The sequence below is a fragment of the Ammospiza caudacuta genome, chromosome 2 (assembly GCF_027887145.1).
Source record: "Ammospiza caudacuta isolate bAmmCau1 chromosome 2, bAmmCau1.pri, whole genome shotgun sequence".
Classification (NCBI taxonomy): Eukaryota; Metazoa; Chordata; class Aves; order Passeriformes; family Passerellidae; genus Ammospiza; species Ammospiza caudacuta.
The window spans coordinates 25,756,816-25,828,491 of record NC_080594.1 but is presented as its reverse complement, the minus strand read 5'-3'; the positions used below and the strand labels follow the sequence as shown (position 1 = coordinate 25,828,491).

The 71,676-nt window shown below is 41.0% G+C and overlaps 1 protein-coding gene across 3 annotated transcripts; it reads left to right on the top strand.

The window, feature by feature from the left end:
• The first annotated feature begins 29,515 nt into the window (after positions 1–29,515).
• Positions 29,516–71,465, top strand: ST3GAL6 (ST3 beta-galactoside alpha-2,3-sialyltransferase 6). Of its 3 annotated transcripts, XR_009275935.1 has the most exons (13): positions 29,516–29,902; positions 48,774–48,993; positions 49,208–49,307; positions 50,082–50,162; positions 51,423–51,500; positions 53,565–53,668; positions 55,400–55,463; positions 61,010–61,105; positions 61,506–61,692; positions 62,852–62,989; positions 66,416–66,568; positions 68,259–68,928; positions 69,234–71,465. XR_009275935.1 is itself a non-coding variant. In XM_058823535.1 (12 exons), exons 2-12 carry the CDS (start codon positions 48,966–48,968, stop codon positions 68,337–68,339), a joined length of 1,110 nt encoding a protein of 369 aa, XP_058679518.1. In that variant the 5' UTR covers positions 29,516–29,902; positions 48,774–48,965; the 3' UTR covers positions 68,340–71,465. The 3 variants fall into 3 exon arrangements, 2 of the variants coding, with proteins under 2 accessions (XP_058679518.1, XP_058679531.1); XM_058823535.1 differs by having other exon boundaries at positions 68,259–71,465; XM_058823548.1 differs by lacking the exon at positions 66,416–66,568 and having other exon boundaries at positions 68,259–71,465.
• The last annotated feature ends 211 nt before the right edge of the window (positions 71,466–71,676 follow it).

The window sequence follows — 71,676 nt, the reverse complement described above, 5'->3', positions numbered from 1 at the left end:
GTTGGCATGCAAATGAGGAAACCCCTCACAAAATCCAGCAGGAAAAACCTCTAAAAACAACGAGCCACCACGGAATTAAGAGATTGAAGTGATGTCTAGACGTGAAGAACAGAATCCAGTGTCCACTAAGACCTGTTTTGCCTTTCATACTAATCTAAAAAGAAAGAGGAACCCGAATGTCAAACTGAAAAACCAGGAATCTCCTGGTGCTCTCGTGAGGATGGAAGCCCCAGCTCTGCCTGCATAGCAGGAAACACAGCTGCACTCTTCCTCCTCCTCCGCGCCACTCCTGGGAGCAGCGGCGGCATGAGAGCGGCCCGTCGGTTCTTCCCACCCAAGCTGATTTTTAATAAAGGCATTAAAAAAGGAGAAATATCTCCTGCCCTATTTATTTCATTAACTGATTTGCACCTGTACTACCAGAGCATAGATCAGTTTCAAGTATGGCTCTGAGGAAAGTGTGGAGGTTAATCCCTGTTAAGGATTTGGGCTTCATTATCTGCCTCTTTTCACTGCAGATTATTTTTGGGGGTAGTGTCTGTCTGTATAAAGTGATTATCTTTGCTCGAAGGCATAGTCCATGTTCTTATTTCTGATCTGGTTCTGCTCTTTGGCAGCAGAGGATGCTGTGAAACCTCTGAAGCTCTGCAACAAGGAACAGATCTCAGCTTGTCTCCCTGAGCTCATCTCTCTTCTGCCATCAGCTGGAGAATATGATCCCTGATGAGCAAGGAAACCCGACCCAGTAGAGGTAGGAGTGAATGTGTTAAGAGAGGTCTGTGGCTTGTAAATAGCTTGGAAGTGCATAATGCATACTGTTTAGCATCAAAACATTTAGATGTATTCAGTTGATACAATTCAAAAAGAAACTGAGCTATCACTGCTAGCCCTGGATAAAGAACTGTGGAAAGAGCAGCCAAAACCCCTAAGATGGTATTGCCCTTCCAAGCTCTTCACTGTAGTAAGCTCTGCTCTTTCAGTAGGTTTATTTTAGACATTATTAAAAACAGATAAATGTCGGGGCCAAGACATGTAAAACACATTCCCGCTGATGTTGGTGGGGTTTTTTCTGTACTAGGTTGAATGCAATCTTTAATTGATAACATCTGGTAATTCAGCTGGATGGGACCTCTGGAGGTCTCTAGTCCAGCCCCAGGGGTTCACCATTCTCAGTCTGGATGAGGTTGTGCAAGGCCTTCCTTGTCCAGCTGCAGTTAGAAAAACCTCTTTCCTCGTTTTTCCTGGGCTCCTGCCTCAGCGCTCCACCACCCCCACCTGGAAGAATCTGGTGAGAATTTCCTTTGCTGCAACCACATTGCCAGATCAATGTCTTGGTCTTGCTGGTGAGGTTTAGAAGCATGACTGCTTTACACACTGGGATCGCTCAGGCTGGATGCAGAAGCCTAGTCAGGCTTTCACTCTGTGTTGGTGGTGAGGAGTGACAGAGTGTAAAACACTCACTCTCTTTCTGTGCTAATACTGTCATGTTAGCACCTTGTGAGGACCTCCTCTCTGGCAGCACATTAAGGCTGAAATGTCAGCCAAATACTGATGTGTGTGAGATGCTCAGCAGTGATACAAGGTAAAAAAATGACAGCTCACATTTTGATCTGCTTTTGCAGTGCATAGCGTGTGTAGGGTATAGGGTAGGTCTTTCTGTGGAAGTACTAATAGGAGAGGAAAAAGGCACTTGGAGTTTAGCTTAGGGCCAAGACTTAAACCTGGAATTGGTCTTGCATTTACCTGAACAAGAACTGAATCTGAGGACATGTACCTTTTGCTTTTTTAGACAGCTACATGAAATCCCAAGGTTTTGGCCTCCCTTAAAATCTCCATGTCAGTTTTATAAGTTTGACTGAAAATATGCATGGTGAAATGACTTTGAACATTTTGTTTCTTAGTGTGTTGTCCATTTTCATACCTGTATGTGTTTTGTTGTGAGGGTCTTGCAATAGGTTTTGTTTTCAGTGACAGCAAAGCCATTTAGATTTGCTTTGTAGTCAAAACCTCTACTGGTGCAAGTGAGTGTAATTCTAGAGAAGGTTGTAAGGCTACAGTGATTTCAAGTAGATTTGAAGAACTGGACTTCTATTTACAGTATTATGTAAGGTGACCTCTTATGAAGAAAAGAATGCTTTTAATTTGTTGTTGTTGTTGTTGTTTTTCCCTATACTTTGAAAAGAGTTCTGAAGCTTCTCTGCTGCTGCTTGTATTTAGGTGTCATCTACCTTGGTTTTATTTTTCTTTCTACTGAGAATATATGGATAAAAATTATATTAACAAAAGAACAAGAGACACTGCATGTTCTAAGATAGCAAAGCATGATCAGGTCTCATTCATACTGAGACATGCATATGCTTTCACTTAGGCTGTTGGATACTTTTATTTTGAGTACTAAATTAATGCAGTTGATTATCAGAAAATAGGAAGAAAAAGATATGTTGAGAACCCAAAAATTCCCCATCAATTGGCATTTATCTTACTTCTGAAATTGAAAGAGCCATTTTCATCCAGTTTATCACACAAAGCATTGATTGTGACTTCAAAAAGATTTTGAGGGCTTGCAGTTAGATAAGTACTCTTGTTTAACAGTCATCTCAAAGGTTTTGCATGATACTACAAGTTGAATTAAGTTATTACCTGAGTAAAACAGTGAGAGAGAAGTGAAAGCTTTGGTGACTGAGCTGAAACAGTAGGTGACGTGAAGGTTGCAAGAGAAAGATGAAAACCTTTCTTTCTGCATGTGTTATCTCAGTAATTTGTCGGGATGGCAGATTCATAGGAATCCTCCTTTTTTTTTCTTTGTTTTTTTTTAAATGCAGGATTGATTCCTCTGGGTATATGAAGGAAGGAAAGGATAACTACAGAACAAGAAGCTGCTGGAATTCTTTCAGGCTATCTCCTGGGAGGTAAGAGGAATTATGCAGTGCTTTAGGAAAACCTTTCTTCCATTATTGATTGATCACTTTTGCATAGTTAATAAAAGAGAAGTGAAAAAGTGAAATATAGAGGTTTGCACTAACAGGCCCCAAAATGTGCCTGCATGCAGCCTCCCCTGGAAATGTGCCAGCACTCCCTGTGATGAGATCCGTTATTTTCCCACTTCCTTTGTGCCCTTCCTTGAGCTCTGCCTTCAGATTTGCTGTCACACAGCACCATCTTCATAAAACATTAGGAATTTTCCCCAGCCATGGCTATTGCATATGTGACTTCATCCAGAAGAAGCCAAAGCATGACCTCTCTCCCAGGTTTCCAAGGAAAGGGAAACAATGGGCAGAAGTGATCTGTTGGCAAGAATTCTTTCTGTGTTACTCCCCTGCCCCAGTGTTGCAATTTTTTCTTTTTTTGTAGCTGTTTATACACACTACATGTAATGTTTACTGTTATGAAAGTCCATCCAGCAACCAAAATACATAGCTTTTTGTCCTCCTGGAATAATAGGTACATTTTTTTATGGTTAAGCTAAAGGACTGGCTGGATTAGCTCACAGGTCTTGAGAGACTTGTGTCTGCAGCTAGTTCTGAGTTCAATTATACTACCACATACATTGTGGTAGTATAATTGAAACTTCTTTACTGTCTGGGCAGCTCAGGATTATCAGGAAGACTAGAGGCAGGGAAGGGTGGGATGCATATGTTGAGAAGCAGCAGGAGAGTTTAGGGCAGAAAAGCAATTTCTATGGAAAAAGGTGCTATGCTCACTCTTGCTGACAAGGAAAGTGACCAATATTAAGAATTGTGGACAGCACACAAGAGGGCTTTGGTGGTCATTTTAAAGCTGGCAGTTTGGGACTCATGATGATCCCTGGCTCAGGCATTTTTAACCTGGTACAGTGGGACTCATTCACTGTCTGGTAGAACTGTAGGCTTAATGCACCATCTTTATCTGACCCTTACACTGTACTGCAGGGATAAGTTCAGGAATTCAGTGAAAAAGAAGATAAACTGTTTTTCCTGCTTTGCCTCCAGAAAACTAATGATAAAGCCTGCTAAGTCCATTATTCACTGTCAAGTAAGTGGTAACTCTTTCCTCATGCTGTTAGTTGATAGAAGTTGTAACTCCAGGTTTTGCCAAGGCCATTATTCAATTACCGGATGAACATCTGACCTGACTGAAAGCAAGCCAAATCCAAAAGGAAATGCCAGGAAGCAGAAGAATAAGGCACAAAACTTCAGCCAGATACGTTCTCAGACTAAGTATGTTTTCATTTTAGGGATTTCATTAACCTGGTGTGATTGATCTAGTAAGTGACTGTCAACAGGTCTCTCTTCTAAATGCTTGTTCAGGCTCTCTTGAGAATTTTCTGCAGCTAAAATATCCTCAGAAAAGCAGCATTGTGATCTGTACGGCTTGTCTAGAACACAGCTTCTCTTAGCATCATTGATGGCTTCTTATTCTTGAATATCTGAAGAGACACTGAAGAGTTTCTCCTATCCATGCCATCAGGCCTGTCTCTGCATCAGAGTAGAGGATCATAACCCTTTAACTCCTTGCATGGTGACCACTGTCCCCATCCCCAAGCAAAGGGTGTGTCAAGAACACATTGCTTACCCATGAAAATGCATGTGTTTCTCAACCTGAAATTTCATCAGCAGGCTAGTGGATTCCTAAATGAACTCACTGCCTTCAGCAGTTTTTATTCTCTCAAAACTCTGAAAGAGTTTTGTTACTCCCTGTTCTTGTGTCTGGTTTGAAAAGAAGCACTTCAAAAGGCCAGTTGGTAAAAGTCATGGCAGCTGTCAGATTGCAGTCTTGCCTAGTGAATCACCACCTTTTGAATCACTTCCTTCATTGCCTGAATTTCTTAATCTTTCACCTCACATTGGTTTGGGTCTGTGGATGAGGCAATGTCACCAAAGTGGAAATATCATGCCAGAGATGAGCCTGAGGACTGCAGAGACAAGTCCAGGCAGGAGTGCTGGAGACTGGGCTAGAGTGGAGAGGTGGAGCAGGCCCCCTACAGATGGGGGTACTTTGAGGAGAGCAGAAGCAGAGAGCAGAATTTTCTGGGGAAAGATTGGGATAGTTTTTTTGGACACAACAAATGTTTTTTAAAAGTTAGTTTTCCAAAGCAGGCTGAACTCCTGCAAGGGAGCTCTCTTGGGTAACTGTGGGTTGCAAAGACTGAAATGGATTTGAGTCAGTGTATTGAAAACCACAGAGCCAAATTCTAACTGATGCTAGACCCTGTCAAGAGCTTGCTCTGTACAACTCCCTACCAGCGATTTCAAAAATGTTGATAAGGTGTAGGATGTTGTAGGGCAGCTGCACCATCTCAGCATTAGACTTCCTTTTTTTGTCTATTTATAAAAGTTGGCCTTCTTTCCAGGGCCTGCCTTGTCATGAGTTCTGTGGGATTTCATTGTCTTTTCAACTTTTAAATGAAATGGAATGTGTTAGACAATACTGGATCTTGGCTCTGCATTATCTTTCCCTTCTGGCTACTTCTTCTGTTTCATTATTTTTCAGTGTAATAAACTCCATAGCACTGTCCTGATGCCTTACTTCCCCTGTTCTTCAAAACTGCCTTGAAAACCCCTGGCTAGACTGTCACATGCTCATCACTGGTTTTCCCCGTGGATCCCATGTCTGTTGATAACATAAGTCCTTACATTTCTTGTCCTGAGACTACTTTTCATGAGAGAGCTATTTTCTACCCATTTGTGTGTAACAACACTCCTGCAGCCTCTCCTCTCTCACAAGTTTCAAACTTTTTCTCTCTTTTAGACTTCCCCATTCTCCACTAATGTCAGATATGACCTGTCATGGGGGCATGGTGCCTGCTTTTGTTGTATTTAGCTGGAAGAAGAGATACAGGACATGAAATATTAAGCTCTCTCAGAACTGTGCATCAAGTTCTGTAAACTTGTGGAGCATTATTTGATCTGTCTATTGTAACAGTGAAAAATGAGTTATTTTTAATAGTGCTGTAACATTTCTCTTGGTAATTCGAACCATATACAGTACTCTCTATTAGACTGTGGAATTGTGGAAAATACTGTTCTTAAACATATTGACTCATTCCTGTTATATTTCCATGGCAGTTTTGTCACAGGATTATAGTGGTATTATCTACTGGATGACTTTCATGAGTGCTTCATGAAAGCATGAGCATTTTAGAAAGCAGATACCTTTCTTGAAGAATAATCTTACAATATAGAAAATTGGTGTTATAAATGATCAATTGAAAGCAAAATTATAAAAAATGCAAAAATATTTATTTATCTTTTTCCGCAACCAAAATACGGTCCTCAAAACCACCACAGCCAAAGAGACAGCATCGAGCCCAGGATCAGCACTGGGTGAACCTGGACCCGACCTCTATCGCAATAGGACCCCCACCTCGTTCACAAGAGTCGCTTCTAGCGGGGATGTTTTATACAGTTTATTATGCCCGAGGCGACGGAGTCCAAGTTTCTTTTGTAACTCTGCATATTCATAGTTGGTTCTTTCAGAGCTTGGACAATCGCCCTGGTTGATAGCCAGCGCTGATCGTATCCCGCGAATCGCATATTCACGTGTATCTTTCTGGCGACTTCGGCTATCACGATCGCTCTTAAACTTCTTCGGATGACTCGGGATAACAGTGATCATTGCGCTGGGTGCATCTAATTATAAGCTAAATGCCGATTGTTCTTCCTCCACCTTCAGGAATTTCAGAGTTTGAATAGACCACCTCTCAGGCTGCTTGGGGTCAGAGACTTGTCTGGATTTCACAATCTTTATAAAATACATTCTTTTATAGCATGAATTATTTCCCAACATATATTACAATAGGCAAGGTTCTTTAATTCCTGTAATTTTTAAACTGACTGATTTCTTGCTAATTTGAAGTCAATGTTAACTGAAGCTTAGTTATTTCACTTACACTTGTAAAAGACAAATTACTTAACCGTTCTCTATGTTTTAATGCTTGCTGTATACTTTTTTGTGTCATTTTTGACAAGTTCTACATCAACTCAGGTAGGTTACAGCTTGCATTGAACAGTTTGATATATTTGATTGATTTGTTTAATACTGATGTCTTTGGATCTTGAAAAACACTAGCACGTTTTCCAGCCCTTCTGGAAGTACTGGAAGGTGAACTCTAACAGCTGTCATCCATTAGTCTGAACATTTCTTTGTTTAAAGTACAAAACCCTGGGCTTATTCTTCAAGGGAGACCTACTGCATCCCTGAAGCATTTGGTTGTTATTTAGTGACTTCAGAAACTGTTGAGATTGAATGCAATTCTTTTTCTGAAAGTTTTCTCTGTATTGTGGGAATGGTGATGGCAAAAGATAAAATGTATGTTTTATCTTTATGTTCTTTGTTTTGTCTCCATATCTTCTTTTGCACTTGTAAATCAAGTGTCTTGGTTTCAAAAGACAGGCACCTGCTAAGGAAGGCAGGAGCCTCCCCTGAAATGGAAAATGTAAACCTCCCCCCTTTTCCGAATTGCTATAAATTTTAAATTAAGGGGCTCTCAGGCAAAAGAAATATGGGGGCAGGAAATAACAGTTCTTTTTATAGGGAAGAAAATAAAAAGATAAAGTAAACAATGCAGTGAACTAAGACAACACTGACAGAGTCAGAACACAACCTGACACACTGTTGGTCAGGGTGTTGGTAGCAGTCCAATTGGAGATGTGGCTGCAGTCCTCCTGAAGTGTCAGGAGTGGTTCTGTTGGAGCAGGGATCCTGTAGAAAGGGTGTAGTCTTCCTCTGATGATCCAGGGGAAGAGAGCAGCTGTTCCTCTGGGAAATCCAGTGGAGAAAAGCCGTGCTGGTGTTCCAGAATCTCCACATTATATCGGGGTAGAAATGCTTGGCTCTCCCCTCTGGGTGGAGCATCTCACAATGGGATGCTATAGTTCTTATCAGTCATGCAGTGACATTCAGTAGCCTATTATCAGCAGATGTCTCCTCAGTTGTGGAATAGATAAGGAAAACTGCCCACTTAACAGAAGACAACTGCCATACAGATGGTAAACAGAATACAATTTGCTTGACAATCCAGGACATCAAGCCACTGCCCCACAGAGGACTGTAGGACACACACTGGTGATTTTGGTTCCACTGCTGCTGACCTGGTATTCAGCATATGGTCTGTGGGTGATTCGGGGGGATTATTCTATCACAGAACAAGAAGTCAGAGCGTCTATGGAAATTACCAAAAGCAGGCTTAAAGCAAGCAAAGGCCAGTTCTTTTTACACAGCGCAGTTGAAATAAACTGAGACTGAGAGGTGCAGGGTGTTACAGAGACCAGGGATGTAAATGAGCTTAAAAAAGGAACTAAGAAAATTATAGAAAGGCTTCTAGATACACAGATGTAAAATGAGCTTCTGGCTCTGTCTGTCCCTGAGCAGCGAATCAGTAGCTCTCACTATGATGTATTAGAAGAAGAAGAAATCTTGCCCCATTTTTTGTACTCTTTCCCAAAATACCCATTACTGGCCACTGTCAGAGGCAGGAGCTGGGCTTTTTATAGGCTTGGTCTGATTCACTGTGGCTGTTCTTAAGTCACTGACTCCCAACATCTGGGAAGCAGGATGCAGGATTCATGGCTAAGTACACATTTTCTAGTGTGCAGAAAAAAAAGTGAAAGTCATGTCCTCAGCCACACCACAACCTGCTCTCACTTTGTTAATATGCAAAGTTAATCAGCATAAACACATCTGCTTGACCTAAATGTACTCCCTAGACTAAGAGCAGAAGTGCATTAGATCCTGGGTTGATTTGAGAAGAAAGAGTAAAACAACATCAAAACACTCTTAATTCTGCTGTGTTCTTATTTGGTTAGCTCAAAAATATTCAAGGATAGCAAGAAAAATTATGGCTTCCAGTGTAGTGCAATGCCAGGAATGTAATCCACAGTTTGTCCTTAATCCCATGAGGATCCTCTCAAATGTTTCCAGTGCTTTTGGCAGGAATATTAAATTACAAAATCTAGGACGCTTGCCAGAAAGAGAAAATTAAAGGTTCACAATAAAGCAGCGCCCCAGCTCTATGCTTCTGCAGGAACAAAATGGCCTGTCAATATGGACCATAACTTTCAAAATAAAACAAATTAAAAGGGCAATTTCTCCTAAGTGTCTGACAATAGTCCCTTCCAGTACTAAAATAAGCACTGTTTGGTACAGTTCAAGGAAATAAGTGAAGATGAATTGTCAGCATATTGAGCTATTCTTTTGAGCTAAAAGTATTTGTCTGTGTCACTTCCAGCTCAGCTCAGACTGGGTGCTGAGCTCCAGAGCCTGACTTCTGTTTTTTCTGTTGGTTGAAGGAACTTGCAGAATACAGCTGAGTTGTTTCAGATTCACTCTGATACAACCACTGACAGACTTCAAAGATTGCTTGTTTTGTTGAATCTACCATAAGAAGGTAAGTTCATACTTTTGTAAACTAAATACTTGACTATACAAGGAATTCCAATAAGAGGGAGTTGGAGAATTGTAAGGTCTTGAATATATATCATGCCTCTTTTGAAGCCTGAATTACATGGAACTCAATACTTGCTTTATTTTTCAAGGTGAATTCCCATTTATTTCTCATTTAGAGAGTGAGCTTTTGGCCATTTATAATAAAGTTGTTATACTAGGGTACTGGCATGGGTATAATCTCCCCGCTAGGGAAAAGGAAAAATTATGAACTAACTCTTTATTTAGTTAGCTTATACCAGAAAATTTTCAGCTTACATCAGACATGTTGATTTTGACACATTTTCCTTCTTTCAGAGACAGAAGAACAGGTTGCCCAGAGAAGACGTGGATGCCTCATTCCTGGCTTTGAGCAACCTAGTGGAAGTCTAGTGGAAGATGTCCCTGCCCATGGCAGGGATTTTGAAAGTAGATGATCTTTAAGGTCCCTTCCAAACCATTCTATGATTTTGTGATTCTCTCTGTCCCACATGGCTGCTTTCTGGGCTCAGCAGAGAAGAGTCTCACATTCTCATCCCTTCTAGGCAATTCTCCAGTTGTTTCTGCAAGAGACAAAATGACCAATGATTTGTTTAGAAATATGTTTGTGTTTTACTACACTATTTGTATTCTCTTCCTCTGGCTTTATTAAGAACTGTCCTTAAGATCAGCTAGAAGTTAATTTAGAAATTCCAGCTGTACCTTACCCAAAATGCACATCTTACAGAATACCAGGGGTGTATAGATGCCACTTTATTGGCTATTATTTTCAAATAAGAAGAATATGAGCTTCAATCTGATTTTTCACAGTGCCTTCCCCATTTAGGTCCACTGATGTTATGATGAAGTAAACAAAACATGATGCAGTTACATTAAGCTAGTACCAGTATTCTATTGCCATGCTGTTTAGCAGCAATGCTAGGAAGTCTTCATGGATAGTGCTGTACTTTTCTGGTGCCTTCCACTACAGAAATATACTAACTCAGGCATGAATGTCACAAAATCAGTCTTGTTTTCTGTCAAAAATGGAGTAGCTGAAAAACACTTTTGTCATTCATATCAGACAGTTGTGCTTTTTTGTGGCGGCAGGAAAGGGTGGAGAGGAAGAAGTGTTGACCTCAGAGTTGCTTTCATGCTTATCTTTCTTGCTTTTTCTTGGTCTGAGGGATATTTATGTCTGCAGCTGGGCTTACCTGCAGCTGCATGTCTTACTTTACAAGGAAGACCTATACAAGCTGTTGAATTTGTACCAGATATGTTAGAAGCCACATCCCGTATCATATATAATTGCAACCATAAATGACAAATAGGACACATTTTACACTTGGTGCTCAAGTTTTGCTGAACATAACTATGAGACAGCAAATACCTTGCTATTTTTATTCTTTTTTACAGCTCTGTTCAGATGAAAGGTTTAAAAGAATGCTGAAACTAGAAGGAAGGTGACAGATCAAATACATGGAGGAGCAATGCACACTCTTCCTCTCTTGTGGAAAAGGTAGATAGAGGTTCTGGAAAGGTTTGTAGGCACGAAGCTTGTCAAACACACCCCACATTTTCCAGAGGAAGACAGCCATTTATTCAAGAAAATGTTACTGGCAACATGAAAGTTGTTTAAAAAAATAGCAACACTGCTTTCTAAATATAACTTTCTCTTCCTTTTATATTATAAATCACTAGTTACTTTCATCAAAGGAAACCATAAGATATATTTTTCTTGTTAACCATATACCTAGTGACTTTTTTTTCCCTTTTGACATTAACTGGATCTTTTGTTAAAGCAATACCACAGGGTAACTCATTAGTGTTAGGAGAAGGGGCAAGGCAGTAGCATTGAGAGAGAAGCAAACTGAGGTTTCTGACTTGTTATTGTCAAAAATGTATGTGGCCAAGTGACAGCATATTTGGCTAATTTCACACAGCAGTTATTTTGATCTATGACCTCTGTTTTCAAAACCTTGAATGGTTAACTCAGACTATATGAAAGCAAGTCATATACATGTACTGAAGAAGATACCTTTCAAAGGCTCTCTGGCAAGTCATCATGTAAACCCCAGTTCTTCAGGTGCCATGTTTGCTGAGCGCCTGTGAAGAAGCATCGATTGCAAAAGAGCCATTTCATGTGCCTGTGCGGCAAACGTGATACATTGTATTAGCATTGTAATGGGAGGGACTAAAATGCATAAATAGTTGAGTGCATGGGATTCCTGAGGCTAAACCTATTGAATAATTAGCTTCATGGTAATCAGAGGCAAAATATCCAGCATTTGAACAAGAAATGCTGGCCTCTTTTCTGGGTACAGACAAAAAATGAAACAAAATTAACTGGAACACAACCTCAGATAGGCTTGGATTCCTAAATGAAAGAAAGAAAAAGAAAAAGGAAAAAGATAAACTCAACAACTGAATCCAAAGCCTTCAGTAGGTTTCAGACTTAGTATCACAGAATCCAGGGAGGTGGAGCCTAAACATTTTTTTTGCAAGGTTTGTTGATGTACATTATAGCCCTTGAGACATTCTGGCAATCACCTATCTTCCCATTAAGAGTGACTGTCATGATACTCTCTGCTTCTTACATTATGTTGTTCAGGTTTAGTAAAAAGCCTTCAGCCCGACTTTTAGCATACGGTTGCATTGCTTAGTGCTAGCATGAATACAAACAGCAGAAGCTTGGGGCTCACACTGCTTTTCTGGTTTGTTTGTTGCATTTTTCATGTTTGATGTTGTTTCATTAACAACCTGGATAGTATATGGGGTGCTTTAGCTGAGAAGAAATTGGTCCTTCATATTTTCTTTATTAGTGCTTTTAAGGTATGTTGGTCCAATCATATTAACTGTAAAGACTGAGCAGTGATTAATGAACCCTTTGCAGAGTGTGGGTGAGTTCTGCTTCACATAACATTCTGATGCGTACAAAGACAACTGCCAACATTTTCAGAATGTTTGCTAATGCTGCAAGCTTCAATGTCTGGGACATTTCCTAGGCCCTGTTAAAACAACTTTGCCAACCAAAACCACTGGCCATGGGATCTTATAATGTGTTCACTTCTTAAGTCAAATAGAAAGATGCTGAGGACCTGCAGCCCTGGTTCTTACTACTGAGAGCTACTTCCCCTTGGGACTTCTGAAAACTGGCAGAATGTGTTGCCAGCAAAGTATCCAAAAATGACTGAGTCACTCAGCAGTAAGACCCTGGGGACTAAGCCAGGCTTCCTGTTCTGCATTTATGCAATGTGTAATATTATAGGGGTCTGGATCCAGTGTCTTATGAGCTATGCAATACACCAGATATTAATAGTAGTCATAGCTAAGAGATATGGTTTGGCTGCTTCTGATTTTATAATTTTCAAATTCTGCAGAGCTGAATGGAGAAATCCAGAGTCTCTAGACTTCAGCCTTCATTATTTGAGCAGCAGGCCATCCATTGCAGTAGTTATTCAGTTCTAGACATAGCACTTCCCAATAAAGTAAAACAAAAACAATGAGATGCAAAGAAAATACTTGATGCAGTGTCTGTTGTTTTGTTTGCTCAAATGGCAATTACAATCCTGCACTGTGCAATTGGAAATGAGGCCTCCTACTGCCAGGTCCAATACAAACATGCTGAAAGGTACCATCTTTTCCACACACTTCTCTTAAAATGAGATTGCCTGTAATATTTGTACTGGGGGACTGAGATTATCAGCAGAGTTTAAGGAGTGGTTAGAAGAAGGGACATTGCCCAAGCCATCCACTCAAAGATCATTCAAAGATCACTCAAAGTCACAAGATTTATTTAAAATAGATAATAACTTAGAGTTCTTCTCTATTTGCCATCTTGCCTGGGGAGGTCAGAGTTTTCAGCTTTAGATCTTTAACAAGGCTTATGAAAGACTACTTTTATCAAAGCAGCTGAAGGTTATGTGTAGTAGTCATGTGATCACATGAGTTAGCCTTCAGACAGAAGAGCATTACAGAAGATATTACACTGTTTAGCAATGTGGAGTAGCATTACTGTCCTTTTAAATTGCTTTTCAGCACCAGTGAAATATACTACTTCTAGTAATTCTTCCTGAGAATATGAATGGACCCTCTTGTTGCTGTAATCTCAAATAATGATAATGAGTCTTCCCTATAGCAATAGGGAGATCACATTTTGCAGGATGTGGGGATAAAACACTTATTGGAGCAGCATGCATGTAAGTAAATTAATGCTTCCTTAAGAAAACATCCAGGTTTCCTTGCAGGGCTACATGTGTGTCAAAGCAGCACTTGCAAAATACCAGCCATGATTCAGGCACTCTCATGACTCTAAAAGAAAAGATTGAAAGTGAATGTTGCTGAGAACCATAACGTACAGTATGTAACCATCCTCTTTTTAATCCACTCCTGATGGCTCTTCCTCTGTGATTGGCAGCATTCATGATAGTAAAAATGGACTCTGAGTGAATTGGTTCCAAAATCTCCTCCGTAGGCTTGCTGTAGCCTAAAAGCCACACATACCTAAGCTGTAAAATGCAAAACCTCTGTCAGCATTTCCTCTCCACTAAACCTTAGAGGGAACTGTCCCTCTCCTTAGTAGAGGGAACTGTCAGGCAGCACATATGGACCTCCCAGCAAGTCTACAACTAGTCATGCCAATGGCCACATACTCCAAATCACCTGAGTTCAAGGTAAGGCCTTGGCACCATGTGAGACTTACTTATACAGGAAAGGAGTATCCTGACTGCATCTATGCTTTGTTTCCATTCTCCAGTATTCAGGTTAAACCAAATCAGAAGATACTAAATTAATTAGACTAGTATACCTTATTTCTCCATATAGAAGTTGTATATATACATTACTATTTTATCATTATCCAAAAGCTAAAACATATATTTGTACATCAGAAGGTGGCATGTGATGAATTTACATTGGCATTCTCCTGAAATAACAGTGGAGACAGCAATTCCACATAGAACTTGGGATAAGCCTCTTTTGTTCCACTATAATCTTGTCTATAAACTTTAAGTACTGTAGCTAGCCTAAGTTACACTGTCCTGATGGCTGTATTAACCTGTCTTAAGATTCCCCCTTAGCTTTGGAGTTTGGGCGTGGAGTTTTGGGGCGGGGTTTTTCTGAAGGGTATGTTAAAGAATCTAAATTGCTTTCACTCCTTATGAACAAAAGGAAAGCAACGGCAATTATGAAAACTGCTAACAAGATAGAGAAGGCTATAGTTTTAAGACTAGGGAAACTTGAAATCAGGGATTTATCAGACATAACTTTCTTGAGGTCACACCAGAGCACCTTGCCTCCAGCAAGGCAAGGATTAGAATGCAAGATGTTCTGGCTACTTTTCACAGTTCATTCATGCCTACAAAACATGTATAAGGAGGAAAGACAGAGAGGGCCAGTTGTTTTATTCTTGAGCCAAGGTGGCTATTTCATAACCAGTCTGTGGCTGTGTATGCAAGTGTAAAGATACAGAGGGCTCAGTTCTGCCTTGTGAACAGCAGAATTCAGGTCTAAGCCTGGGGATGTGTATGCTACAAGATTTACCCTAATCTTGGCCCATGCATTGCTGTATAACATTAGATCACATAAGCAATCTGCAATGATGTAAGGGACCTTTTGGGCTGAGAAGCCCACATGACATAATGTCCCCTGAAATAGTAAGCACCAGGTAGCCACGATGTTTCAAATGCCAGCAAAAAGCAGCCTGTATCCCAGGTAAAGTTTTCAAAAGTGAAAACTGAATTGTACATGTCTGCAAATTGGACTGACAGTTCCAGCCCTAGTAATAATTTGGGCGATGTGTTTATTATCTTTATACTCATTCAAGTATTCTTATTGAAGAAATTTTGGAATATCTTACTGTTTTTTTTTCTCTTAATTCAGTCTTGTTCTTCTAATACATCTTCAGTTCACAGCCATTTTCCTTCTATCTTAGTTTTCTTCCTTTGCTGTGTCTCTTCCTATCACTGTGTTTTTCCTTCACACCACCTCTGTTCCCTCTGCACTTTCTATTCTCCTACTAACCCAGGTTTTTTGGTACGTACTGCATGCATATGGCCGTGGCATAATAGATGGCAATATGTAAAACCACATGGTGTGACAGAGACACTGTGTAGAACCATATATTTATTTCTGTTGCATGTGTGTTTATTATAATATCATGAGGTCCCAAGTAGAAAACTACTTTAACCCAGACATGTTAAACTCAAATAGTTGTTCTTCTAGCTCTGGCATTATTCAGTTTTAATTGATGCAGACAGACTGGAAAGTGCCTAGATCAGAAGGGAACACCATTAAATATTTTCACCAGCAGTCTGGCTGACATAGTGCAGCAAGTGCATATTCCCAATCAATGAAATGACACAAAAACACTGCTTTACCAAGCAGCGCTAGGCTTTAAGTATAACAGCTTTTATGCCTTATATCTCTTTTCATTCCACCTTGTGATCTTTTTTTCTGGTGGTCACCACATGGACTCTAATTAGAAAAGTCTTCTGAGGCAATTGTTTTATCTGCATTTTTCCAGGAAAAAGCTGATGTCATGGCCCTTTTGAAATAATGCAGGATTGAGAAACCAAGAGGAAGATGATCAAGACAGTTGCATTAGACTGACTCAATCTATTTATTTTAATCAATGCATATACTGTTTGTGCATATTCTTCCTAAGTCATCAACAGCTGAAGTCATCAGTCTATTATCTGTGGTTAATTAATTTCAGATTGTCAGTCTACTTTAACTAAATCAGTACAACCAAGTCAGAGTAAAGAGTTTGAGTGGGTAGACACAAAGCTTGGCCAGATGTCCTCTTCTATGGAGTGTGAGGATCATTGATTGCTGAGATTCTGAAGGTAAATAAATGCATAAAGAAGTAATCTTCTCCCATTTGGACCTTGAGGAAAATTACATTGATCAAAATGGAACGAATGCCAGCAAAATCAACAATGGATTCAGACAATTGTGCAAAGACAGCTCTTCTCAGTTGTTGGCTTTGGGAACAGGTAGCTACCTCAAACTAAGTTTTTTTTTTCCTTTTCCACCCCCACCCCCTGATCCTCTTTCCAGCAAGAGCTGTTTACACAGGGGTGCAGCAACCCAAGCTTTCTGCTTGCTCACTCAGAGAAGAGCTGGTCTATAGAAGGCTTCTTATTTTGTTCCCCTTTGTAAAACCTAACTTTCAGTCCAAATCAGAGTGTTTCAGTGGCTTTCAGGAGGCTTTCAGTGTTTTAGATCAGGCTCACAGACTCTGTACCATACAACAGAAGCATTTTTGGAACTCTTTAGGGTATTTTTCTCTTTTGTATCCATGGGCTTTTTGGAGGGCATATCCTGGGATCAGGGAAGTCTCTTTCCAAGTGACCAAAGAGTTGGACAGAAATCAGGGATGTGAGTGGTAAAAAGAAGACTGAAGAAGGAGAGAAGCCTTTTGTGCACATATTATTTTTTTCATAGGGAGGAAAGAAAAGAGGATAAGATACTTGAGGAGAAAAACTAAAGTATGGGAACAGGCATGTTTTTGTGCCTAACAGAAAGGAGGGAGCATGGCAAGAAAATATGCAAGAAAACAGGACTACTGAAAAGGCATCCACACAGAAAATAGTTGCCCAAAATAAGAGGCAGATGGCAGCTCATGTATGAGTTAATAGAGAAATCACCAATTTAAACAAATTGGTGTATAGTGAGAGTAGTTTTTCATTTGTGGAGTAGCTAGAATAGCTTTACTAGACTTCTCTATTCATTTTCTCTTCAACTGCTAAGACATTTGCATCATTCCAGCTGTACCTTAACCAAGAGGTCTGATTTAAAACCCAAAATGGCATTAATGAAGAGGGGAGAGGGAAGAATGAGTGAGTGTGTGTTTGACTGTGTCCCATGATTGTGTCTTGTGGTTTTATTACAGAGAGCTAAAGCATTATCCAATAGATGAGACAGATCAAGAAGAGCTTAAAGCTTTTCTAGATAACTCTTTCTTAAAGGTGGCCACTTCCTGGATAGAAATCTTCAGAACTTCTGCTCCATGGGTGAATGTTAATACCCAGGACTCTTAAGTTTTGCTTCCATTAGCTCCTTTAAACCTTGGTTATTCTCTAGAGTTGATCAGCCACCTGCTGTGGACATTCCTGGGAGATCCAAGCTCAAACAGAAATACTTCGGTTGTGACGCTGTGTTGGCCAACCAGTGCACCAAGGCTACAAGAGAGAAACAAACTATCTGCCTTTCTTTTTTAATTTTTTCTTTTCAGTTCCTTGCAGTTCCTTCTTTCTTGAGGTGTGTGTGGGGACACCTGGCAAGAAGAACTGAAAAAGCTGCTGGTGTTTTGGAGATGGTGTTTATGGGCTCTTACTGTGGGTATTAGCAGCCAGCTGGATCAAGTGGCACAGACTGGACTGCACTTGTTTTCTGAAGGTGTTTTCATTTGTAGGGATCATTAGTTCAACTTCACACTCATTGAGTTACTCAAACACAGAAAACTTGGACTGGTTTTGCAGCTAATTACATTAACAGTGTATTTTAGTGATTTCCTTCTCAGGACTTTAGGGAGTGTGATAAACACTTGGTAGATCACCCCAGCAATGCTTTTCAACAATTGTTTGGTATCTCTTGAAAATCTGAGTCACGCCCTTTGCCATTTCCAAGTTTCACTGGTGGACTCCCTATTAGGACTTGGCAACTCTCCACTCCAGCCATACCCATGCCTACCTGCATACCACAAAACATTCCTCATACTATCCCAACTGAACTTTGCAAATGTTACAGTATTCTAAGCAGTCAAGGTCCACTTTTGAGCAAAACTCTAACTAAATACTGAGCCTGCTTCTGCTGGTGTTTTGGGGGTTTGTTGTTAGTGTTTTTTTTAGTGATTACATTCATATAAGCCAACTAAAATTAATTTTGAATCAAGATGATGCAAATTCACCTGTAAGTTTTCCTACAAAATTGCTGCGATTAATCATGAGTAATTACTGCAAGAAATTACAAGTTAGCAAATTTACAGACTCAAGATTTTCTTGTAAGCAACAGAAGAACAGGACAAACAGACAAACTTACCAAACATACTTCATTAGTCTAAAACTGCTATTACTTCTGATAATTAGGTTTGGGTCTTTTGCTGTTAACATAATAAATTTTTGGCAGGTTGTTATTGACATTTGACCATACTGTGTTTTGTAACAAAACATGCAGCAACACAAACCATTAGATGCAGCTGAGCTTCCTGGCATATAAATAAATAGTAGAAAAAATGTATTGTATGTATGAATAAGTTTGGGGTTTGTTTTCTCATTTTAACACTGTTGTATCATTTTATCCCCACAACTGATAAAGCACACTCATCAACCCAAGTAAGTGTGAGCCTCACCATCCTGCATAGGTGAAACCTGCATAGAAACCTGTACCAATTTTGTAAAAAAACCAGCTTTTTTAGCTGAAAGTAAGAGCAATAAGAATTGCTTTATAAACTGGGGTGGGGAAGAAAAGTCCAATGATGGTTTATTTCTCTTTACATTGGTAATTGCAATGTCTGTTCCTTTTCTGCAGGGATAACTATCAAACACACTGATCAAATGAGTGTTTGCTTACTCCAAAGTGGGACATCTTTCATCCTTCATTTTTTTGCTTTGCAAGAAAAGAAAAGGTTTCTTAAAGTTCATAATATAGAATTTAAACACATGCATGGGAGTAGAATTGTTTTAGACCAATACCAGGATGGTCAAACCTGCATTTTGTTTGTTTGCTCAGTATTTAAATCAGCTTAGCTGTCTTATTGTTGCCTCTGAGGACTGTAGATACACTTTATCTTAAAGATGCTAGTAGAGTAATTCATCTGATTGCACTCCTGTTGAATTTCAGATTATAGTGTTGGATTTAAGAAATTCTTTCCCAGTCAAAGGTATGGGTTGGTTGTTGTTCTACATTTTTTTTCCTCCTGTTGTTTAGGAAAAGCTGGTTTTACTCAGTCTAATCAGCTCAACAGCCAAACACCGAATCTCCAACATTCTCAATAAAACTGAGCCCGAAAAAAGTGCTGAAGTAAAAAAAACTGGCTGTACCAGAGGTTTTGCAAATCTCAGTAGTTTTGCAAATCTCCTCATGGGATTTTTCTCACTGTAGTTTTAATTTTTTTTCCTTTAAATAGCTTCTATTTCTGTGGAAAATGTTTTTGGAGATGCATATTTTTTAAATCAAATTTTAAATTAAGAAGAAGCTTTTCCTCTTCAAACTTGCTACTGCAACATCTGCAGACAGTTCATAATTACCTCTTCTTCAGACTTGTATTTGCCTGCCTATCTTTCCAAATACACAATTCTGATGCTTCCCAAACCAGAGGCAGGAAGAGAAACACAATTCCCATCAGAGATGACTTTGAAAATCGACATTTCTCTTTTTCGTTCCAGACTGCATTGAAAGATAATTGCTAAGCTCTCCAAAAAACAGCAATCTGAAAAATGTTGGCTTGCTGATTTCAACAAATTAGGACTGGGGAAGATTAAGAAAATGGGGTCTTCTAATTTCAAAAGCCTCTGGGTTTGCCATAGAAGCTGGGATTTGTTTGTTCCTTCCCTTTCAGCCCATGCAGTGGAATGGCAGGAGAGGGAGGGGAGCACCTGAGATTCTTTCCTTTTTAGACTACTGGGCACAAGGAATCTGAAAATCCTGGACACTCCTTCCCTTGAAAGCTGCCAGGATCTGCTGAGCTCCTAATATTCCTGACTTTGAAAGAAAACAAAATCTGCTAAAGAGGCTGACTGCATGCCAAGACACTGGGAGTACTCCCCAAAGTCTGTCTGTTGAACTTACAAGGATCTAATGAGTAAATTAATAGGAGTTCAAGCAGGATGCCAAGAGGCAAGTGTCCCTTGACTTTGATTTAAAATGCAATTGTTAAAAGATCGCTAGCAACTACAACAGTAGATGAGGGGAAGCAAGCAGTCTGCATAATAGTAGCTGAACATCCTAGGGAACACTGGCAGCAGTGACTGGATGCAGAGTCAGATGCAGCTAATATGAATTTTCTCACGGAATTTCTGCCTCTTGGTATCTCACAGTGACATCACATCTGTACCAGTTTAAAACTAAACAGATACCCTTCCGTAGTTTTTCAGCTACAGCTTGTCCGGATCTTCTTATTCCTAAGCTCTGAAATGCTTTCAGTAAGCTGACAGTTGTCCACAGGACACACTGATTGCAGCAACTGAAGACTGATCTGAATCATGATATGTCTGAATTGCACTGCAGTGTTGGCCCAAAACCTCTTTTTCCAGATACCTTGGACATAAATAGAAGTTACTGCCAAAAAGCAGGTAATGTTTGTTGAAAAATAAAACTGTGGAGTTTCAGAAAAACCAAACCAATCCTTTTTCAACAATTTTGGGGTTTCTTAAGTCACTCTTCTTCTTTTCTTCCAAACAGCCTTGTCTTCCTCTGTCTTTGCCTACTGGTCTTGAAAACCTGAAAAATCAAGATGTATGTCAACATTTATGTAGGAGCAGTTTGCTGTCTTGGTTCAAGACATGACTGAGCATTGTTTTGAAGAGGCTAAACAAATCACCTTTTTTGTTTGTAAAAGGCAAAAAGTTTCCACTTAGAATGGCACATGACATCATTCATTTGTATTCACTTTCCAGAAGCTTCTTAACAGTGACAAACATTTTGATAAATCTTACGATAATCTAAAATAATCAGGCAAGTTCTAGTAATAAGTGATAGTTAATTTGGTGTATTTTAGTAATCATCCATTTTGCAGGTATTTTAGATGGAAGAAAACCTGTTCAGAAAGCAGGCTGTGTTACCTACCATGCTGAAACACTGTTCACATGCAGTGAATAAATACTGGATAAACAAGAAGAAAAGCCTATTGGAGTAGAAAACTGGAAACACGGGAAAAAGTAAAGGCAAAAAAGCTCAGCCTGGACAAGATAAGATCTTACAAGTCCTCTTCCTTCTGAAAATAAGTCTTTAATCCTTGGTATGACTTCTGCAAAGACCACCCCTGCTTCTGAGGCGGTAACTTCTGCAACTGTTGGCATCCTGTGCTACTTGACTCTTCTGCAAAAGTCACAGGACCCTTCTGTCCAATAAAGTGCACCTTTTGACTTGCAGCATCAATGATTCAGATTCTGCTCTCAAATTTCTCTATCATTATCTCTGTAATGCTCTGTTATAAATCACTGATTGTGATGTCTTGCCAGCAACAGTGGCACAATAGTAGTGGAGTAATTGTCATGTTTATGGTCATGACTCTTCAACATAATGAGAGTTACAAGAACATATCTACTTGTGGGATGTGGACTTTACTGTTGACTTTGGATCAAACTTTCTGTCACCTAAAGGTAGATGTTCACTTTATAAAGCATTCTGGGTTTATCAATTCAGCTCTAAGTAAATATTTAAGCAAATCTTACTGGCAACACTCCAGCAAGGTTGTCCTTTTTGTTGTGGGGGTACAAGGCTAATTCCTGGCAGCTCCTACCAAGCACGGTAATGGGAAATTCTTGACAGAGCTGTTTCTTTAGGTGGAATTATTTTAAAATAACTATTACATATGTACATTAGAGTTGATTGTACAGAGACTTCTGACCATCCCAAATACTGTGCTACCCAAGTTGGTTAGCTCATGGGACAACTTCATAAACTGGCAAAGTGAAACTCTTTGTCACAGGTAACTTAATTCTGTAATTGTCTTTTCCTTCTTCCTATATGCCTTCAGGGCAAGAATCTGCTCTGGTTTGGAGCAGATTCATAAGAAAGTTAAAAGAAAACTGAGCTTCCCAATTACTAAAATAGAGAAGAAGAAAAGAAATTAAACAAACTCAAAAAGAATCTTCAGAAGAAGAAAAAAGAACTTGTTAAAACAGGCAATGAGGTGGATTCTGCTTTTAGATGTGAATAATAGAGGGCCAGTGCCTAGTTTTCACTACTTCTATTGCAATGACGGCTGGGCTTCACTTGTGCTTGCTGGAGATAAGATACTTCCACATGGTCATACCAAATTCAACAACCAGCTCAAAAGCACAAGTAATGATGCAAACATCTGCTGTGCCAGAGAGGGTGTAATGTAACTGAAAGCTGGCTAATTTTGGTTATATTTCTGTATGACAAGGTGTGAGATTGCAGCTTTTTGTCAGCTGGGTTACTACAAGCACTCTCTGATTACAAAGAGTTCTCTTTTTTGTGTGTATTTGTAAGTATTCTGACTAAGCCCTTCCCTGAAGAAGGAGAAAGGTGAAATGCATTTTTCTTCAAATGATGCCAGTTTTATTGGATGAACCCCACCCTCTGAGGCACGGCCATGCAACTTTGCACAGTGAGTTTATTGTTCAAAAATGTCCATAAAACATTTCCTTCATATTCCACCAATGTTGTGCCAAGGGTCTTTTCAAGTGCTTTACAACAAACTTGAGGGTTGTAGGAAAAGGCCCAAGAACCAAAGGATAATGTGCTACAGACAGAGGGGCAGAAAGCATGGCAAGGGTACCAACAAGTCCGCAGGTTTCTGCTATGGCAAGGAATTCACTGAATTCACAGTCAGTTTGTATCCCTTTGTTCTCCTGCCATTCTTGTTTAGCTGCTCTCACAAGACAGACTGTTCATGCTCAGTGTAACACTTCTCTGTATTTTCTCCAGAACTGCTTTCTTCTCAAGTGTGAGAGCACAAATCATACACTGCGTTCTGGGGGAAGCACCACAGAGATTCTGTATACTTGCATTACTGCTTTCCTGCCTCTTCTAGGGAAATACTATCTAAGGCATGTTCTCCTTTTCTGTGAGTGGTTGAAGATTTATTTATTGTTTACTTCAATCATCTTTGCATGTTCCAGCTCATTTGACTTTTGACAAAACTGGCTTTAATCCTATGTATCTCTACTCTAAAGCTATCTTTGTTGACCAGTATTGTTTACTTTTTCTGACTCCTAAGAACCTTTCTGAAGTGGTTTTCCCCCCATTTATTCAGGTCTGAAGTGTTTCCCAATAAGACTTTTTCTTGCTGGGAATATATACTTTGGGAGTTTTTGTATCTTTGATTTAGATCTATTCCAATCTCCCTCCACAGTTAAGTATTCCAGCTCCTCAGTCAAGGTGAATTTGCCAGTGAGTTTCCTTAATTTGACAGTTTGCCCTTTGCTTGTGTTTCTTATTCTGTCCATGGAAATGGAAGCAGTTGCTGAGTACTCAGCCCAACGCAGTTTTCTATGACCAGTTCTTTTTTAGTGTCTTCATTACTTACTAATTTGAGGTTGTCTCTTTTTGTCTCAGTGACTACTGAGAAGGAATCTGGCAGCTATCACACACATCGCTAGGTGGGCCCAAGTTTATTATTAGAAGCATTTGTTTTCCCAAATAGTATCGGGGAAGTTAAAATCGGCCATGGCACAATTTCCAGTAGTGTTTCTATAATAACATTTCAGTGACAGAACTTTTCTTGATTATATTTTAGCAGCAGACAAGAAAGGCCAGGTTTCAATGATGTGTCCAAATCAAAAACAACCACTCCTCAAAAAAACAGAGGCTGTGAGCAGGTAGCTTGGGCTGCTGGAAGTGTTTCCATGCAATGGGGAATTTTATGATTAATTAAATGATGGTGAGTTAACTGACAGATGGCTTTTAATAAATTGCAAAGATCAGTTGATGTTTTCCACTTGCATGGATGAAATGGCTAAACATTGAAATAGAATGAATATTGCACATGGTTTGGATATTGGCTGTTGATCATATCTGCATGGGTCAGGTCTAGCTTCCATTTGGAACAGGAGCAGAGCAGTGAAAAAGAAAAGTCTGATCCATGAGCTATTGTTCTCCCAAGTTACAGAGACTAAGGCAGCATTTTCTGCCATAGGATTGCTCTCTTCAGCTTGGACTGCCATGAAGGGAGGATTCTTTCTCCTGTGTCACCAGTCCAATTTTGTGTGGGTTCCTACTGATTCTTCCAAACTGTGGCAAGTGACCATTTGCTCACTAGCCATGGGCATTACCCGGCAGGAGTTGTAAGTGGTTAAGTCAGTCATGGAAAGAAATGTATTTGAAATTTTCCCATGTTTTGCCTACATCCAAGACTTTTTGAGTGCAACTTGAAGTCCTAAAAGTAAAAAAAACATGCAAAAGTCTTAAAAGTAAGAAACACGCAAAAGTCTTAAAAGTAAGAAACACGAAATTAGCATGCTGTTCACATATGACAAGGCTTCTAGCAGTTTGTCATAACATTTCTGACTTACAGAGACTCACTTAACTTCTCGCTCTCCTCCCTGGAATCTAATCATAGCTATTTGTATTGCTTTGATAGCCCTGTTTTGTGTACTGACTTGCTACATCATATTTTCAAGTAAAGACCAGCCTGAAGAGTACCTGCCAGAAAAACTGTGCACTTGTTCCTAGATCTTTGGCAGCAAACCAGTAAAGAAATGCAGGCCAGTTAACACTGGCCAAAAATTTGAAGGGGAAAGGCTAGATATCTGAGAGCTGCAGTAGCTGCCTGAGCACTTGTAATAATGACTTGGCTGTACAGATGAAGCCAGCAGGACACAGGACAAAACCTTGGGGGTCTGAAGGCCAGAAGCAGAGGCTGGCGGAGCCAGCAGGAAGAACAGGGAAACATTTTCATAAAATGCACAGAGAAAGAAACTGGGCATTAAGCTGAGCTTTAAATGGCAAAGGCATCTTACATGCAGACCTCTCCTTGGAAAGGAGACAAGGAGAGTGCGTCCTGGCATGATACTCTAGGACTAACAGAGCTATCATAAAAGGGCAAGGATTCATCTTCCAGAAGCATCTTATGTCAGTCATCTGAGCACAAAGGCCAAGCGGGTAGGGACGCAGAGCCACAGGATCAAGGACTTCTTGTTCTCTCTGAGCTCAGTGCCCCCCTGCATTTGGCACTGGGGCTGTGACCTAGCAGCAGACTGCATGTAAGAGTCTCCCACAGCCTGGCTGCCCCCCTCAACTGCTTAACTCTCCCATGCACCCCTCCACCTCTCTCCTTTTCCCCCATTTCCCTTGTGCCAGATGCCACAGCTGACATTCTCAGGGAACAGAAGTCCACTGCATGCCTGCAAGCTACAGGGAGGAGACTGCCGTGTCCCAGGCAGATGGGTAGGAGAACTGGATCTTGAGAGGTTTGTCTCCTGCCAGGGGAGGAAGCAGAAGCTCTTGCCTGCTTTGCTGCTTTCGGCACCATGAAGCTTCAGTTTGGGTTATCCACAGACACACATAGAGGTGGAGTCAGTATACAGGCATCCATTGGGAGGATTAAGCAACAAGCAGAGAACTTGAATTCCATATGACACTGTAATTAAATGGAAACAAGAGAACAATTGGTGCAGTGAAACCTGAGGTTTAATGTTGCTCTTGACCTGGTGAAAACCACAAGGTGCACAGGATGTTATATTTTCTGTAATTTTTCAAACCATTTTCCCTTTTCCTTTCCACTGTTTTGTTTGCAATGCTCTTCAAGTGGGTGTGCTTTGACCTATTTGTTCCTCTGTATATGCCTAATGAAGTACAAGAATGCCTAGTGCCTATTAGATAATGTATTTCTTTATGGCTTTGTAGATGCTCATGCATAAACACATGCATTAAAGCCTTCACTTTGGTTGGCAAATAGCACTTCCTAATGTGCTCACCACCCCAGATTGCATTTTACTGGGGTAAAAATAAATGGAGGCTGTCTCAGCCTACCTGGGTTACCTCCATGACATTTCCTGCCATCATGTTTTGTTTGCTGGTGTCCTGTCTCCCAGATTGAGTAGAGGAGCACTGCACAGCCCGGGGCAGGGGAAAGCCCTCTGCAACTCCCAGCAAAGGCAGGCCCTGGGGACTGAGAAAGCAGTCACAGCCATGACTTTGGTTCTTTGGTTGTCTCAGCAGTTCTTTGGTTGATCAGGTCTTGAAAAAGTGACCTCAAACCAGGTGGGAGTTGTACATTATGAGCTCATGACAAACACTGTGGGCTCTGATGAGATATGCTATAACCATTAACCAGATTTTTTAAAGCTCGTGGGACAGGCTTCAGCAAGTTGTCTCCTGGCAAAGTGTCTGTGGAAGAAAAATCATGCAACCACAGATTGATGACTCAAGCTATGTAAGGACTGGTGCTTACCTCGACTGGAGCTGTAAGTACAGTGAAGAGCACCTGGGGCAGGCCCGAGCACCTAGGCAAGGGAACTGAGAACCTGTACAGAACAGAGTAGTGCTGAGACAGGTTTTGGAGCTCAGTAGGAGAGATGTGGGCATGCGTGGGACTCAGGGCAGTTCTCATGGCCTGACATAAAGATTAGGATCAGACTGTGATGGTAGGCAGTAAAGCCAGAAGATGGGTGGAGAAGGGATCCCAGAATATTCTAAATTGGAAGGGACCCACAAGGATATTGTGACAATCTGTATTTCTGTAAATGTGTGATCTCCCAAAGTAATTATCAAGGGTGACAGTTCTGTTGCATTTTAGTTCTAAGACCAGATGTGTATGATAGATATGGTGCATTGCCTACAGGCAGCTTGATTAGTCATCTTATTGGATTGACAGGGAAATCACTTTTGTGATGCTGCAACTTTCCATTCTCTTTATTCCTTCTTCTCTTTAATTTTTATTTTCCCACGCTCAACAGTTTTCCCTTCCATTTCCTGTAATTTTCCTCTTAATTTTCTCTGATTTGCAAGCTGGGATAGAGGCAACAACATTTTCTTAGTTTAGTAATGGCTCAGGAAGTACGTGGTTTCTCCTGGAACTAAAATATGACTACATTTTATTCAGATTTATTTTAGTTGTTGCTTTATATTTAAAGGTTTATGGGGTTTTATCTTTGGTTTGGGGAGAGATTTGTGTCTCAGGAGTGTTGATTTTCAACTGAAAGAGCAAATCTGTTGACTTTTTGGTCATATGCATTGCATTTGTTTTCAGGCATATTCATTTGACTTCCTGGTAGTCAGCCATTTCAAAACAATTTTGAAAAAATCTTATTGTTGTCAAATAATTTGTTTGCAATAGACTATATCCCAGTGATTCTTTGTATTTTCCTTGTACTTTGTGCCCAAAAATTCATGGGGTTGCAGATTAGTTACTAAATTCTTGCTTGTACAGATTATTTGGAAAACATCTAGGAACTAAACTTTTCCTGCACTATATTAATTATTCAAATTGCCATTTGAATCCTTGAATTTAGCTCAATATATTTAGATGACAACAAACACCAGCTTTCATTCTGTTGCTCTGTGGGACAGCTACAATTGCCAGAAGAAACCAAAGTGAAATTACATTACTTGACAAATATAGCACAGTTTATTCCAGATAAAGGTGTATTCAGCTACCTTAGAGACAATTATTTGTATTTCTTACACACACTGCCTTTAATGGAAGGGAATAAAACTGTGAGTGAACTGTATCTGCTATGGACTTTGGGCTACAATTGTGAACACCCAGCTCTTCCGAGAGTAAGATGCTTCGTGCAAGATTGAGTAAATTGCAGTCAGCTGTAAAATCAAATGACTTCTAAGCTGCCACATGGCACCACCACAGGAATGAACACTGCATGTATCTAGCTTGCTTCAGAGGTGCACCAGTAATTTGTACTGCTTCTGAGCCGTGGCTCAGTCCTGCCCACAGCATCTTTATGTTCTTCTTCCTGTGCCCTTCAGCCTGCCCAGAGATCCCTGCAGGACTGGTACTATACCCCACCTTAGCCAGTGTGAAATAAGCTCATGCTCATGAACCCATGCACAAAAGTTGCAGCTGCAGCACACACATCCTGTCTGGAACAGAGGCAGGAATACCATGCATTTCCTCAAAGTTTCCTACACTCTTCTGTGGTGAATAGTCCCAACATCTTGTTCTGCAAAAATCTGGTACATCCTGAAAGTCCATCCTGTATCATAAACAAAGACAAGGCCTTGCAAAATAAAGCAAGGCCAGAACAAAACAATACTGGATGACATAATTTAAGAATGTCCTGAAACATATGAGCAGGGGGAATGATATGAAGTCACAAAATCAGTCTTCTAACATGTCCTAATTCTGAGTCCTTTGTTGTACAACCTTAATGATTTTTTAAATTCGGTTGTGTGACTATGACGTCTAGGTGAATTGAAGGGCAAGGACTGAAGAGCTGATAGCTAATGGGAAAAGATATAGCACAGTTAAATAAAGTAACTTTAGAAGGCATACAATTTAGCTATATACTTGGAAGAAGCTTGGTTTTGTAAAGGGCAGGATGTGAAGGGTGAAGACCTGAGGAGCCTCTTGGGAGAGGGGGAAAAGTACTAAGGTATTTTCAGCTCAAGGGAAGAGAAATTACAGAGGTCTGAACTTTGGTTCCCCGCCCAGAATACATTGAAAATTATCTCGGCAAGCTAAAGACTGGAACAGTCCCTGAAGAATAGACAAAATTTCCCAGCTTTCAATCTGTTATTTTTATTATGTGTACACATAGGCTGTAGAAAACTGCTGAGAACAGAATCCACCTCTGGTCATTCCCAGTGACAGCCATCAAAAGCAGAAGCTGCATTTCCAGTTAAGGAAGCATCTTGTTCTGAGACAATGCTAAAAACATACTCTGAGCTCACTGAAGCATCATTTAGAAAATTTTCAGATTGGAAGCAGTCAGGATCATAAAGATAGAAACAGGAGAGGGCAATTAAATTATTAACAACCCTTCAGATTTCTTCCAGCATGTACACTCCTCTGGGCAAAACACAGCATTGATGCAGCACAGGATTCCAAACAAATTCATTTTTTCATCCTTTTTATCAGAGGCAGAATTGTTTAATAACTTCCTTTCGAAATAGTAAGGTCCAGCCCCAAACGCTTGGGCGCTGAAGTACGGAGAGATTTTCCAGGAGCCCAATGACTCCCGCCTCTGTTGGGTGGGGCTTCATTTGCTCCTGGCAGCAGCTCCTCAGGGGGTAGTTCTTCCCCTGCCGGCTTCCCCTAGGGTTTCATGGCAGGAGGCAAAACTTGGGGAGGGAGAATCTTGCCCCTGCACGATCCCAACCCCCTTCGACATACACACGATGACGATTAGTTTCTTACCAGATGGTAATTCCAGGAGGCTGGGGGTGGTTCGCTGCCCCCCGCTTTGCGAGTCTCCCACCCCCTCTCGGACTGTCGGGGCGGGGGAGGGGCTCCTGTCGCCGGCCCGAGGAGGGGGAGGAGAAGGAGGAAGAGTAGCGTCTGCGGCTCCGTAGGAAGTCGGTCCTTACGACAGACACTACCTAACGGGAAGACGTAGCACTGCTTTATCTGTCTTCACGTATCTCCTTCCCCTGGTGGGCTTTGGTATAAATGGAAGAGGAATTTCAGCAGGCTCGAGCTAATCAACGTTTCTGTGTAAATACACAACGTGCTTCCTCCTACGTTTTCTCTTGCAGATGGGGCTCAGCTGAACAAGCCCTCCTCTTGAATCCCGTCGTAAGCACCACCATGCGGGAACCGGGCTAGACCTACTAGAGGCTGCAGCAAGAGCGTGGGCGGCCTTAAGCAGAAGCGATGAGTTCTGTCCTCCTCTCTGGGATGATTTAAAGATAAAATAAGCTGCTCTGTTAACAACCGGTAAGTGAGCACCCCTGGTTTATCTCGTATAGCTCTGTAAAGCCTTGCACAGGCTGAGTGGATCTCGTGGACGGTACCTGAACCCATAGGATTGGGTGCCCTGGGAGTGCTTGTTCCCGAGTTTGCCGGTGTCTCTGGCGCTGGACACGTGACGGTTGTAGGGACACGCTCCACGGCGGACACGATGGATCTCGAGGGTCTTTTCCAGCCTTAACTGTCCCATGATCTTCTTGCGTCATTCCAGACGGGAAAGCTTCCAGCTTTAACGTCGTGTAAAGTTTGTATGCATGCTTCCAATTTTAAAATTTCCTTCAGGTGAATGCTGATGGCAGCAGCTGCCAAAAACATTGTTATTCAGTGTAAATTACCGCGTATTCAAAGGCAGAGCTAGCTCTTTCAATACATCAGCGTGTTTCTCGGTGAAAGCACTCAAGGAATTAAACTGAATTTCTAGAGGGATGGAGCCTGCCTCTACAAGCCTCCTTTGAAGAGAACACAATTTTAATCGGTTTTGAGAGCTGGTGAGATGAGACGTCCCAGACCTTTCCCAGAGATTCCTGGGAACTTCACGGGAAAAAAAATCTTAACACGGCGGTGTAGCCCGGAGCCGCTTCCCGGGGGGGTCAGCCCAGTAGAAACTGAAGTGCCGCCACCCCCCGCTTTCCCGGCGGCTCTTGGATGCGCCTGATGCCGCAGGCGGGCGGCCGGCGCCGGGGAGCGGGGCACAGGCCGGGCTGCGGCGCTGCCCGGGTCCGCATGCGGGGCCGGGTGTCGCCACCTCGAGCAGCGGGGAGCGCGGGAGCGTCCGGCGGGCAGCTGTGCGCCTTCGTACACAGGTAGGCGGCTCCGGGTGGGGACCCCTGACGGAAGGAAGGGGCCGCCCGACTTTCCCCGGCTGCTCCTGGTGGGCTCGGGGCGGGGGAGCCGCCCGCCTTCCCCCAGTCTCCCGGAGTAGCTCCGCTGGCAGGCCGGGGCGGCGGGCGGAGCCGCCTCGGGGTCCCCCGCCGGCGGTGAGTCGCGGCGGGCGCGCCGGCGGGAGGCGAGTGCGGGAAGGGGGAGATGGATAGGGCGATAAGGGGCGGCGGGGCCCGGTGCTGCGAGGGGGGCAGAGCAGGGCTGGGGAACGGTGAGCTCATGCAGGCAGAATAGCCCCGCGCAGGGGGAGCCTCCCGGCGGAGCTGACGGCGACCCGTAAGTAAAACTGGACGGAAGATTTGGTGGTTTCTCTTGAATTGCTTGGGTCGGGTAATCCCCGACCGTTTTGCCATGGCTGCCGGTCAGGCAGGTTCGGATAAAAGATTGCTTCTAGCGAGGGTACCGAAAGGGAGCTGCTCCGTGGAAATCCCGAAGGCCTCGGGGAAGGAACAATGGCTCTGTGGGTAGAGTCTGCCTTAAGCTATGCAAATCCATTATTTGCATTTGAGGAAAGAAACAAACCCTGGAAGTTTAACGTCCCCTGCCTTTTTTATTTTTGTTTTTTTTTTTAAACTACTTGTATTATTATTTGACAGCGGCGGTGGTGTTTCAGTTTGAGTTAGAGCAAGTGGTGAGATCAGTCCTGCTGCCCTTTTTAAAAATTTCCTGGGAGATGAGCGGCTGGTCTGAGATTTGTGCCTGTTGTGTTGTTACCGACTTGAAACTTTCTATCTAGTTTTCTTTATTTTTTTTCTCTTTCTTCATCCGTGTTTTACTGAGCTATTCTCACATAGTGTGATTGCAGAACTATTAAGATTGATCTTAGTGATGGGATAAGATTACTTACTTTAATCTGGTAATTTAGCTGAACTGTGCGGAAATGTTATAGATAAAAAAAATATGAAAATGTTACAGAGAAAAAGTATATATAAAATATTTTTCTGGAGGGTGCCGTGGTACTACATGGTCATTCCTAAGCTGAAGGAACTAAATCCAGAGAGGTGTTGAAGGAAATGTGCATTGAGTAGGGTTTCCTGCCCATCAACACGCAGTATGCTTGTCTGACTAGGTCTCAGAAGTGATATTTCAAAAGTAAAATAACTCTCCTTTCACATGTAGGGCTTCACCAACTGTAGCTCTGGTTTCTATTTCACTTAAATAAATTTGCTTACCTTTTTTCCCCAATCTGATGCAGTACCTGCTCCTTTACCTCATCTGTCTCTGCTGAACTGATACAGTTCATTAAGTTACATTTTAGGCTTATGGCTGTTATTAAGGCAACAGAATTAAAGGTGTCTTAGTCTCAGGTCTCCTTGAAGGTCATATTGGCTTTAGCAGATTTCTCATGCTTGTGGGATATATGAATCATCCCCCGAGGCTCATGAGTCGCCCAGTGTCCTTATCCCTCCCTGTTCAAAGGTAGGAGGAAAAATTTTTCTCTGGAAGCAGTTGCTAGTCGGGGATGTGCCCATGGGAGCAGTTGCAGAGTGTTCAGTTGAGACATTAGAACCTGAAAGCTGATAGGAAGATCACCAGTACCTGAGTCCTAAGTTATGAACAGGTTGGGAGATACTTGAGTTACAGGGGTTTTGACTAGAGCAAGGTGTTGGACAAGACATTATGTTGATATGTACTATGTGTGCTGTTAATGGTTTTAGCAGTTAGGCAGGGGAGTTGCCTGACTGAAGAGGGAAATACAGTAGGTGAAGTGGTGACAGATCTCCTTTGCAGTGGGAAGTTTGTGAGATGCTTCTCCCTCAACTTCTCCTCAAGACTGTGATAGCTTACAAGCAGAGGCAGGTTTAGAAGATTTTAGATGATTGCTTTCTTCCTTAGATGTTCATTTTTGGATAGAAGCTGTTGTGATAGCCTATTTGTACCATTAGCAGCACTTCTGTCTCAGGCTTGTTCTCTGTTGGTTTCTGAGCATGCTGTGATTGTTGTCTCTTGGTAAAAGTTTGGTTTGTCTCCCCAAAGCAGGTTTGGAAAATTTAACGTAAACCAGCTTTGGCTGATTTGTGGTTTTCTTCTTGGTGTTGTTTCATGTGCTTCTGTGTGTTGATTCAAATACACTGGGCCTGGAAGAGGATGCAGTCAGATGGATCATTTGAACACAAAACATATGAGACCACCATGATTCTCAATGAGGTTGTCTACACCACTGACTTAAAAGGGCTCTTGAGGAAAGGCTCTTGGTTTTGTGTGGTTTTTTTTTTTTTTTTTTTTTTTTTTTTTTTTTTGTTTGTTTGTTTGTTTCTCCACAGTATAGCTTGCTAGCTGTAGACAGGATCTAGGTTTGCCTTTGTACATTAACATTTAAGGTTATTTTACTTAAGAGCATAAAAGGTTGGTTTTGTTTCATGTATGATGTGAGGTCCTCTGCCTTGGTTCCCTATCTAAATGCATTTTAGGAATTAGCTCAAGACTTCTTGAAATACCTTTTTTTACAGAGAACTTTCCCTACAGATGTTTGCACTGTTTCAACTAAATCAATTGAAGTGTGCCCTATGTTTTGAGGAGGAGTTTAGTTTTTCAAGCTTATGACATGTAATTTGTCTTTCATTTGAATAATTTATTCATCAATTTCTTTAGCTTTATAGATAAGCTATAGTATAGTAATACTAATTAACTAATTTATGGGATAACTGAATTTACAGAATTTTTCCTTTTTCAGAGTGTTTATTTTCTACTGTCAGTTTTCTCAAAATACCAGAAGCTGTGTAGAGAGTAAACGACCCCCTAAACTTCCCCTTTAATCCAGTTTCTTCTGCTTTTGCAGTGTTACGTATGGTTGCTTGTATACTTAGTCTTCAAGGGAAATGCAAATAAAGCTACTTGAACGTATTATTTGTTGTGTGAATTTTCTGAAGCTTAAATTTTTCTTTTACCGTCCTTCCAGAAGAGCCTACAACTTCATCTTTTCTTGATTTGATGTATATTGAGGTCTAGAGGAAAACAGGATGTGCATGCTGCTGTTTTATTTATAAGTCTCTTTTCAGCAGCTCTCACTTTGCAGTTTAGTGTATTAATCCCTGATACCAATACCAGTATTGGTATTTGTGCAGAGAGGTTGAAAAGTGATGGGCAATATTAGCTAGCACGGTGAAGCAAAAGCAGGGAAATGCGTGGGTTGCATGCAGTGTTACTACCTTTTGAAAAACGGGTTGAAAAAATTCAGGTGCAGAATGTGGTAAAACACCCTGCAGCAGTAGTTCTTGCTGTCTTCTGTACTTGTCATTCTGAAATACCATGTCCTTTTAAAGTTTATTTTGCTCAGCTGGATTGGCTCTTCAGTGTTCCAAGCTTGGTTGTTCTTCGGCCTTGAAGGCAAAAATGATGCCTTGGTATCCTGTGAGGAAGACCCTTTGAAGCACTGTCACAGAGTAAGAGAATTGTGAGTGTCCCTGGATAATAACCTAAACTTGTGTGGAACTGTTCAGTTACCTCTGCTCCCAGCCCTAACAGCAGTAGTAAAACTGGAGTATGGTGTGCCAGGTTTTTTTTTTACATTCTAGTGTAAAAGGAGAGCCAGGCAGAGTAAGGTAAAAAAATGGAATACCTTCCACTTGCCCTGACTTTGAAGGGATGGCTGGAAAGCCTACAGAGCCAGTTGATCTCCCATTCTGTTAGGAAGGCTAGAATGGAATAATCTAGGAACTGGTTTTAAGAGCAGGCACGAGTGAAATGATGGTCTCTGTTAATCACTGAAACTCTTAATATCTCTTAATTTATAGTGTAAGTTTCCATTTCCTGAGCTGCAGTATTGCTTTCTTTTGGGCCACTAGCCAGCAGGAAACTTTATTTGTGAGGTGTGTGGCTAGCAGTCTTAGATTTGCACAGACTCTTCAACTCACTTTTAAAATAATAGTTTTATCTCTTGTTGTGAGTGCAGGTTAGAAACACTAAAATAGGGATCTACTGCAGAGCTTAGAAAAGTTCTTTGTTGGACTGGATCTACAGACTGACATGTGCATTGCAGAGGTCTCCAGACACTGCTTGCTTTCCCTGCTTTGTGGAATCCTGAGGCCAGCAGTGAAATGAGAATGGTGTGAGGGGCATAAGCTTTACCCTGGGCCTTAGCAGAGGTGGGCAGAGGAAATGTGATGGCCATTTAATAGTCAATATGGAATGTATGTGTGTGTTTATAAAATACAAATTGCATCACATGTGGGATGAGGGGGAAGTCCCTTTTTCAGAGTAATAAAGAAATTGAAGTTGTGTTTTTGCCATAATATTTTCTTTTTTTTTTTTTTTTTTTCCTCATGTAGTTGTAAGTTAATGTAACTCCCTCCTGGGCAGGTAATTTTTGAAGGTGGCTTGTGCTGACAGTTTTTTGCCTGCAGGATGACATGTGGGGGGAATTGACCTGTTTCAGAGCAGTGGCATCCAAGCAACAATGCAAGGGAAGATCCTGTGGGTTTTTCTCACTGCAGTGAAGAGACAGGAGTATGTTTGCTGGCAAGGAGCTGTTGGTGAATTAAACGTTGTTCATCATTTGCCAGTTAAGACAGGTATTTCCTGGTTCTAAGTTACAGAACCAGCCAACCTGGTATCATCCACCAGTGCTGCATCTGAGCACCCTGGAAACATTTCTATCTCTGCAGTGCTTGGGGTAGTCTGAAGTTGATGTGTGGGACTGAGACAAGGAGAAGGTGGTGTAGATGTGAGATAGGCTGTAAGGTTTGTTTGAACACATTTGCGCAAGATTAAATGAAGACATAATATTAAATCCACTTGGTGAAGCATGGGAACAAGTTAGGATTTGTCCAGATTGCTGAATGTATACAAGGCTTGCTGGCATGTGGTAGCTAGTCTTGATTGTGCCCCTTGTGTAGACAGGTTACTGCCTTCTCCTTTTGTATCTGGAAAAAGCCTGTGTTTTTCTTGTTGTTGTTTGTTTGTTTGTTTTAATTTTCCCTTGCAGGAAACTTAAAACTACGACTAGCTTTGCCATATTTAATAAGTCAGGGTGATACTTGTCTCAGCTTAGAAGCTGGAGTGCTCTATGAGCCCCCTTCACTACCTCCCAGTTTTACAGCCACCCATGGCGGTTTTAATTTTCCATTCTCAGAAAGTTGAGATGTGGAGGTATGGGTGCACAATGGGAATGAAACACAAAACGGCCATGAAATACTGCTTCTAAGTAATCATCTCCTGCTGTCACTGCTGGAGACAGAACTGGGCTGGATGGACACTCTGACATAGCTGAGTGTTTTTTGTGCTTTCATTGCTCGCTTTGTGCTGTGGAGCACAGGCCAGGTATCTGAAAACTGGGTTTTCAGTAGCCAGGTGATTAAAATGCTGGTTAGTGTACATACCATTAGTACAATTTCTCAAGAGTGACTGCCTTTTCTTGCAGTACATGTTAAGGAAATACTGTTAATTCATTTTCATTGAAACAAATTGAATGGAATAGTTATTTTCATTCTTGTGCGCTAACAGCACACTATAATTTGTTTTTAACTTGGGACATTGGTTCTTAGATGGCTTATTTTCCAGCTAAGGTAGATTTTATATGTAAGATTTCTAGCCTAAATAGAAACTGTTGTTCCGAGCTTTGCAGAAAGAAATGTGAAGTGAAATAGAATATCTCATTCTTCAATTTTCACAGAGAACTTTACTTATAATAAATACTGGTTAGTGTTGAAGTGACTTTTTTGAAACTGGGTGATGGAAATTGGCTAACACTACCTGTTAAGTGGTTGAAAAGGGTATCTAAGCTGTTGAACTTGATACAGCTCTTTTGGGAAATTTGGACACTTACATGTTTGTGCAAGCCATTTCAAAATTAGAGCACTTTTTTCTTCCTCAGTGGCTAGATGCTCTTGTGATACCTGTACCACACAGCTGTGTGACAAGATAAAATGAAACCATATTTTTGATGTCTTTATGTTGTATGTACTTTCTGATATTTAATGAGAAATGAATTTATAGAGTTTTTTTGTTCTACTCAGCCTAGTGTTTATTTTTGCAAAACTTGAGGAGGTCTCAAATACACTAAGTTCCTCATCTCTCACATTTGACTGAAATCAACCAAAGGAGTTCAAAAGTTCTTCAGGGAAGGAAAGAGAAGGGCATGCATGCACACAAACAGGGTATGGTTGCATAAATCTCGTTTCATGCTGAGAACACATGCAGTAGAACAGAACAAAAAGCCTTTTACTGTATGGCATTTTGTGCTCTAATGGAGTTCTGCGTTGTCTGTGGCATGGATAGCAATCTGATAGGACATGGTGGTGCTGGAGGCTGAACCGCATTTGGTGCGGTCAGGGTAGCAAGAAAAGATGTCAGTAGGCAGCACAGCAGGTGCAGTGTATATTGCTCTAGAGGACTTCAAGTTTGATGCTGAAGGAAATATTAGACTTTGTGTTTTATCACTGGTACAGCATGGGCCAGTTTGGTTATGGGAGAGCAGATCTGTGCCACAAATTGCCCTGCTGTGATCTCACAGGGGCGTGAGCCCTCTCTTATCAGACTCTTACTCTCTTGTCATCAGAGGAGACACTCTCATGCAGCCCTGAGCATATCCAGTGCTCAGAAAAGATCAGGTAGAGAAGGATAGTTAATCTGTTTAAAGATACTCTGGTGCTGAAGAAACTCCTCTTCATTTTACTGTAGCATTTAAGGTCTGGTGAAACAGAATTGAGCAGAAAAATCAAATTCTCTGTTTCACCTACAACAAACCAGACCTGGATTGTAAAGGAGCAAAACAAACTGGCAGAGGGAGCTGTGATATGCAGAAGGTACTGTGCGAAGCCACTGCTGTAGCAGAGACCACGCTGTGTGTCTTCAGCCTGCTCTCACTTTCCTGCCTGACTGACTGCCCTTGCACCTCCTTGCTCTCATCTGGGCTTCTAGGAATTTTAGCAGCCCCCAGCAGGAGGGCTGTGAGACTGGCAGGGAGGGTGCATGGGTGGGGTGACAGGCACCTTTAACTCCCCTAAGTTTTAGGCGTGACTGTCCTTTTCAATTAATAAAAAAAAAGTGAAAAAGGAAGCAGTATGTCAGTGTTGGGGAGGAAAGGGGTTGTGTTTAACTTTCACTGAGGATTGAGGTCTGAAAGTCTTGTAAATGGGTGTCTCTGTGTAGCTCTGAGAAAAGCATATAAGCTTTCCTAGCATGCTCTTGTGACTAATGTAGGCAGCTTTCCTCTCAGGCAGATGGCAGTTGAAGATTACTATCAGATATAATTAGCTTTCCTTGCATAGGTAAAAAAACTGAAGTGCATAATTCGGGGCTATGAACTGCACTGTAAGATGGATACCCACTAAAAGTTTGTGCTGCAGTACAGATTGCTGTACATCACTTTATTGCTCTGAATACACAGAAGTACCTAAATGAACCTGTGAAAACTTTTCTGCAAGGAGCTGAATTCTGTTACAGCAACTAACAGTTGTCCTGTGAAAAATTCCAGTTCTGAGTTCTGGGTTCACACTGTGTACCCTGCTCATTTGTTCTTTGTTGTGAATTTGATTTCAGCTTTGTTTAACGAAACACGATGAATGATACTCTAAATGCTAAACTTAGATACACCTTCATCTGTGTTCCACTTGGGAAGCTCACTGCCTTACAAACAATTTTTTTTTTTTTTTTTTTTTAATGCATGTAGACTCACTGGTAACCTTTTCCATTCAGAGAAGATGCCAGAACTTTACACAGTGTTAAATGTTGTACAGGCCTACATTTTTCTACAATGCTGTGTATCTTGTAGCTCTCAGTTGTCAGGATATGCGCTGTTTGAATATTATATGTGGTAGTTTTTCTGTCACATTTAAAAAACAAAACAAAGTACTAAAAGCATTTAGGGGATCAGATACAGGCTCTGATGCAAACTGTATGGCTTTTTTTGTGAGTTCTAAAATATTTTATGTCCACAGAGCATTCTCTTGATTACAAAGTAGCTCATTAGAGCTTTTCTTATGGGTGGTTTTGTTCTTATTGTAAATACTGTATTTGAGCTTCAGTACTAAGAAACCAAAGCTGTGTATAAAGAAGGCTTGTGAAAAGTCTTAATGTTTACAATATTCAAGTTTTTCCAGTGTGGCACTGTCAGTTTTGGGTTAGTTTTCTGATGGTAGTTAGCACTGAAGTTTTGTGTTCTGATTTTCATCCAAAGGCAAAGTCAGTTCATTCATTGAGAGCACTGGGAATTGTGAGGGTTTAACATTATCAGAGAAGCTGCTCAAACTGCTGGTGTACTGCAGATTTCTCCTGAGCTGGCAGGATCCCTGCTTGTGAGAAGCTTCCAGGATTTTGTAGTAGTGTGGGGTAAGTTCTACCACTTGTCTCTATTTTCCTCCCTTCTTGAATTAATTTAGCTTTACACTTTGCACTTACTTGTTTTGCTGCATTCCTGAGAATCCCAGAGCTCTCTTCTGCACAGATGCCTTGCAGCAGATTGACTTGCAGAATTTGCTACTGGGGCAAATTGCATCACAAACAGCTGGGGATTTAGGGGATTTTTTGGTCGTTAGTTTGGGGCTTTTTTTGGGTCGTTGGTTTGGGGCATTTTTTGGGGTGGTGGTGGTATTGGGGATTTTTAAATTTTTCTTTGGTAGTTGAGGCAAGACCGGGAGCAACACAACAAAAATGAAGAAATGTATTGTGTTTGGGGCTCTGACTACAGACATGTTTGGCATGTTATTTAAATGAAAATTTAACTGTTCAGTTTTGTATGCTGGCCAGGTGCATGTTCTCATCTATTTTTTTGGCTTATTAATCCATACAAATCTGCTTAATGTAACCTGTTCCTTTTTAAAGTGTGGGGACATATGGACAATAAAAATTACAGTAAAAAGCTGTGCCATCTAATGATGGCAGTCCTAGTGCATTTGTAATTTATTACGGTTGGGGTTTGCCAATGTTACTGTGAAAACTAGTCATACAAAAAGTACCTGCTTCTATTTAGGGACAGATTCTGATGCCAGTATGGATCAGAATTGATACTGTTACAGTGAAGTAAGAAAATAGTCTGATCTACTTGGGATTTATTGGCAGTGTAGATGGGGGGCATTTAATTCTTCAGGTGCTGGCAGTGAAGCTAGTAAATTAGCCCTCTATTATCCATTGAGGAAAAAAAGGCAACAAAACCCCCACCATGGTTTTTCCATGCCTTTGAGAACCCTAATTTTGCTTGTGAGTGGGCTTTGGTGTTGTGGTTCTTTGTGTGTTTCGTTTCCTTGGATTTTTTTTGAGGGGGATTTATTTTAACCTGGTGTTGAGATTTATTCTTTGCTTCCCCCTAACTGACTGGTAGATTTAGTTTTATAATTCCAGCCATTTTAGTGAGAGCTGAGGTTAAATCTGTAGCTCCAAATCAGCCAGGATGTTTTAGATATGCTAGGCATTGTTAGAAGACAAAGTGTGGCTTGTTTTAAGGTGAACTTAATGCTGTAGTGAATGTGCACATAAAATAAATAGAGATCAAATTTTCTGGTTGGGCCTTTCTTTGCTTAGATTGATCACAGTTCCTGGAGGAAAAAAGTGATGTGCTGGATAGGGTTTGTAACTGAACTGTTTTGAAACCTGACTAATTTACCTTTTCCCAGCCATTTATCTTACTTTTTTCCATTTTTTTCTCTCTGGGAAACCTAAGAAGGATTGCTGGTTTGACCTCAATCCTCTAACTCTGCAAGCACTTGTGGACAAAGCAGTGGTGTGAATGAGTAACTGATTTAGTACTGGGTTACATATCTTTCTATTAATAATTTTCTGTTTTTTCAATTTTCAATTTTTTGTTTTTTTCATTATGTAGTATTTCTGTGGTCTTGGCCTTTTTGAAAGGAGGTGAAGAAGCAAAACAACTCAGTCATGATGCTCTGTTCCTTGGAGGAAGAGCAACTCAAGTTGACTGAAACCTTTGAGTTGTGTAAGTCCAAGTATGAGAAAAGAATGACCTGAACTCTGACCCCCAGAACATGTTTCATGGTTGTTTATATTTCAGTCCCTTCTGGCAAAAGAGCTGAAAGAAAAGGGGAAACAGACTGGGAAGGAGCAGTGTTGTCACCACAGCTTGCAGAAGACCTGCCTGGATTTATAGTAATCTGTTTCTTTGTTCTTTATTATACAGGCACCTATGATGTGTAAAATATAATTAGCAACCTAGCTTAGGTTGGCTAAAGCTTTAAAGGTTAATCTGGGAGAACGTAAGAGGGCTAGGAAAAAATCTGTCAGCTAAGGTTGTATTACTGACTTTGTATGTGTGGGTTTCATAATTTTTCTTTAAGATATAGTTAGAGCTGGATTTTTTTTTATGTTTTATGTTTATGTTTAAAGCATTGGGAGTTAAGGAAGCAGAGTTATTTGTGCTCAGCTCATACTTGCATTTGACTTTGTGTGCACAGGTTTGCTTCTGACCAAACCCCAAATAATTGTTTGTGTACTGTATGGCATCTCTGTGGCTGCTGGCTGTGACAGAAATTGCTCTGTATTCTGAGTCCACAGGAGGAAGAAGGAGGGAAAAGAAGTGAAGTGTGCTGACGGGAGGGCTGTAGAGGGTCAGGACAGGGAAAGCATATGGAAACGTCTCTTCCCAATTTACCTGTGCCTTTGCATGGATTGTCTGCTTCTTGTCCTCCCTCATCTCAAGGCACAAAGACAGGCAAGAAGATGAGGCTGTGGACTTGATCTTACTCTTGATTGTAATTATAGGCAAGGTTTCTGGAAATCTGTGATACTGACAAAGTACCACTTAGATGAGAATCCAGTAGTTAGCATTCTCTTTCTCCTCAAAGCCACAAGCTGGATTTGGATCTATCCAGGGCTGACTTTTAAGCTTGAGTTAGCAGTATTTAACTGTGTGTCCATTACTGGACTAAATCCTAAGCCGTCTTGGAATATTAAAGAATATTTTCTATCTTGAAGGGGAAAAATAATTAAAAATACAATTTACCAGAGGAAAAATACCAGTTCAGTTATCTTTTTTTTGTGCTTGCAGTTTCAGTTGTGTGTGTGCACCATGCTGTCACCTTGAGCTGGTGCCAGGGATCCACACTGCGCTGTGATAATCAGCCAAAATACTAGCTCAGATCTCAAGGGTGGCATAGCAACCCTGTGATAGCCCCAAGCTGGAGGTGACATATTCTGCCTTTCAGCAGGGCTAAAGAACTCAGCCTGGATACTGTTCCTATTCAAGGGCCATTTCTGTGGAAGCCAATGCCTGTGCTCCCTTGTAGTTTGCTTACCAGGATTTTCTGGCAGGATGCACTGGCTGATGCTTTGTGCTTCTGTTTCTCATCTGTGGAGCTGGTATTTCATGTCAGTTAGAAGTGATGTGAAATTTTGCATCAGTAGGCTCAAAAGTGGTATCTCTGTGAAACAGTGCACATAATTGATTGTGGTCCCTCCGAGAACAGGATCACAGTGTTTTCTTTTGCGGCCAAATCGGGACCTCTTTTAGTGAGCTTTAAAAAGCTTGTAACTTGACCTAGGCTTGTACACATGCCTTTTTGCTCTCTAAGAAGCAGTCTGATGAGTGCATGCAGCCTCTGATTTCTTTCTGATTCTGCCTCCACTGTGGGATATGTGTAAGAGCTCCTGTGTCCTCAGGCAGAATGAGGGAGGAAGAGGGGAAAGAGCAGTTAACCACTGAACAGATGACACCTTATCTCATGCAGTAAGAACAAGGGAGTCTGAGCATGGTGATGAGACTGTAAGTCAGGACATGCAGGCCTTTTGCAGCTTTTGCCAAACCCTCTATTGATGATGTTGTCTTTGAAGGCTACAAACTTGTGTTTTTCTGATCTTGTTTGATCTGCTGAGCTGAGAATCTGTGGAGCTGGAGATAAGGATTGGAGAGCTATAGGTGCTGTCATCTGTTCTGCCCAAAACACAGAGATGAACTGTGCTTGTTCCTGCAGCCTTTGGGAAGGCAGCTAACTTTACTCTTCCACCAGATGTGCTGTCTAGGTAAATTAGTATTAGAGGGGGTGAAAGTACAATAGATTTAACTGGACTTGAAATCTTTATCAGTATCCTTTAGCCAAAGGATATGCTTCTGTGGGAAGAGTTTCTGAAATTATAAATATGTCCGCACAGCCACACCAGAGGGAAAGTGATGCATAGATCTTGTAGACTCTAGACAAAAGCAAACTGGAATAGCAGTCATCGTTGCGCTGAAAAATACTAAGTTGCTTTTTCATTTTGCTTGGCCCAGCTGGCAGTTATGCTCTGAAGAACACAATACCAGTGTCTGTTATTGAAAAACAGAATAAAAGAATCCTGAATTGTCCACAAAGTAATAAATGTATTGCTGTCTCTTGGGGTACAGAACGTTTCACCATCAGCAGGATGATGAAGGGGAGGAAGATAAGCACTTAGGCCCTAAAATCAATCTATTGCAGCCTGTCCTGAAATGCTGCACAAGGTCAAAGATGTACACAGCTCTAGTTTGTGTCTCCACAGTAAATTAATGTCAACAGAGGCTGCGGTTCTGGCTGTGGGAACTGAAAAAAAACGAAGATTCACTAAATCTTCTAAACATCTCTATTGCTGTGATGTCATATCTATTGGACATTGCTTGCTGTTGGGTACTTGGAGAAAAGGTTATCTTGCTATTTGGTGTCAGGCTTGATGCAGTATTTGGGCAGAGAGGAAATGATAGGGGAAACATTGGAAACTTTCCTTAACAGAGAGAAGTTGTGTTTGGAGACAGACTGTCTTTTTTTTGTTGGTGTTTTTTTTTCCTCAGATACCTGCATACTGTGGAAGTAAAATGGGTAGCTTGGTGTTTTCTTGGAGAGGAAGAAGGCGTCAGTTGTCATAGACAGCAAATTGTTCCTCTGTTGCTTATCCCCATGTTGTTGGAAGAGATTAGGACAGAAAGTGTTTCATCTTCCAGAGCAGGGAGTAACTTTGGCTGCAGTTACTTGTATGTGTTGTGTGATGTGGTGTGATGCTAGCAGCCCTTAGTGACATTTTGACACAGTAAAACCTTAGGGTTTTTTAGTGTCATGGTTTGTACAGGTTTTCAGGAACAGGAATAAATCCTTTGGTTTGGTGTGGGGCACAACAGATTAACAAGAACCTTTTCCAATTCTGATGCTGCTAAATGTACAACTTCAAAAGTACAACTTCAAAACCAAGTCTGCGTTGTTGGAGAGTTAGAAAGCTAGTTTTAATTCTGAGCCACTTTACTAGGATAACCCAATACCTCTTGCTTAAACAGTGTTTCTAAGGACTTTCTGTTTCTTAAACTAAAATGAAAAAGAACATTAGAAATTATGGGAATTTCAGGTGCATGGGAATGAGGGAAAGCACTAGACCAACTCAGCCATTTCAGTACCTTTTAGACTGTGTGGCAGTGCTGTTGTGTAGTCTCTGCAGCATTCCCTTCCTGAAGAGGGAGAAAATTAATGAACAGTGCAATTAGGCACTTAGTTAGAGGAGGAACTGAAAGAGTGAATAGTGTGAATAGATGAATAGTGTTTAGATTTGGCAGAATACATCTGTGCCATAATGTGCTCAGGTTTTACAGCTTGAGAAAGATGATGATGTGAGAGCTCCTTCCTCGATTATCTTTTTGCTGCATGGTTGTTTCACCAGGCATGTGCTACATCCTGACCAAAAGGAAGCAGTGCTGCAGGTCACAAGCTCAAACCCACAAAATACTGACTACATCTTAAAAATTCTGATGTTTCTTTTTAAACCTTTATTAGGTCTTTATGTGCTTTTAGTGCTATCCCTTTAAATTTCAAGGTCTGCTCAAAGCATATTTTCAGGCATATTTTCCTCCCCCACAGCTACAAGGGCTAGGAATCTGAGGTCCCAGTGAGCTGAAATTTTCAAGCTGTCACTTAATGGCACCAGCAAAGAACTTACATTGTCTTGTGACAGTTTATGTAGCTAAGATTGTTTTAAGGTCCCTAGTATTTAATTTAGTAGTAGCCGCTTTACAGTTAAATACTTATTGTCTCAGCTTCAGTAATAGTCAGAAGTACTTTACAAAGTAAATAGGACAGATGGAAAAGCTTCCTGCATTGTGCTATTAACACTAGCAGTTTTTTAAGGAAGAAAGGGAGGCTTGTGAGCGATATGAAAGAAAGGTGATGGTAGTGTGGTAGCATTTGACTGCCTGGTCCAACAGCTGTAGATTTCCTGCAGGGTTCATCCTGTGGCATCACTGCATTGACTGCAAGTGTAAGTTGGAAGATAAAGAGAGGGTGTGAGATAGTGCCTCATAGCAGATACCACACTGTACTAGAATAAAAACTAATAGTAAGTAATGATTTGCCTCTGATAAGGATTGGGGTTCCCTGCTTCCATCCAGGGAAGAAAATATTAGCCTCAGGTCTTATATAGTTGATAGATCATATACCCAAATGGGTTTTTCTGGTGGGTTGATGGGAGCTTGGGGGAATCTGTCTGTCAGTAGGAGATGCAGGCTGATCTCTGAGATTGTCTTAATACTATAACATAGTCAGTCTTGTCTAATTCTGTAATTGTAACTCTGTCCTCTGGGGGAGGTGGGAAGTTGACCCACAGAAGTTAGCTTCGATTACTATTAAAAAAATGCTCATGCATTTTTTGCAGCACTTCCATATCCCATTGGTTGCTTTTAGAAAATTGACCAGCTGACACCATGATCATCAGGCATGATCATACTGGGTTCCTTGTTCCTTTCATTGTGGAGATCGCTGTAGGGTTTTAAGAAAGAGGAGGAAATTGAGTAGTTGAGTTCCAGCATTGTCTTCTTTATTTTGCTTAACTCTGATTGACATTGACCTAAGAGAAGGAGCCATGGCCTCTGTCACTTGGATTGATGGGCTTAAATCAATCTGCTGGCTCTTGTATTGAAGTGAATAAAGTGGAATGGAGCTGCTGTTTTCCATCTGAACTGTGTCTTCTTAATTCCCTATTTTCTTGCATGGGAATTTTCTAGTGCAATATTTGTATTGTTTCCCTTTGATTAACTTTCTACAACACTCAGCTGTTTTAAAATAGGAAGAAAGAGCTGGAAGATGCTGTCGTCATTAAAAATACTCCCAGAATAATTTCTTCTGCAAACAAGGCAATGGTTCTATTTACTAAACCAGATTAAGAAAAAGAGTCTTCTTAGTGAAGACTTTCTTGGCTACAGAACTTTCAAACATGGAATGAAGCCAGGCACTGGGGGATGGGATGGTGAGAAGACACAAAATTAAGGACCATTTGATGTGTCTAAGGGCTGTGTTAGGTACACTCTTAATGATTGGTTGTTTGGAGCTGGGGTGGACTCATTATCACATCTGTGCCAGGCTGAGCGTAAAACACGGGAAGTTGTTACAGATCCTTATGATCTGTTTGAAGAATGATGCTGACTTCTGGTCTTGTGTTCTAATGATTTTTTTTTATCCAGGCTGTATGAATGTTTGACTTGCAAAGTGTTTACAAAGGCAATTTCTTTTCTCCTCTGTGAAAAATACTGTTACAAATAATATTTTTGGTTTTCAGCAGATCCTTTATGGGCTGCTTTTCCTTGTCTTTTCTCTGTTTTGTAGCTTGGTCTGACTCTTCAGCAAGGTTCTTTCTTACACCGAAGTCAGCAAAATCAGCAATTTAATCAGTTGCTAGTTTAGCAACTTTATCTAAACAGTGGTTTGTCATGTTCTGTTTAGCTGAAGTTTGCATTGATTGAATTAGGGAGTAAGGCTAAACACTTGAGTGGGATGTTTTGGCAAACCTTTTTAAAGCAGGAGGGGATAAAATACTAATAGTGAAAGGAAAAAAGCTACTTGAGAGTGCAGTGTCTTTTTCAAGTAAATAATAGCATCACTTAGGTTGGAAAAGATCAGGGAGTGCAACCATTAGCCCTGCACTGCCAGATCCACCACTCAAAGATATCCTCAATGTGACCCCTAGAGATCTTTTTAATATGTTCAGAAGTGGTGACTCAACCAGTTCCCTAGGCAGATTGTTCAGTGCTTGACAACCCCTTCAGATTTTTTTTTTTCCCCTGATACCTAATTTAAATGTCCGCTGCTGCAACTTTAGGCTGTTTCTGCTTGTCCTGCCACTTGCTGCCTGGGAGAAGAGACTGACCCCCACCTTACTACGAATCCATTCCAGGTGGTGTAGAGAGTGACAGGGTCCCCACTGAGCTGCTGCTTCTCCAGACACTTCACCAGCTTTGTCCTTCTCTGGACTTGCTCTGGCATCTCAGTGTCTGTCTTGCAGTCAGGGGGCCAAAACTGAACAGAGAGATCAAGGTATGGCCTCACCAGTCCTGAGAACAGAGGAGGGAGTGATCTCTTCCCTCATCTGACTGGCCACACTTGCTGATCCAGGCCAGGATGTCATTCCCCTTCTTGGGCATGTGGGCACACACTGGCTCATGTTCAGCCAATGCTGACCAGCACTCCCAGGTTCTTTTCTGCCACACAGCTTTCCAGCCATTCTTCCCCCAGCCTGTAGTGCTTATTGAGTTGTTGTGACCCAGACAGAGGAGTTCAACTTGGCCTTGATGAACCTCCTCCAGTTGACTTTGGCACATTGATCCAGCCTGTCCAGATTGTTCTGCAGAGCCTTCCAGCAGATGAACACTCCCACTCAGCTTGGTGTTACCTGCAGAGTAAGAATCGACAAATCCCCTTGTCCAGACCATATATTTTCTTTAAAAATATTAATCCGGATTGAGCCCTGGGAACCCCACTACTGACTGGCTGCCAGTTGGATGTAACTCCGTTTTCCACCTGTGTTTGGGCTCAGCCAGCCAGCTTTTTCTCCAGTGGAGGGCACACCTGTCGAAACCACGTGCAGACAGTTTGTCCCGGAGAATGCTGTAGGTAATGCTATCTAAGGCTTTATGAGGGATTTGGTACTCAGCATACACAGCCTTTCCTTCATCCTCTGTGCAGGGCACCCTGTCATACAAGGAGATCAGGTTGGTCAAGCCAGACCTGCCTTTCATAAACCCATGCTGCTAGGCCTGATCCCTCACTTGTACCATATGTGTCTTGTCATGGCACTCAAGAATATGAGCCAGTTGCCGTTAATGACACACGACTAAACCCAGTAGGCGAGTTTTCCTCTATTTTTGGAATTTTAGGGGAAAAACTCTTACTGAATTACTGCAAAAACTTAGAGATGTCTCTAGAAGTTGAGTGTGACTATCTGGACAAACTTGTAGCAATCCTTCAAGTAAAGTCAAGGGAATTGGTGCTGAGAAGTGGCAGTGCTACTTCCCAAAGAGAAGCACCTTTCCCTTGAAAGGTTGGAATTGCAACAGCTGCAGCCTGTGAAGTATTTTCCTCCAGAATAGAGCAGGATAGCGTGTAGGATATACTTAAGGTTGATAAATTCTAACTGGTTCATTGCATGACTTTGTTACTGGTAGGTACTGTTATAAAACCACTTCTCTAACTCTACAGTTAAATTCCGGTGCAAGGTATGAGTGGCGAAGAATAAGGAAGTAGTGCCTTGTTGTACTCAAGTAAAGTAATCATGACACTGTTAGGGGAGAAGTGGAATAGTAGGAGGTTGTACCTGTCAAGTAAATTTCCATGATAACTTGTGGCTGGAATGGCTATTTTGGACTTTCACAAGATTAAGCAACAACAGTTCATTCATAGCTACTGATAAGGCTGCTCAGTGTTTAGGATGTGAGCAACACAGGACTTGATATTTTTCTTGAGTCTGTCTTGTCAGATCTGTGTTTGTGATATTTCTCTTGCTAGACTGTGCAATGAAGCGAAAACTCTATTTGAAAAATGGACCTTTTCTTTGAATATTTCTCCATAATTTCACAAGTTCAACAGGGATCCTAACTTTTCTTTCCTCACTTTGTAATGTGTGAAAATAACATTGTTCTGTTGCTTGAGCAATGAAGTTTGGCTTGTGTCAGTAGCTGAAGACTGTGCAGGCATAAGCAGATAGTTTCAGTGCAGCTTTAAATGTCAAACTGGACTTGAGGGTCATTCAGTGATCCTAAAGAAAGGCAGTAGAAATTTGTGGCAACTCATTCCCTGTTCTGTTTCATCAGCATCGACCTGTCTGCCTCCTGCACTGTGCCAATGCTTGTTCAACTGTGTAATTATGGAAACTGATAGCATGTGGCACAAGAAACAGCAAGAGAAGCACAGGCACCTATAAAGGCCAGCTGATTTCTTTGGGCTGCCAGTGGACAGAAGAGTTCTACTATCACATGGCCTCAGAGAGAACCTAGAGTGAACCCATGCTTCTTTGCAGAGAACACACATATGGTAGGTGCAAAGCAGCATTCAGCTCCTGCTGACATTGGGTCTTTGTGTGAGAAACTGAAGTGAAGGGATCACCTGTCAGACTTCTGGTGGTAGAGGATGACTATAATAACAATAACTTCTCTTTGTAGGTTTCCAGATGCTTTAGAGAAAGTTCTTGCATTAGTTCATCTTGTGTTCAGTTTTCTTGTTTTGTTTTTTTTTTTTTACATTTCAGGTTTATTAGTCATGAAACGAATTCTTCTGTTTTTTATCCTGGCTGCTGCTGTTATGTATGGTATCCTGCATGGAAATCTGTGGAGAAATAACTTCTACTGGTATGGTGATGCTTTGTTGATTTGGAGTGCAGATGCCTCATGGCTGTATGAGAGATGTGAGTTCTTGTGTTGCTCCATAAGTGTTGCTAGTAATCATCATAAGTGATTGCTACTCTGTGTGTGTGTGTTTTGTGGTTGAGATCTTCTGGTACTCTGAGGAAATCGCTATGATTGTTTTGTCCTATCACCTGTTCTCCTGTGTCACTTTCAAACCTAGTAATTGATTTTGAGCCTGGTTGTATGGAGACGTCAGGACCTCAGTGGTAGGGAGCCTCTCTGAGGTTCATGCAAATAGGTGCTCAGGTGAGGAATCACATGAAGTGCAGAAATAAGGTGTCCACGTCCCCCTCCACCCCATGCGGGTTTATTGCTAGTTTGTTCCATTAAATGTCTGATAAGTGATGTGGGAGACGCCTTTTCCACATACGGGAATAACTGTAGGTGCAGGGGGCACCCTTTGAAAAGCTGAGATTTGTTAAGGCCCAACAGCAGCCCTTGAGGGCAGTGAGGCTTCACTGTCTCCAGGCTCACAGGACAGGTGGCTTGGGACCTGAAATTTGGGGGATTTACTAGAAGAAGTTTAGTTTCCATTGGTCTTTGCACAGCTGTGACCAGGACTGAACAGACTGTTATGAAGATAAGTTATAATTTTTAAAAGTAGTGGCTAATGTGCTCCCTTTATCTTGTTTATGGTGTACAATTGATACAAATAGCTTTCTGTTGTGGTTTCTATTGACAACAAACCACAGTGTTTTGACATTTCCCTTTTTGCAGGATTAGCTTTTATGGACAGACTTCCTCTGTGAGGGCTTCTCCTTCCTATGTGACTAGTGGAGTTACAATCAGTTACAATCAGTAAGTTCAGCAGTTGAGTATTTTTGTGGTGGGATTGTTGTTTTCTTTTTGTTTTGGATAGGTGGGAGGGATTGAGGCTAAAATCTATAGCCTTTTTTGATAGGCTCCCTGCTCAGTTGTACAGTTGCGTCCAGTGGCTATTGCTGTTATAAACACAGTGGTAAAGTGTTTGTCGAAAATGAATTTGTCCATGTTATGTTTCCAGTGTTTGTTTAATATTTATGGCCACTTTCAATAACTGTCTCTAACAAGCAGTGAATTGTTGTAAGGACATTGGCTTACAATTTTCAAATCTGTGCAATTCTGAATTATACCTGAACAAAGTTAGCAGAACTTGAAGAGCAACTTCAGTGCTTAAAACTTATTAAACCAGAATTGTGTTTCAGTTGTTGTATTCAAGTGTGTGTATAGGCAGCTCTTGTGCTTGTGACTTCTTGGAGTTAGATTTGTGGAACTAATGACCACCTATGCTAAAACTTGAAAGCAGACCTCTCTTTTCTCTGAAGCTGTGCTGCAAAATGCTATCTGTGGGCTGATTCTGGAAAGCACCAAGGTGGCCAGCTGATATTTCACAGGGTGCTTTCTCAGTGTTAGTATTCACATAAGAACTTGAGGTTACCAAAATCAGTTAATGGTCTCTTTGGCTTGTGGCTCTGATGTGGTGATTTCATCCTTCTGTCCTTAATGCAATCCAGTGGCACATGCTGCTCACACTGAACTTTACCTTCCCTTCTGGACTTCATATTTGTGATTAATTGGGCTAAATCTCCAAGTGAGGAATGTGCTTAGGAGTGTGAGTCTTAACCTTATTATGGGTAGAATGACTTATCCCCAAAGAATATAATTTTCCATAAAGTACCCTGTTTCCTTCTCCAAACAAGGCTTTGTCTCCTCCCTGAGGAGTGATGAGGATGCTGTCTGGAATGGTTGCAGGGGTGATAGAGCCCAGGAGTTCTGCTTCTCTGGAGATGAGCCTTGGTTCTCACTTCTGATTATGCCTGCTTCGATACTTGCTGAGCAAGGGAGGTCACAGCTCCCCTTGGAGCAGCAGTGTGAGATAAAAGCCTTTGCTAGTTAAAAGTAATTGTGCTGCAATGAGGAAGTTTCATCTCTATTACACAGGGGGAGGGAGTAATGAAACCTTGGTGTGATCTTAACTCAGCAGTTAGCTTTTACTAATTTGATTTGTCCAACTTCTCTTACCTTGTTTCTGCTACCCATTCCTGGTCTTGCTATTTATTTGGAATTGTTTTATTGCAGGCTGCCACCTACAGCTGTAGAGAGGAGGAATGCATTGGACACTTGTCTTCTGAAACCAGCATTTGAATCTTTACTGGGGTGAGTCTTTGAGAATTGAGATGGGGAAGGACTGGCTGTGCTGATTGAGGTAAAACTGGGCTATTTACACATTTTGGAACAAACACTGAGTAGTGCCCTGAGAAAGCTTGGAAAGTTTAGACCAAGAACTGGCTGAAGGAGTCTTAAACCTCTGTGCAAAGACACTGTGGCCTTTTTTTCCCCCTGGTGCTTTTTTATATAAGCAAATGTTGCTATAATTTTATTACTGTTGTGGGTTTAAAGCACATAGAAGCCTGTAATCTTTGTGCCACTCAAAGCAGACTTGCAGCCTTTGAGTTTTAGTTAGCTCCTGGTCTGGTGAGGTGATCCTAATTCCCTTGCGCATGGATTGTGCCCAGGCTGTCTGGGTATTGGGTGCAGCAGGGTAGCTCTAGTGTTCAGCAGATGGGCAGGAATGGGCTCAGAGGTACACAGCAAGAAGAATGTGCATGCACAGCTAGGACAGTCTCACACATTTTTGTAACTTCTTTATACAAACAGTATGAGCTGAAGATCTGTTCTGTGCACTTTGGTAATAGCCTGGGGAGGTTGAAAGGATTTCTAACCTTGCAGAATTATTTATTGGAAAGGAACCAGAGCTAGAAAAGCTAGAATTGAGGATCTTTTCTCAGTAGGTAAATTATGTGTTATGTCTAAGCTTAGCAGCTGTTTCTGAACAGCAAAGCAGGTTACTAAATTTAATATGGATATTTAGTGCATCGTGTCTCAAAGCTAGCTGGTCTTGCATAGTTAAGCTGTGATCCATTTCTTGGTGTGTGAGCTGTGGTGTTTTGTTTTGGGTTTTTTTCCCCCTTTTTACTGTCAGTATCTTCTGAATACCTGGAGCTTAAAGAGAAGGTTTTCTTAGCAGCTGTTAATGTTCTTAGTGGACAAACGAGTAATGTGCTGACTGGGGCTTTTTATGATTAAGATTAGGTTTTCTTATGATTGTATATTTCTATGTTAGCATTTTAATCTAAGACCTAATATGGGGGATCATTATAAAGTCAACTAGTACACTGAGTGCCTGCTTAGTTAATTCAAAGGTGAAGCCAAGGGCATGATAGCACGTGACATGTTTGTGTCCGCTGTTCACTCATTGGGGTGGACTTGGCACTAAGGCAGTAGGAATGCCTTCCCTGCTATGAGACCCTTTTCTGTGGTTCCTGTCTTCCAACAAAAGAAGTGACCCATTCTTTTTAGTGTGACACTTACAAGGTATAATTCCATCATGTTCTAGTTTGCAGGAAGAATGTGCTTTTGAGGCAAACCTCCTTGTGGTCCCCAGACACCGTGCTTCTCATCCCAGGGTGGCCCTTGTGTGAATGCACTGGGATCCTTTCAGACATCTGCTTAAGCCAGAAGATGCACCGCAGGAGCACAGCCCATGTGGTGCAGCCGCTAAGGGCTGGGACCTTAGCAGCTGCACCACACCTTCTAGAGTTAGACCAGAATATAAAATACCCAAGGTGCATGTAATGTGGACATGAGAACTCCATACTTTTTTACTGCTTGGATACACCCCTGTTGCCCCAAACAATTTACTAGTGTCAACACAGTCATATAATGTCACTTGTTTGGAATAGGAGTGCAGCTCCAAATCAGGAAATGGTATTTTCAATTTAAAACCCCTTGCTTCACACCCTGTTCTTATTTATTGAAATGCCATATACAATAATAACTCTTAATTTTCCTTTTTACCTGTATTATTTTCAAACTTGAAGTTATTCACTGTCTTTTTGGGTTATGTATTCTCTTAAATATGTGGTCTCATGGTGTAAGCTTTCAATCACACCATTTTAATGAGTCTATATAAAGTGTACAAATAGACAAGTCTTTTTATCTCAATCTTTGCCTATATTTTCTGTTACAAGATCTTATGCTTTTCCATCATCTGTTGGCTTTCCCTGTGTTAGTGGATTTTTTTTCTTTTAAAAATGGGTGATAATACGATAAAAATGGTAATAGTATAAAGAGAGCTTTTCACAAAGCACTTGCATGAATTATTAGCTTATGCAGGTACATCATGCAATTTTGAAACTTCTTCCTTTTTTCCTTCATCAGTGTTGACAAAATATACCCATTCCTGTGCGCTAATGATTTTATCAGAGTGGCAGAGTTCCAAGGGAGCAATAAGTTTGAACTACCTTATGGAATAAAGAGAGCAGGTTTGTATTTCCCATGTACCTTATTTTTAATCAGAAATACCTAAATGGTTTGTAAAGCCACCTGAATCTGTGACCATGATCTTTCCTGTGTACTGATGCCAGTCCTTTTGGGGTGTCTAGTAGTGTCTTAATGGTTTTGTTCAGTCCCTCTGACCTGACACCTTCCTGTTTCTAACAAGTAAAACACTGGGTTGGGGTTGCCCCTCCTAGCAGAGAAGCTCCAAAAAGGTGTGAGTGAGGAAGACTGGACCTTATTCAGCTTCCTTCTGTTTGTATGTGGGCTGGAGTGCTAAAGATAATCAGCTATGCTTTGCTAGGAGTCGGTGTGATGGGCTTCAGTCAGCACACCTAAACTGGTTGGAATCCAGAGTCCTACTGAGGCAGAAATCCTCAGGTTTAGGCAGTTCCATTGGTGAAATTTTCCTTTTACTGTCCTGGTTGTGACTGGAATACAGTTAATTTTCTTCTTAGTAGGTGGTACAGTGCTGTGTTTGAGATTCAGCATGGGAATAATGTTGACAACACGTGGATGTTTTAATTGTTGCTAAGTAGTGCTTACTCTAAGTCAAGGCTGTCTCAGTTTCTCATGCTCTGCCACTGAGCAGGTGCGCAAGAAGCCGAGGGGAGGATTGCCAGGACAATTGACCCCAGCTGAAAAGTGGCTATTCTGTGTCCTGTAACATGTCAATACTTAAACAGGAGGGGCTGGTTGCTGTCTGGGTACTGGCGTCAGTCAGTAGGTGGTGTGCAGTTGTATTCTGCATCAGTTGTTTTTCTTGGGTTTTCCCCTTTCTCTTTCCTTTTCCATACAAATGGTAGCTTTTTCTGATTCTCCTACCTGTCAAGTGGTGAAGACTCAGTGGCTGTGTGGCACTTAATTGCCATCTGGGGCTAAACCATGACACTGAGCTGGCTGCTCCTCCCATGGAAAGGGCCACAGGTGGGAATTGATGACACTGCCTGGTTGCTGGACCTGTGGAAATATTTGCTGGCACGTTCCCACTGCCTGTGTTGGTCAGGCCGGAGTAAATAGGGCTGACACCCGAAGAGCCTTAGCCACCCTTTTTGAAGGGGCTGTAAAGTCTCAAATTTCAGAGTTTTTAACACTAACAGTGCACCTTCCTAATCTGGGCTTTAGACTTTTGATTTGCCCTCCATCAGTGGTAACAGGGATGGTGCATTTTCCTGCACTTTCGGGGTTACAGCGAGGAAAACTACATTTGGGAATGAGTTGCTATCTCTTCTGAGGCAAATTAAGTGTCCAGCAGGAGCCTGCCCACCAGGGGTGGGCTGGGAAGGTGTCTCTGTCTAGCTTTAGCACACTGATTGATGTCTTCCCCAAAGATATGAATACTGTTACTGTTCCTGGCTGTATGAATGCTCTTGAGTCAGCTGAAGGTGGGTAGAAGAAAAACCAAAGTGAGTTAGGATGTGTATCTTGGAAATTATTCCAATTCTTATTTACTGTAACTAAGATTTTGTTTTTAAATGCAGGTCTCATGCCATTTTGTATTTTGAGGCAGAAAAAACTCAGAGGGGAGCTGTGATAAACTTCAGGTTCTTTGGCATCATTGGTCGATCTGTGGCACTAAGTTCCAAATGTTCTGACTTTGATGTTTTTATGCACAGTGCACTACTGTGTTTAAAAACATTGTGGTCAGGATGGCATGCTTATTATTGTATTGCAAATACTGAGTGTTTTCATTAATCTTGTTTATATTTTTTTTTTAGAGCAATTTTTTCGTTTAGCCCTTTCAAGATTGCAGAACTGTGGCCTTTCCAGTGAAGAAGACAGGTGAGATTGTTTATTTGCTACTGTTTCTCTTATTTTCATTTTTAATATTTAGTACTTACCTGAAAAGGAGTGGCTGTGGGTTTATCCTGAAATTGCTCAAAGTAGTCAAGACATGTAGTTAGAGTAGACTTACAGGGTCCAAGCAGTGTGTAGCTGATTCCACGGTATCAGTAGGCTTGGTTTTACACTTCAGTAGTACCAGCCTGCAAGAAAAAAATACCCTTTGAGAGAGCTTTAACTTAGAAGTTTGTTTTTATAAATGCTTTAGAAATTCACCAGCTGAATGCAGTCCCATCTTCCTATAGTATCTTTTCATACTTGATTCATTGTGCTCTCCTCTTGCAAATTCAGGGTAAGATGGAGAATGTTTGAGATACGCAGGTGCAAACCAGTGTCTGCTTCTAAGCAGAACAAATCTTGGGCATATCCCTGTGCCTCTGATCTGCTGGCTGCTGTGTGCCCTTGTTCCTACATATGCTCAATTTCCTTTTCCTTGTGGATGAGGGAGACCTAGGAAGACAGGAAAGGCTGTCTGTCCTTTTGGAAGTAACAGGAGTGTGGTATGGAAGGGAACATACCTGAGAACTTGTTTCTCGTGGATTAGATAGATTAAATTAGATTAAATCTTTAATTAGATTCAATCTCTTGTTGGAAGCCATGTCTGCCATGTTTTATTTTGTTTTGGAGGTTCTTTGTGTTTGTGTGTCTTGTTTTTTGCTTGGCTTTTGTTGAGATTTTTTGCAGGCAGGGTTGGCAAGTAGACTAAAGTCCTGTGTTTACAAAGTGATGCAAATGACTCCTTGGATTTGCAGTCTAGCAAATGGGCTGACAGCCTGCCAGATGTGATGTTAATATACACATTTCTTAATAGAGTTGAACACAAATAACGCTGAGCTTGGCTGTACTTTTGTTTTTTTAATTACAGTTATCATAAAAGATTGCTGGTTGAAGCCAAATGTCAGGATCACAGTTTAATTAAACTTGGGTGGAATATGTTCAAACCTAAGGCTTTGTTTTAATACAGAGGGTTTTTTTTTTTTTCCCCTACTGTACTCCTGCCTTTCTCTGTGTTTAGTCTGTTTCTAGGATGTTCAAGTTTACTCTTAAGAAAAGGAAGGAAAAAAGTAAAACTGTATTTTCTATCAGGAGTGTAATAACAGGGTAAATTTATACAGAACTGGCTCATAGAAGCTGCTATTTTATGTGGAGTTTGAAGGACAGTGCCAAATGTTATATTAGAAAGAAGTTCAGGACCTTAATCGTTTGTGCTCTAAAGCAGAGATGCTTGTACCTTTTTAAGTGGAAATACTTAGCCTGTAGATGAAAAATAGGTATTCATCCTTTAAATGTAGGTTCTCTGAGATGTAGATATGGTTAGTAGTTCTGGGAAGTATGCTTTTTTTAATAAAAAGTAACATACTTCAGTGGTACTGAAGCAAATTGAGACCTATTACAATTTAACAGGCATTAATATTAACAAATCAAGCAGACAATGACTTAATACAATATATTCTTTCTAGATCCATCAGGTTTTGTGTACAGCACTCTTAAGGCACGAATCACTGTAGTCAGGAAGAATCTTTATACATATATTTCACTGAGATATAGTGGCTTTTAAAAGTGAATCTCTTTAGGAGTTAATCCTAACAATGTTCTTCAGTAATACAGAATTATTAGGCAACTCTGTAATACTGTTGTCCAATTCAGCCTTCTTGGCAGAACACAAACCAGATTTCCCTATAAATGTGTTTTAAGGCAGGCAAATATTGGCCTAGATAAGCATGAAGTCTCTGGTGCTTATATAGCTGTATTTGTGTACAATTTAGGTAAATCCGTACACAGTGAGCTACAGAGGTGTTTTTACCCCCAAACTAAGATCAAATTCTCACTTTGTAAAGGTGTGGCTCTCCCAAAGAGTTTGGAAATGAACAGTATCACTGACTTCAGTTTGACTGTGAGTTCAGTTCCTTGCTGAGTGCTCTAAGGTCTCTGAGCTCAACAGTTCTAACAAATGCATTTACACAATCCTGAGTCAACAAAATGTGACCTTTGCATCCTCTTTTTATCAAATAACCTCGAAGGAAATAATTTGCATTCCTCAAGTGACTACAGGGGTGTGTTGAAGGAGTGGAGTCTGAGATCTTCTTTTCTTCTTCCACTGAAACAGGATTTCAGCGGAATGTGGAGGATGCAAACCTTCTGACCTTTAGAGGATACATTTCCAATTAGCAATGTTTTTTCTTCTATAGACTAGGAAAATGGTTCTTTTAGCATTTCACCATATAAAGGAAATACATAAGCCAAGGCCTAGCCTTGAGATTGAGGCTTTTGTGCACCACCTGAATGGGGCAGTGGTTTGAGTGCCTTAGTACCTGCAGACACTGGAGATCAGTTACCATGGTGTTTACATTGGCATCTGTTTATATTTTTAGTAGATTTCTAACATATAAAGGCAATCCTTTTGTCACTCAGACCTTTCCTACAGCTGTTGGTGCAGCCAAGGTCTTAATATTTTTCACTGTCACAAATACTGTGCTACTGAACATCCAGATATTGCAATCTGTTATATTTTACTTGTAGCACAGCTGATGTCGTTTAAGGATATCTAAACTAATTTCTCTTCTTGTCAATATATTGACTTGGAGAAAGGTTGAGTGTTTGGGGTAGTTCAATTTGAAAACAGGAAAAAAAATTTTATGAAGTGAGGTTGTTAAAATATCTGTGAGTAACAGCCTGCTGAAAATTCATGTGTTGACCTGTGATCTGCTGTAAGTAAAAATCAGTTTATTTAACTTAAGAACCTTTAAATGTAGTTCAGCCTTGCTATGTATTTTTTATCTCTGTGTCATGTGTTCATTTTCTATGAAACTATGCTCTGGTTTTTAACATAAACAGTTTCCCTCCCTGCTTATTGTTGTTAGTGGGCTCAGTACTACTGTTTGTTTAAATTTGTTTGACTCTTCTCGTGTACACTTGTTTAGAAATATTTGATCTGCTTGTTGACTGTACCCATTTCAAAAGTTCAAATACTAATTTTAGATTTTTATTGGATAATTGTTGGCAGCTGATAACTTTTTGAGTATGCATTTTATGAAGGGCACTGTAATTCAAAAACTTAATCAAGCTTCAAATTTCACTCTGTTTTCTGTCCAATTAGTACTAGTCAACTTTTAGTCATAAACAAAATCTAGTCTGCATTCAGCAATAAGAAAAAAACTTGAATTTGACTTGAGAACAGCTACACAACTTCTGTAGCTGAGCAAACCTCAGTTGCTCAGCTCTGAAGGCACATTTTATTTTGCCCTCCCTGTCCTGAGTGTGTCCTGCTGCATCATGACTACAGAAACGAGAAACCAAAGACCTCTTAATTGTATACCAGAGTGGAAGGCATTATTTCAATTGCTAGAGATTAACTTGCTGAACAAATATCTTAAATTACCTCTTCCAAAAGTTGAAAGGTATGTAATAAGGAATTACTTTAAGTTAGTCTGCAAGGAACAGAAAAAGCAGTGCCTCCTCAAAGTAAATGCCAGGACATGATACAACCATGTGCTAATCTTGTGCTTTTTGCCCCTCTGCCTCACTCCACCCTCATCACTTACTGATGACATTTTTTCATCCGATTTTCCCTTTTCCTTCCTTACATTGAGCTCTAAGCTATAGCTGTAAGCCACAAGGTGTAATTCAGGAAAAGGGCAACTTCTGCATTCTTACTCTTGCTGTAAATTGTAAGAGGCATATGTTCATCAGCCTGCTTTCTTAAGATACTTTCAGACTAGATAGAAAAAAAAAAATGGAAAATGGGCAAAAAGAGTAGAGAGGGAAGGGATTTAGGGGGAGTAGAGGGAGTGAGTGTACTGCGGACAGGATGGAATAACAGGTTTTCATCCCTCTGATCTTCAAGATACCAGGTCACATGAGTTATGGTATTAACTGGAAGTCTTTTAATGAATGCTTGCCTTCTACTAAGCTGTTCAGGAAACAGTTGAGAAAGGTATGCTAGCTTTTTTTCATGTAACCCAACCCTGAAAGCTGCATTTAGAGCACTGGTTTTATATGTGTGTGTGTATGTATGCGTGTGTGTATATTTAAAGGCAGCTTATTTCTGCAGAGGTTGTTAATTCTGTAGGAAATTCAGGGAACTGCTTTGTACATTGAGATGTTGCTCAGTCTTGGCTGGAACCAGCTGTTTTGATTGATGTTGAATAATAACTCTGAGCTGAAAAAACAGATTGGACTATTTGAGGAGAAAGAAGTTAATTAGTTTGCATGAAGTGCCATGCTGGGAATTCAATATAAGTTATAGTGGGTTTTGGGACATAGTTTTGGTGTCCTGAACCTAGAGCAAGAAGTGGCATGGTGCCTTTTTCTTACTTGAAGAAAGATCTAAAGGAGTGGGATGTTACTGTGAGGTGACTTATATTTTCTCATTGTTCCTGCTGCAACCAAATTGATTGGCTTTTGCTCTAAACAGAGGCATTTTTACAACAAAAAATTATGTGCTTATTCTGAAAGGAGTTTACAGTTTTACATGTTTGATTTAAACCTTCCCTAAAAAGGCAAAATATATTGAGTAAAAAAAACAGCAAGCCTATTTGTGAGCTCCTCCGCTCCTCCTCCTTTTTTTTTTTTCAGCATGTTTTATTAGCATTGAAACAGGATGGTAAAAGCTAAATATGCACTGAAAAAACCTGTGGTAACTTTGAAAACCTTAAACTTAAACTTTCAAAGAGCTTAAACTTTCATAAGTTTAACATCTCCGCAATACCTATTTTGCATGTTTTTTTATCTCTGAATGTATTGTAAATTTGAAATTTCTCTCTTGATTTGATGAAGTATAAAATCTTACTTTTCAGCATGTAGTATTTTATAGGCCTAGTAATGGTGTCTAATTTGAATCTGGTCATATAAGAATGCAACCTTTCATCAAGGAATCCATCTTGTTACATTATGACAGCATGCACAGTCACTTGTGTAAATGCGTTTTGACTTAGACAGCACCTTTAAAGTAGAGGGAGAAAAATCAACACCATATTCATTTGAAAAGCTGCCATGTGTCACTGGGCTAAGATTTTTCACATGAACAGCTCATAGGCCTGTAAGGTGAACATAAATTTTGCTGCTTTAGTTTGTGTTGGAGGTGTACAGTTGTATAATACTGCAGAAGCACCTTAATATTGAGTTAGCTTTTCCAGACTGGTACAAATTTGAAGGACTGTGGCAGATAATATATCAAATGGCACCCATATCACAAACTGGTTAGGTGTGATCTTAAACAGCAGACCACTAGAAAAAGGAGATGTGTAAAAACAGTTTCACAAGAGAGAAGCCAATTATGGACTTTGTCAGTCCCTGAAATAGTGCCTTTTTTTTTTTTTTAAACAGCCATAGTACATGATAAGGGATTGAATCTGCTTTTTAGGGACCAAGGGCTGTAAAAAATACAGAATCTTACTTAGAAAATAATCCATATAACATGCAGAAGTATCATTAATAATATGAAGCCAAGGAAGTCATGTATATTAAAACTTCTCTTTGTTCCACAGCATTCCCTGTCGACGGTGCATTGTGGTTGGTAATGGAGGAGTACTTCGAAATAAGACATTAGGGGAGAAAATTGACTCGTATGATATCATAATAAGGTAAATGCTATCTCCTTTGCATTTTGTGTACACGGAGCAATGGGTAGTTCTCCAAGGCCAGGTACTCTCTCTGCCCTTCTCTAGTGTGTGTGTGTTGGAGCCAAATTAGAAGACGCTTTCTGCTTGAGTGACACACGATGAGCAATTGTGTGACTGTATTTTAAACCACCTTGGCCACATTCCTGTGTGTGCTTGATTCCTCTGAGTGTACAGGAGGGTGAGTGCACCTGATAATTGCTCCTCTGCTGTTTAATGTGATACGTAAATGCTGGGCTGCTAAACTTTCCTGTACCCACACACAGTGTCTGTCCTGCAGACTAACAACACATGTGGCAGCCGCTGCACAGTAGGAACATGGGTGGGGCAGTCACTGATGTCTCTGTGCCTGTGTCCTCTACAGAATGAATAATGGCCCTGTGATAGGGTATGAAGAGGATGTTGGGAGGAGGACAACTTTTCGCCTTTCTTACCCAGAATCTATCTTCTCAGATCCCATTCACTATGACCCTAATACCACTATTGTTCTCATCGTCTTCAAACCACGGGACTTGAAGTGGCTTTGGGAGATACTTGGTGGTCAGAAAATAGTGAGTTCAATTATTCATATGCCTTGGCTCATCTTGCCACACATTGCTTCTGTAAAATACACATTTTTTTTTTAATTGTAGTCCTCCCAGCTGAGAGGGAGGTACCTGGTGCCATGGTTTAGTTGAGGTGTTAGGGCATGGGTTGGGCTCAATGATCTTTAAGGTCTCTTCTAACCTAGTCATTCTGTGAATTCTGTGAGGAGCTCTGGATCTCCTTGTAGTCATTTTATTTAATATCCCTCTTCCATAAATGCTTTGTCTTCTTTCTAATGCACATATTTGATCAGTTCCTCCCACTGAGCAGTATACCTCTGGAAAATGTATTTTTATCCTCTTCCTAGTGTTGTTTGATATTTTAACATGCATGCTCCAGCCATTTTCCACATTCTTTTATCCTGTGCACTTGCAGGAATTGCAGAATAATGTTAAAAGTGACCTCTCTCAGAAGGTCTTAAGTCCAAAATCTTTTTGAGTCTTCTTCATTAAGGGCCAAGTTCAGAGTCATACTGAGTTCTCAGGGCACTGTCTGAGTAAATCTTGAGTATCTCCAAGGATATTTCTACAAACACCATTCCAGTGCTTCAGCACACTTGCAGGAGAAAATTTCTCCTTCTTTCACTGTGTGCCTCTGAGAAGAGTGTGATCTCATCTTCGTTAACCCCTTCAGATAGTTGAAGATGGGTTGAACAAACCCAGCCTGCTCAGACCCTTTTTGTTTGCTGTGGGCTCTGGCCTCTTGGCTGTTGTAGTGACCCTCTGCTGACACTCTCCTGCACAGCGGGGAGCCCAGCACAGCAGTTGTGGGACTGCAGAAAGGGCACGGTGCAAAGTAATTGAGAATAATAGCAACTTCTGTCTGCCTGTTGCCTATGCTCTTACTAACATGGCCAGCACACAGTATTTATGGCCTCCAGGATATATTGTTGGTACATGTCGTCCATCAGGGACCTTCCTGCAAAGCTGTTTTCCAGCCAGCTGGCTACGGCTGCAGCAGTCCGTTTCCTGTTGCAGGAGGAGGTGTTTTTGAACTTAGGGAGATTAAGCGCTCTTCTTCTTCTTTAACGTCATGCTCTTGGAGTTTACACTGGTTAGAGTTGCTACAAAACTAAATTCAGCTGTTTTCATTTGTTAAAAATGTGTATTTACTTGCCTGTCACAGAGCGTGAAGGGCTTCTGGAAGAAACCAGCTCTGAATATGATCTACAAATCGAGTCAAATCAGGATTCTTGATCCCAGCATCACCAGGAAAGCTGCTTATGAGTGGCTTCATTTCCCAACAAGGTTTCCTAAGAAGGAGGTACGCTTTTTCCTTTTGTCTCTTCTAGTTTTGTGCAACCAAATGTGTATTTAGAGGCAATTATATGTTTATTATAGTAGACTGTAATGTAGAAAACCCTTTAGGTTTGCATTAAAGTAGTTTGCCATTTAGATGGTGGTTTTAGAAGATGGGAGAATGGAACCCAAAAAGAGTGGCTAGCGTTGTGTGCCAAATGTACCTTTTTATGGGTTCTGTAATTGGTATGAAATGAAGCTGCTTTCCTGACAGACAAAATGCCTTTATCAAAGCTGGGGAAGACAGGGAGGTAATGCAGCATGACAGATCCAAAGAGCTTCTAGAAATAATAGGGAGTCTGAATATGAATTTTGGGTGTTTTTTAAAAAAAATCTCAAGGCACATAAAAATACAGACAAAAAACCCCAAACAAACAATGAAACCTCCGCCAAAACACAAAAGACCAAAAATACCCCCCCCCCCCAAACCCCAGCAAACTGGTAATTCTAACTCTCTGCAATTTCATGTTCCTGGGGCTGGGGAGGGACTAGGGAACAATGAAGATATTCCAACCCTATGCTAATAATGAATGTCTGGCAGCACGGTTGTACTTACTGATTTGATGCCAAGCATTGTAATGAGCTAACCAGCAATTTGGACATAAAAATATGTTTTAATTGTCAGGTCTTGATGGAAAAATGTTTTTGATGAAAGGTAAAGCTTCAAGCTGGGAACCTCCCTTGTACAGTCAGGATCAACCATGTGCTGTTTTGCACAGAGACAGTTTACCTGGGGTCACATCCCCACTTCAACACCACCCAAGTGATACGTGTGGAAATGTTAACAGGCTGTCACTGTGGAGTATCTGCCACAAATTTTTTTCTGGTTTACTCTTTCTAATATTGAGCGGATGGCAGGGGGGTATGTTCTGTACCTCTTTCTAAAATTTCTTTCTGTTTTCTGAGCCTAATAGTGGTTTTTTTTCTCCCTTACTAACTCTCAGACTGGAATAGCCATTTTGGTATGTGCTTGCTTGGGCCCCTGGCATTTCAGGTTTTCAGCCAAGGGTGGCAAGAAAGCAGCATAGTAATTGGATGCCTGACTAATCTAAATGGCCACAGAACGCACATGGCCTCCATGGGTCCAGAAGTCCCTCCTGACTCTTCTGGGGCTCCCCTCTCAGTGGAAGTGGACACTAAAAGTCAGTGAGTCAGAGAGATGTGCATGGTGTCAGCTGATATGTAGGCACAAGCCCCTTGGCTCTTCTCCTGCCTTTGAGTGCCCCTGCACAGAGCTAGAGTCCCCTTCTGCTACCCACATATATATCCTACTTACTGCATGCCAGGGGTTTTGCAGTTCTTCGCCCCTGTACAGCAATGATCAATCTCAAGCATGCTCTTCCTCCCTTTCCTCTCATCTCAGAGGTGGGCTGTGACTGGGAAGATAACAGGAGCCTGTGCATCTGCAGTGGCACTGGCACAGCTTGGTTAAGCTGCAGGTCACACCACAGGCTCCATGGGCAGGAAGGTCTCACACCGGGGCCCTCTGTCCCATTGCTTGTCCCTGGGCAGGGCTGGTGCTGCCTTCACTGTCCTGTGCTTCAGCCCCCTCTGCCTGCAGGACATGCCAGCGACCACTGTTGCTTTCCCTGCTGTCCCTACCTTTTCCATTAAACCAGTCTCATGTTCCCAGTGAGCACATTAGTGCATAGCCAATAAGCATTTCTGATTGTTGGTAGAGCTGGGAATAAAATCAGATGTGTTGCCCCAGCACCACTGAACTCTAAACTCAGAAAGTATAGTGGAGTCATTCCAGGGCTGTGCCTATTCCCATTAAGTAGGCTGAAAATATTTAATTACGGGCAGAGGATATCTGGATATAGTATGATAGTACATTTTAAAAGTAGTTGCTTTTAAATGATATTTTTTGAAGTGAATTTTATGATAGCTACAGGTGAACAGAGGTAGTTGCAACCTGTGGTACTCCTGATATTTCCAAATAGCACTAATCGTGACATGTAGCATTCCTGCCATAGTTTTGGGATCCTGTTTAGTATGGATGTTGCAACAGAGTCACCACTGAGTTTATGATGTTGGGCCCCTAGGGCAGAAAGATATTTTGCTAACTGGCAGGAGCCCTGGGCATAGTGTACATTTTAAGCAGATACTATATCTGGAATGTTCCAAGCGTTGCATAAAGGTACCAAAATTTTTTCCATAAAAGGTGATAGTTCCTTTCTGTGACTTCAGTTAGACTTCAAAGAGTTGAGAATAGTAACTCCTTCCTGGGGATTTTTTGTGTTGTCATACGAAGTGTTGTCACAAAGAAAAACATTGAGTGCATCTGCCTTTTCTGTGCACAGAGTTGTCTAGTATTGGTTTGTCTGCATCTTTTTCAGAGACAAACTGAGCCTTGGGGTCAGAGTTCAAAAAAAAGCCCATGATTTTGTGCTCAGTTTGAGGTTTGACTGCAGCTACTAAGGAGCACATGATAGCTGTTTTGGTCTCAGAGAAAAAATTTTTCTGTAGCTAAGAAGGGTATTGGTGCCTGAAAGTTTTGTTCATTTCTGGGGACACCTTTTCACCTTAGCTTCATCATGGTCAAATGAATGAGTTCATCTCTCTCTAAAAAAGCATGCCTCATTTACTTCCCCAGATCGTATTAGCCTCTCCTGGTACTAAGGAAGTCATGTATCTGAACGCAAGATAGGGCAGATGGTTGCATTGAGTTCTGCTGTGCTTTTGTGAGAAATGCTACCTTTTGGTTAGGTGCTCTTAATTTTGCACAGTTAAAACCCGTTCATGACATGCTGTTCATTTTACATTGCATTTGCTTCCGAACTTACTGTAGGGAGAAATAATTTTGTTTCTTCTAATGGGAATAGCATGGGAAGGTCTGAAGCAAAGTTCTTCTGGAATTTCCCTGCTTTGAAGAAATGCAAATTCAGTCAAATTTGTGTAGTCATAGCCTTCATGCTTTTTTAGTTTGTTGCTATGAAAATTTTGTCATATCATATTCTGTTCATCTGGGTCTCCATCATGTGGCGACTTCTGAACACATCTCATAATTGAGTCAAATTTGAGGGGGTTGTAAATTGTTTTCCAGTGTAGTGAAGCCTGCCCAGTTTTACGAAAGTAGCTGAGCAGAGCAATGGGGAGACTTTCTGATCCCTCTGTGGAGGGAAGGACTACACTGTGGGCTCAGCCCTCACTAGAAACCAAGGAATTCCAGGGAAGCCTGTGGGGCTGACATCACAGACACCCCTGTGCATGGGAAGCCTGAGGGGGCAGTACCTTATTTCTTTAGCAATAGGAGTGGATCAACCTGTAAAAACCAAACATCTGTAGAAGACCCAGGCTGCCTGATTGCCCTTGTCTCTGTTCTTAAGTTTGCTGTTCCCATTAGGCTGCCAGGTACATATTTGTGTGTTCTCTTTGTATTTTGTTGCAGAAACCCAAGCATCCAACAACAGGGCTAATTGCCATTACACTGGCATTTCACATATGCCATGAAGTCCATCTGGCAGGCTTCAAGTATGACTTCACTGACAGAAATAGCTCTTTGCACTACTATGGCAATGAAACCATGTCTCAGATGATGCAGGTAACTAACACTTGTTTGTGCTGAGAGAAATAGAGCTGGTAATTGGGGAAGGCAATTCAATATAGATAGAAGTGTGGACTGCAGGTCAGAAGGGCCTCCCACCTTCTCCTGGTTCAGCTGCTTGTGGGTTAACATTGCTTGCATCTCTTCCTGTTTGCTGTTGTTTCTGAAAAATGTAGATATTGATCGTTGTGTCCCTTGTGCTGTACCATATTCTGCAGTGTCTACATGAGATGTCCATTTGTGTGTTGTGTTCAGCTTTGCTGGTGTTTTCCTTAGGCTGCACAGCTCTTGTCCTAGAGACATCTTTGTTAGCACTGTCAGCACATAAGCAATGTTGTTTCTTTTGGTGTTGTCTTTTTCCTTGGCACCTACTTGTACTGTATGTCATAGCTATCAGACTCCTTAAAAGGCAGAAAGAAGAGCAAAGGGGAATGGAAGGAGTTAAGACCTATGAACTTGTATAGGTCTTGCATAGGAAAAGAACTGAATTTTGGAAATTCAAAGTAGAAAAGAAAAGCGGCTCTTGGAGGAGGCTAGGAAGAGAAGGAACTGCTTCCAGGAGGGGGAAGCCTCAACTCAGCAGGAGCCTGGAAAGTATCAGGAATGCCTTCTCCTCCTTCCTGCTTTGCTAAGGCCATGCCTCTGTTTTCTTTTATGTCTCTGCTCTTGTATTCATTTGTCTTAATCTCTGTATTTCAAGCCAACCCTGTCTTAGCCCTTCACTGCAGTGTGAAGTTTTCTTTGGTCATTTGCCCAGAGCATATGGGTGCCATTTTCTTCCTCTTCCATTTGCTGAAGAGGAAGGGTAGAGACAATGCCCATAGGAGCCTTTCATGTTTTTCTCAGAACTCCTAGATGCCTGCTATTCTGCGATAATTTTCCTCTGACACTGAACTTGTCCTCCTTTGGAGGGTCTTCTTTGCAGGTGCTTTTCTTCAACATATACTAAGTTTGAGTAAGGCTGATCATTAGTTGAATAGACATCCATAAGTTTCCTGAAGTCTCAAAACTTCAAAAAACAAACTATTAAACAAAAATGTTCCTTTTAGTTCTTTAGTGGCAATAAATTGCAAATACCATACTATATCCGTATAATCTTTTATGCAGTATACATATTATATTCGTTTTTATTTACAGGATTCAGTGTCTTCAAGTAAATTTACTTTCCTTGTGCTGCCCTCCACTAACCTTAGCAGTCTCCTTGAGAACCTGGATACAGCACAGAAGATGGGTTGCTTTGGGCTTGCTGAACCTAATTGGCAGGATGCATCTGAACTAGAAGTGCCTGATGTGCTTTTTCAAGAACCTGCACTGAGCTTTGACGATTACTCATTTTCTTACTGCTTGTGCTGTAAATGTTCTTACAGAGCCGTTGTTCTGAATAAGCAGGGCAAGGATTTGGAAGAGTTAGTAATGGAAGGATTTCTGTGAGCCCACATTTCACCTGTTCTTATCACCAAAGGGTTATCCTTTTCAGTTGTGTCCTTACGGAAATATCTAATCTAGTTTTGAGCATCTTGTTTTCTTGGGAAACTGTGCTAAGCCTTTGCTAAGAAGTCTTTCCCCAGACCTTTTCTGTTCTTAGCATCTTCCAAGTATCCCAGGTAATAGAAAGGAACGGCCAAGTGGTGCTGCTGGTTATAATTTGATTTCTAATTCATTTTATTATTCCCTCATATCTCTTTAGAATGAATACCACAACATCACTGCCGAGCAGAAATTTTTGAAGAAGCTTATAGACAAGAACTTTGTGATCAATTTGACGTGAAAGCTGAATGGAAAATACAAAGAACAATCACTATTTTCAAGATTTGAAAAATGTTTATTTTTTGTATGACATTGTTATTTTTTAAGTGCAACATAACTGGTTACTGTTTAAAGGAGCCCAGAAACCTCATCAAGGCAAAAGCTTTTAACTGAGGGTAATGGACTGTTGCAAACAAAGTTAACTGAATTTCTGTGAAGCTGTTTAATAGTGGGGAAACCGTGAAACTTTCAACTAAAAGTATCAGGGATATATAAAAATGTGATGTACATCACTTTCCAAATGATTAATTCTCTGGAATACTTTTGTTTCTGATGTTGTCCTCCAAGAGTTCCACTGTCAAGAGACTGAGATGACCAGTGTTCATTCAGTAGGTGGACATAAAGTCATGACTATCTTGTCTTCTTGTATGAAAATAGCTTTAAAACTATGCATCTGAATCATTACTGTGTGTTTTGGAGAAGGGGGAACATACAGACTGTACAGGTTTTGTTCTGCCATACTCCTGAGGAGAGGATGTCCACCTTCAGCCGAGCACCCACAGCTTCTGCACTGACCATCAACTCTCGGCTTCTGTCTGCCTCTGCCGAAGGTGAAGACCCTTTGTCTGATTTGTGGAGATGTTGGTGTTGACAATGTTGTACACATTTTATAGAATAATAATACTCCCTGTGCTGTGCATCCAGTAAATTTTACAGTTGCTGACTTGACTTAAAAAAGAGGGAATATGAAGACTGAAGAGCTGTCCGAACTACCTGTGTCAGCCCCCATAGCACAGTAGAAACAAAAGATTGGACAAACATGTTCATGCCTGAGTTTAGAGTCAATGTTTGTTGGAGTCCTAGTTCTCCAGGACAGCATCTCATGCATTTTTTTTGTTTGTTTCCTCAAAAACAGGTGGATTTTTCCAAATGAGGACAACCTCCTTCCTCAGATGTTGTAATACATCAATACAAACAAGGAATACTCCCATTTTTGGCATTAGAGTGTGGTAGGGAATATCCAGGATGTACTTTGGCTGAATTATCATTTGGCATCTGTTTACCTCTTCTGTGTTGACATTTAAGTTTGAAGTGTGTGGATGAACTAAGTCATTTAGCAGTGGGAACTTGCTCAAGATTTTAGTTGAAACATTTAATGGGAAGTTTATATTTCCTGTATTGGTTTGTCTCTGACAAGCCTGTGAATAAATGAAATCTGCTTGGGAACACGCTTGACAGCTGTCAAAGAACAACCATGTGCAGTTCCAGTTCTCTCACAGGACATCTATGTAAAATTTTTATTTTAATTATGGCAGAATTTTTGGATGATTTTGTGGTTATCTTTATTAATCAAACCTGAAGAAAAGGCAAATAAGTCCACTTAAAAAAGTTTTTGAAATTGGTAGGAATACCATGGTTGCTTTTCTATAAAATTATATAGAGAGGACATTTAGGAGTAATGCATACAATCACAATATGAACATAAACTAGGGTATTTGTTATTTTCAGAAAGTGAGGATTGCAAGACTGCTAAACACAATTTGTTTTGCTGCAGCTATGTAGAGGAATTGCCATTTGGGAATTAAGGGGAAGGCAGTGTGGTTTGGAGAGGTGCCACAGCTGAAGGGAAGGAGGGGCTTGTGTTTTCACCCAGTGATTCCTGAGCTTTGGTCTGTTTCAAGCAAGCTGGACATACCTGAAATAACTTGAGATGTCAGAAAAATCTGTGGCATGGGCTGGGGAAGGATGCAGGTGTGTCCCAGCAAGGGACAGGGTGTGCCATGGTGTCTTGTCTGCTGCATGTTGCTTGGCTGCAGCTGTACTCCAGCTGTGTGCAGGGTGGCAGGTCGGGGTGTGGAGGAGCAGGGATCATGTCCCCAGGTGACATTGGTGGTAGAAATGGAGGAAATCATAATTTCTTCACCAACTGGCAGAAGGGCTCTTAATTTTTTGAATTTCCTTTACTTTTTCCTGAGACTTTGTAGAGATTTTCGCTTGAAAATCTCAATACAAACAGGTGGGGTTTCACTCAAGAAAATAGTGACATTATTGTCTTTGTGTCTCTAACAGCATTCATCTCTCCTGGTTATTTCAGTTAATTAAAAAGGTTTGTATGTGATTCTGCAGCCCCAAACCTACAGTGATTTAAACTCCGGACAGTAGTAATTCCACTGCAAAAGCTGCTGTGGCAAGGCTTTTTGCAGACATAGCAGTGTTCTCCAAGCTGTTGTTGCAGAGAAGCCCCTGGGAGATCTTAGATAGTGTTGAGAGCCAAGGCCAGCAGAAGTGGGGGGCTGCTCGTTCACCCTCAAAACCTGTGGTTGCTTCCAGAGCTGGGGCCCCCTGCTCTCCCAATGGCTGTTGCCACATTTCAGCTGCATCCATGTAACATCTTGCAGGAAGCTGTCCAGGAGGGTATTTTTCCAGGAGAGCTGTTGAATATGTTCCGGACACTGTGAGGAGAGTTTTTGTGATGGTGCAGACTGCATCCCTCTGCTTCTCCACCCGTCTCCAGTTCCAGGAAGTGGGTAGGGAGCTCTGCTTTTGAAGATGTGGTTATTTTCTCTGCTTTATTTCATCTCCAGAGATAGTCTTCCCACTAATCTAAACTGATTTCTTCTCCAATTTTTCTAGTAGGTTTTCTGCTTTTTTTGGGAGGATGGGATTTGGATTCTAGCTGTAGCAAATCAAATAAAATAATTGGAAAAAAATAGAAGCCTCATGACAAACAAATGGTGTCTCCCAAAATCTTTGTACTTAAAAAAAAAAAAATTCCTTTAGTCTTTTCCACTTTTGCCACATCAGCTTTTTGATCTCCCTAAAATATTTTTTTAAATAATGTGTGGTGTTCTCAATGAATTTAATATGTTCTCGACAAGCATTTATCCATATCAGCTGTTTCTTTTCATATCCTAATAAGCCTTCCCATGGTATGGCTGACTTATTTTTCAAATTAAGCGGCATTTTGAGGGATATTTTTCTACCACTTCTGTGCTCCTGCCAGGGGTGTTGAGTCCACTGCAGTTTTTGTCCCTGGGTGACTGGGTAACATTTTGAATGAAACTGTTCCCTCAGGATCAAGCCAAGAGCTGATGAGCTGATGCTGCTGATAAACTATCAGGCATTTGTGGTGGGTTTTTTTGTTGTTGTTGGGTTTTTTGTTTGTTTGGGTTTTTTGTTTTCTTTCTTTTTTTTTTTTTTTTTTTTTGAAAGCCCTGCTTGCAGGCCAGTAGCTTTTTTCTCTTCTATTATAAGCAGTGAGCCAAATCATGAATTTTTCTCCCCACAAGTTGTAGGATCCTGTGTACACCAGCCCTGTTCCAGCACCTGCTTCACATACAGCATTCCTGCTGCTCTGC

What these genes read in the sequence shown, in the direction of transcription:
- ST3GAL6 (XM_058823535.1), top strand. Translation starts at nt 48,966, where the DNA reads ATGCTTCTTTGCAGAGAACACACATATG. An exon ending in TTGCAGAGAACACACATATG is followed by an intron (nt 48,994 to 49,207) that starts GTAGGTGCAAAG and finishes TTTACATTTCAG; the next exon opens with GTTTATTAGTCATGAAACGA. An exon ending in TTATGGAATAAAGAGAGCAG is followed by an intron (nt 53,669 to 55,399) that starts GTTTGTATTTCC and finishes TTTTTTTTTTAG; the next exon opens with AGCAATTTTTTCGTTTAGCC.